The 71290-nt window shown below is 47.1% G+C and overlaps 1 protein-coding gene across 1 annotated transcript; it reads left to right on the top strand.

The window, feature by feature from the left end:
* The first annotated feature begins 26816 nt into the window (after positions 1–26816).
* On the top strand, positions 26817–55600 carry Atp1a1 (ATPase Na+/K+ transporting subunit alpha 1). The gene is made up of 23 exons (XM_038311048.1): positions 26817–27088; positions 36615–36725; positions 37513–37572; positions 39172–39375; positions 40043–40156; positions 40457–40591; positions 40705–40822; positions 41112–41380; positions 41860–42058; positions 42739–42848; positions 44648–44782; positions 45276–45468; positions 46911–47086; positions 48061–48197; positions 49151–49301; positions 49804–49972; positions 50092–50246; positions 50633–50756; positions 51938–52083; positions 52205–52335; positions 52816–52917; positions 54838–54929; positions 55246–55600. Exons 1-23 carry the CDS (start codon positions 27077–27079, stop codon positions 55272–55274), a joined length of 3072 nt encoding a protein of 1023 aa, XP_038166976.1. The 5' UTR covers positions 26817–27076; the 3' UTR covers positions 55275–55600.
* Positions 55601–71290: the final 15690 nt, after the last annotated feature.

Genomic DNA, 71290 nt, shown 5'->3' with positions numbered 1-71290 from the left:
GTTTGATGGCCTCTGGGACAGTCACCAGAACTCTTCCCTGACTCAGTTGTATTCTCATTTAAATAACCAATACATTTCTCCCCTAAATAGTCTCTTCATTTCTTTAATACTTTCCTTAAAAGTCATCTGAATCTTCCGATTTATAAAATTTCAAATACAAACTTTAGCAAAGTTAACTGGAGAATTAGCCCAGGGAAAATGGACCTCCATCAGAGAACTGAGCAGTAGCTTTTGAAAGCATAGACTACAGAGAGGGGAGAAGGATACTGGTCCATATGGAGACAGACTGGATGGAAGGTTATAGAAAAGTCCGTGGAGGTTTCTGGATTAGGCGTTGGTGAATGTCTGTCCCAGACGGGAGATGCAGAGATCATGCATTCGGCATCGTGCCAAATGGCTTGGGGGTACTTTGGGACAGGAAAAGGCACACACCAAGGTTATTTTACTCCACACTGAATCAAAACTGAAACTAGAAACCTGAGTGCAAACCTAGCACAGCAAAAGCCAAGGCAAGAATGTTTGAGGCCATTCTGCGATACAGAGTAAGACACTGTTTCAACAGAACAAAAGAAGAGGCGGAACCAAAAGGAGGAGGAAGAGAAAAAGATGAAGATAACAACGAAAACAAAGAGAGAAAATGAGGATGAGGGGACAATGAAGAGGAGGGAAAGAAAAAGTAAAGACATTATCAATTCTGCCGAAATAAAAAGACAGTATAAAAAGACAGTATACTGAGCAATTGTATGCTAATAAACTAGTTAACCTAGGCGGAATCAACAAATTTCTAGAAACAGTGAAAGCCTATACCCTTTCAGTTCCAGAACAGGTCTGTCACTGATAAGGAGAGTGAATCAGTAAAAACAAAATCCTGGATCAAATGATGAGTTTCATTAAACATTTTAAAAGCTATCTCTAAATCGCAATGTTTTCCAAATAACAGAGAAGAAGAAATAACACTTGCTGACTCATTCCGTGAGGACCTTGTGATGGTCAATCGTCTGTGTCAAGTTGACCGAATGTCGAGTCACGCAGGAGGCACACTGTAGTCGTGTCTGTGAGGGCATTGACAAAGACATTTAGCTGAGCAGGGAAGACCAGTGTGAATGTGGGCAGCGCCATCTCATAGCTAGGATCCCAGACTGAAGGAAAAGGGGAAAGGAGTTGAATCCCAAGGGTCATCTTTTCTGCTTCCTGACTGGACACAACGTGACCGGCTGTCTCACACGTCGTCACCATCGTACCCTCCCTGCCATAACAGACTAGAAACCCTCACTTCCTTGAGATGATTTCAGGTAGTCTGCCACAATAATAAGGGAGGTAATAATAGACCATTGTTCACCTGATGAGAAAGCAGGACAAGAACACACATGAAGTCTGTAGACCAATGGCCTTACATTAAGAGCGATGCAGATATTCCCAGTAAAGAACCAGTAAGCTGTATTTACCAGCACACACACACACTGACCAAATGGGATTGTCTATGGAATGCGAGGATGTTTCAACCCACAAAAAATCAACGTAACGTACCACATTAACAGAACGATGGAGGAGGAAATATTTCAAGATCTCAACTGAGGCAGAAAAAAATAACAAAAATGAACTCAATCTCATGATAAAAGCATTCAGTAAACTGAGAGTTGGAAGAGACTATGTCAACATCGAAGAAGCCTTCCATGAAAACTCACAGCAAACGTTGCACTCAGTAGCCAAAGACTTGACTTTTTCCTCCTATGACCAGGAAAAGAATTAAAATGACCATTACTTGTCATTTCTTTTTAAGATCGTCTGGAAATTCAAGAAATGAATCGAAAGGCATGCAAACTTAGGAGGAATAAATAGAATAATCCCCTTCCAGAGTATATAATCTATGTAGAAAACCATGAAGACTGAGCCAGTATTAGCCCTAAGCAATGAATTCAACAAAACAGCAGGACACAAGGTCAACATACAAAAAAAAAAAAAAAAAAGAGTTGCATGTCTGTATACTAACAGTGAATAATCTATAAGAAATTGCATGGATGGCAAGATGGTTCAGTGGGTAAAGACACTTGCTGCCAAGCTCATGCTCTGAGTTCAGTCCCGTACTGGAGGGAAAGAACCAGTTCCCCTAAGTTGTTCTCAACCTCCATGTGTGTGCCATTAAATATGCATCCACACACAAGCACATACAACACATTGTGCACACATAAACAAAAAAATGCTAAAAATTTTTAAAGAGAAATTAAAAAGATCAGTAGCATCAAAAAGAATAAAGTATTTAGGAATTCACTTAACCTAGGAAGTAAAGCATACAGATGAAAATCCTAAGAAATTAAGTGGAAACACAACCAAGTTCATGAGCTGAAAGGTTTGCTGTCCTTAGGATGTCAGTATAACCGCCTCCCAAGGGAAAAAAAAAAAAGAAAGAAAAGAAAAGATTCAGTAAGTAGTTCCTAGCAAAGTCCCAAGAATTTTGTCGAAATAAGAAAATCCTCCCAAAATACAGAAGGAACTTCAGAGTTCCCTGAATAGTCAAAGCACACTGGAGGTGTTGTTGGGGAAGGTGTGTCACTAGGAGTGGGTTTGAGTCAAAAGGCTCCTGTCATTCCCAGTTAGCTGCATCTCAGTCTCCAGCAACATGACTGCCAGCCAGGCCCAGCACTTAAAATGGAACAAAGATGTACGTGTAAAACTTAAAACCTCGCAACTGGGGCCAGCAAGATAGCTGAATGGATGGATAGACAGACAGACAGGCAGGCAGGCAGGCAGGCAGGCAGGCAGGCAGGCAGGCAGGCAGGTAGATAGATGATAGATAGATGATAAATGTAATAAAAAAATTAAACCATACATACATTAGAAGAAATAATGAATCAAAAGCTTTACAACATTAGGTGGAGCAATGATTTCCTAATGTGATCTAATAGAAAAATGAAGCTTCTTAGGGTAGACTCAGCAGCTAGGAACTCTGGTTGCTCTTACAGAAGGTAAGATCCATAACCTCTTCTAATCCCCATTCCAGGGGATCTAGGGTCCTCTTCTGACCTCCTTGGGCACTACACAAGTAAACAGGCAAAACACTCATACACATAAAATAAAAGTAAATATTTTAATGAGATTTCTTAATTTTTTTTTGAGACAGGGTCTCATTATATAGCCCTGGATATCTTGGAAACTCACTGTGCAGACCAAGCTAACCTTGAACTAACGGAGATCTGTCTGTCTTTGACTTCCAAGTGCTGGGATTAAAGGTGTGCAACCACATCCAGCAAAGCAAGGATCCAGATTTCATTGCCAAGGTGGGCTCCATGTGGCAAGGTGATCCAAACTAGCCTTGGGCTACACAGGAAAGCTTTGTCTCCACAGAAGGAAGATGAGGGAAGAGTTTGTACAGAAGCTGTGAGCTTCGCAGTTGTTTGTTTGTTTGCCAACTTAACTCAACTAGGGACAACTAGGAAGAGGAAACATCAATTAATATGTCTCCATCTGATTGGCCAGTGGGCAAGTCTGGAGGACATAATTTTGATGAATGATTGATGTGGATGGGTACCATTCCTGCACTAGTGGGCCCGAGCTGTCTGAAAAAGCAGGCTGAGAAAGCCATTGGGAGCAAGCCAGTAACATGATCCTCCATGGTCTGGTCTCTGCTTCAGTTCCTCCCTCCTCGTTCCTGCCCTGGCTTTTCTTCATGATAAACTATGAGTTATAAGAAGAAATCATCCCTTTCCTTCCCAAGGTGCTTTTGATCATAATGCTTATCACAGCGACAGAAAGCAAACTAGGGCGTTTCTCCCCAAAATAGATGTGCTAATGGCCAGAAAACACATTAGGAATGCTCAACACAACACTAACCAATAGGAAAACAGAGATCAATGAGATGATGCCTGATATCCATTGTGATAGCTACTACGAGAAAAGCAAACAGCCAAACATTGTCGGCGAGAATGTAGAGAATGCAGGAACCTTGTGCACAGCTTGTAGGTGTGCACAATGATATGACAAGGTGGCAAACGATGTGGCAGTTTCCCCCACATTAAAAATACGATCATCACATTATCCAGGAAAAGATGTCTCCTGACCTGCCCGAGCTTGTGCTGACCCCCAACCCCCCCACCACCACCACACACACACATGCACAACAAATAAATGTAAAGCAATATAATGAAACCACAGATCTGGATGCTGACAATTGATTAACATGGAGCATGTCATGTTACATGTATTTGACCACACTAAGAAAGACCGAGGAAGAGGAGTCCTATTCCCACCAGCAACAGTTTTGGAAATCTCTTCTGTCTGATATTAGCTGCATAATTTACACTGCATTCCTATTGCTTCAGAAAACAAATTGCACCAACTGACTGGCTTCTACAACCAATTTGCTATTATACGGTGTGGAAGTTGGAAGCTCAGAAGTCTGCTGATTGGACAGTCATATTCCTTGTAGAGGTTCTGGGAAGAATCCATTACCTTCCCCTTTCTAGCTTCTAAAGGCTGGTGCCCTAGTTGGCTTCCAGCCTCTTTCTCCATCTCGGTCAGCCACATAGCACCTTTTCTCTCTCCTTCGCCCCTCTGTTTGTTTGTCTCCCGATCCTTCCCTTTCAATCCCTGACCCCTTGAGTTTTGTTTTCATGTCTCTTTCTCTTTGTTTGACTCTCCTGCCTCTCTCTTCTTGGGTTCTTTAATAAGTAAATTTGATCAACCTTAATAATCTAGGATTATCCTATATCTGAGGAATCCTTTGATTAATCACATCATTGTAATCATTTCGGCACATAAAGTAGCAAATCCTTAGATTCTGGGATGCTGGAAGCTCTTGGACAATAGCCATCTTACTAAACCACTTCAGCTCTGTCCTAGTTCCTCTGTGCACAATATACACTGTGACTCCTTGTGGTTTTATGTTTTGTTAAAACATAGTAAGGATCCCCACCACCACCGCCCATGCCTTTCCCAGTGGCCACAACCATTGTTTAGAATGTCAAGGTTTAGGATTTGTCTTTATCCTGGTCATCTCACTCGTATGCCTAAAGATATCTCAGGAATAGTGATAGGGCATCGTGGGGACTCACTGTAAGTTAGTAATAGATCTTCTGGGAATGCTCACAGTGAGCCAAGAACCTGGCCGGTTCTGTAAACAGCCAGTGTTTCTGTGTTCTCCTTTACTCTACACGGAACAGGATGTATCTCATAGTTTGTTGAAGGCCCAGTGGCTTTAGTTCTTACACGGGATCTACAGACCCCAGTAGTGGGATCCAGGAGCCTCAGTTCTCAGTCTTTAAAACTAGGATGCTGGTTTCATTAAATTCAAGCAACCTCTGCTTTCTAATGGGAAGAGTAGCACCTAACACCACAGGGCAACATTGTTGCTCTCTTCTGCTGTATCTGGCCCTTGCCAGGATCCTAAGGAGACACCCAGAATGGCATTTTCCCCTGGGGTGACCATAGTTTACTTCTGGGTGACTTGACTTTGGGCGTTTTTATTTGTTTATGCCCTCTTCACTGTTTTCATTTTCTTCCCCTGGTTCCTTGTCTGGGTTGGCTCTTTCTGGTGAACATCAGAATGTGTGACTTGCTTACCAACTTGATAAAGTACAGAATCACCTAAATCTAGGTGGGGAAAACCAAGAGGGACCTTCTAGGTTGCGTTAGATGGGGTGAAAAGATTCACCCCAAATGTAGGTTGCTCCATTTTATGGTCCGGAGTCCTGGTCTGAATAAAAAGGAGAAAGCAAGCTAGGCAGCACGTGGCGCTCGCCTTCCTGCCTGCAGGTGCAGTGTGACGGGCTGCCTTGCAGCTCCCCACCATGATGGGCTGCATCCCAGAACTGTGAGTGCAGATACATCCTCCCTCTTTTTTTAAAAATGTACTTATTATGTATATAGTGTTCTAAGCACCAGATCTCATTATAGATGGGTGTGAGCCATCATGTGGTTGCTGGGAATTGAACTCAGGACCTCCGGAATAGCAGTCAGTTCTCTTAACCTCTGAGCCATCTCTCCAGCCCACATCCTCCCTCTTTACATCACTTTTGTCAGATACTTTTTCACGGCAACGATACAAGTTTTCCACCATAAAATTCACTGAGTTCATTGGTCTTAGCGTATTGCTTGAACTATGAACGTATCAGTACAATCTAATTTAGGAGTATGGCTGCTTAGTCATTGAGCAAGCCTGTGCTGAACTTTTAAGAAACTGCCAAACTGTGGTGTTTTTTTCCCCAAAAGGGCCCCTTCATTTTACATCGGTACCTACCATATACCTGTGTTTCAAGAGCGCTACATTGTTTCCAGTCCGTGTCCGTATCCATGTCCTTGTCCGTGTGGAGGGGGGAGGGTGTGCGTGCGTGTTCGCATGTGTGGAGTTCAGAGGTCATCTTCCTTAGCTGCCATCCACCTTGGTTTTTTTTTTAAACAGAGTCTCTCCCTTGGCCTGGAATTGGCTAATCAAGCTAGTTGGTTCACCAGCCAGTCCCAGAGATCCTCCTGTCTCCATCATCCAGGATTGGGACTATAAGGACACACCATCTGGGCATCAAATTCAAGACTTTGGGATTGTATGGCAAGAACTTTGACCATTTGAGCCATTGTCCCAGCCCTGCCCTTCCTATTTATCCTAGAGATTCTGGTTGGTGTGAGCGGTTCTTCATTATGTATTGGTTTGCAGCTACCAATGGTTGATGATAGCAAACATCTTTTCATGCCTTAATTGGCAAAATGCATTACTTTTATAACTATCCAAAGCAGGCTAGAGATGGAATTCATTTGGTAAAGCACCCATGTAGCATGTGCAAAGCCCCCACATACACACAGTTACAATGCTGCATCCATGCCTGTGACCCTAGCACTTGAGCAGTGAAGAAGAGAGGATCAGAAATTCAAGATTATCCTTGACTAAATAGGGAGTTTGAGTTTGTACATGAGACTCTGACTCAAAAACTAAAAACTAAAAACTAAAAATAAAAAACAATCGGCCCTAGCACTAAGAAATAAAATGTTTTGGGTATCTATGATTTTATGCAATCATCCCGATGCCTTTTGACCAACTGCAGTAAGTGAGGCTGCCCATGCATGCGTCCCGCATTTCACTGATGCTGTCAAAGCCTTGAGCTAACTTCCACAGTGGCCATATTGCACCACCAACTAAAATGAAACCTTCACCTAACTCACCATCCTGCAATCCTGTTCTCATTGACCACTGTGGAGCTGACCTTTTACTCTTAATTGAGGCATTGATGTTATTGGATCTAAGTGCTGGAGTTAGTGCTTAACCTTACTGAATTTCACCCTGTCAGTTTGGACCCAATATTGTCACCTGTAAAAATAATATGTCATCTTTTCTTGCCCAGGTAATCATCTTATGCATGCCAGAAATACCCAAGAGATTTTTTTTTAATTATTTGTGTGTGTCTGTGTGTATGTGTACTTTTGCGTGTAAGTAGCTTTAGAGGCCAGAAGAGGTCATCAGATCTCCCAGAGCTGGGGTGGTTGTTGTGAACAGCCTAACATGGGTTCTGGGAGCCTGACTCAGGTCCTCTGGAAAAGCAGCAAGAACACTTAACCAATGAGCCATTTCTAGTCCCCAAGAGATAGATTTTTACATCTTCTTCCATTTCTGAATCAAAATGAAGCCATAATTTTTCATAAGTAACATAAGCACTCAATTATGATACATGAAAATCTGTTTGTTTTTTAAAAGTGTTTCAAAATTAAAGCAAATTCTGGAGGTTCATACAACTTTAGTCTCGTTTTTTCAGCATAAGGACACTTTTTTCTTCTCGACACAGGGTTTCTCTGTAGCTTTGGAGCCTGTCCTGGAACTCGCTCTGTTGACCAGGCTGGCCTCAAATTCACAGAGGTCTGTCTGGCTCTGCCTCCTGAGTGCTGGGACTAAAGGCGTGTGCCACCACTGCCCGGCCAAGGACACATTTTTAATACATTGGAAATTGTTCCAGGCAGTCACCACCATTGACTTGATCTCAGAGAAGAGCCACCTTTAATATTACTTTGTATTAATGAGGAAAGCAAGCATGTATACAGTGTCATTGAATGTAAGACATGCCATTGTAGGTCTTTTCTATCACATTTTAAAAGTAGATTGCATTTAGTCTTTGACAGTTTTATACATGTACACAGTGTATACCGATCATATCTATTCCTATCTCCTTCATCATATTTTGATTCTAATTTTACTCTCAGTGGGAAGTTTTTCTTGTAATTGTGGTAACTTATTGCCACCTTTATGCATAAATTTCTTTTAAAAAAATTTTTTTTTGGTTTACTTATTTATGTGTATGGGTGTTTTGCCTGCATGTCTGTATGTGTACCATGTGCATGCAGTACCTGTGGAGACCAGAAGAGGTCATCATATCCCCCAGACTCGTGTTTCAGATGGTTATGTGCCACCATCATGTGGGTGCTGGGAACCAAATCCAGAGCCCCCTACAAGAACAAGAGCTCTTAACCACTGAGTTCACCAGCCTCGTCTACATGAATTTCTTTGTTCATACTTCTTTCATAAGCTATCTCTTCCCTGAAGGCCCTGGAGTCTTCTCAAACTGTTGCAGTCATTTCTCGGCATATCCTTCTTAGTGTAGACTTGTTCTATATTTGCTCTTTTTACCTGCTGTCTTGATTTGCTTTTCTGTTGCAGCAATAAACACCGCTACCAAGAACATCATGGGGGAAAGAAAGGGCTTATTTGACTTACAGTTTATAATGCATCATCAAGGGACAGGAGCTCAACATAGGAACATGGAGGCAGAAACTGAAGCAGAGTCCATAGAGGACCCACTGCTTACTGACTTGATCCTGGGCTCACATTCAGCCACCCATCTTACAAGGCCCAAGCAGGCCCATCTCCCTAGAGATGGCACCACCCGCAATGAGTTGGCTCTCCTACATCAATTAGTCATACCAAAAAAAAAAAAAAAAAAAAAAAAAAAGAGCCCCCAAAGACATGGCCACAGGCCAATCTGATGAAGACAATTCCTCAACTGAGACTCTCTAGTCCCAGGTATGTCAAGGTGACAACTAAACTTAATTACGACCCCTGCTCTCCTCAGCCCCTGTGGTGCTCCCTGCTATAGCTCTTAGCCTAGTATATTTAAGTCTCCCAGCCCAGCTTGCCTGTGTTTGTTTAGGCAAATGTGCATTCATAAGGGAATGTGTGTATGTCTGTTTTCAAATGTGTAAATCAAAAGGAGCTATAAGTCCTGTTTGATTTCTTACTCAAACAGTGTTTATGAAAGCTACCCATGTGCTGCCTGTAAATCTAATTTATATTTCTGCATGCTGAATTCTATTCCATCACACGCCAGACGTGTTCATCTATATATACTTTAGAACGCATGCTCGCCTTGAGACATTGTGTCTTGAACATCTCTGTACACTTTTCCTGGATGCCAGAGAAAATTCCCACAAAGAGGACTATTCAGCTTCTAGCTGCGACTAGATCCTCTGGGGCGGGGGGGGGGGATGCACACAAGAAGGAGATGGCTAAGTTAGAGGCTCATGCACATGTCACTTCTGTCAAATCTGCTGTGCCACTCCCTCTGTGGGAGAGCTGTCTGCCTTGTCACACTTGGTCCTGGCTGGCTGCGTGTGTTTTGCCAGGCTCGTGAGGTAAAGCAGTCCTCTCAGTAGTGCTCTGTGCACCCCCCTGGGACTGCTGGTCAGGATGGCATCTCTTCAGAGGACATGTGAGTTGTCTATTTGTGCCCATGTCTTTTTTGTATGTGTGGGGGGTGGGGATACACATGTGGAAGTCAGAAGTCAGCCCCAGATGTCATTCTGAAGGTACTGTCCCCCTTGCTTTTACTGGAACAAGGCCTTGCAGTGGCTAGAAATTGCTGATTAGGCCGGGCTGACTGGCCAGAAGATCTCCTGGGTCTATCTTTCCTCTACTGGGGTTTCAATCATGCACTGCTAGGCCCAGCATTTTCACATGTGTTCTGCAGATGAAACTTGGGTCCTTGTGCTAATACAGTGAGCACTTTGCAGGTTGAGTTCATTCCCTGGCTCCTCCTGTCCTTTGTAAGAATTCATTTTCTATCTTATTATCGCTGTTTGCCATAAATTCTCCATGTGTGCTGCTGTGGGTACTTTGTAGCTGTCTCCCAGAGTGCCACCAGCCGTTTGTCACTGTTCACTTGGTCTAGGATGTCCTTCACTGGGTTCAACTCTCTCATTTTTTGATTGTTGTGGAATTCAACCATTTGTTTCTCGGAAGCTTGTGATTAGAGCATTATTTAAGGATTTCTGTACCACCCCTGGGCAGACAGATAGCCCTATCTTTTCTTCCTTTAGCTTTAGAGCGTTCCTTTTGTATTTTGACACTAATTCATCTTAAGGTTGTTTTGCTAAAAGGTCAAGATAGTACTTCAACTGTTTGGGTTCCCCCCCCCACACACACACACACATAAAACTTTCTCCAAAGCATATTCCAAATAGCCTTTCTTAGTTATAGTTCCATTGCTGTGAAGAAACACCGTGAGCAAGGCAACTTATAAAGGGAGGCATTTATTTGGGGGCTTGCTTACAGCTTCAAAAGGTTGGCACATGATCATCATGGCAAGCAATGTGCAGCAGACAGGCAGGCATGGCGCTAGAGCTGAGAGCATACATCCTGATCCGTAGACAGGAGACAGAGAGGGTGGGACTGGGCCTGGTGAGGGCTTTTGAAAGCTCAAAGCCGCCCCTAGGGTCATACCTCCTCCATCAAGGCCACGCATACTCCAACACCTCTTAATCTTTTTCAAAACTCTCCACCAACTGGGAACCAAACACTCAACTATAGGAGCCTATGAGGGCCATTCTTATTCAAACCACCACACTCTCCATCAACCATGGGCTTGGTGAGCTGTTCCTCGCTGTTTTGTTAACCTTTTCCCTGGGGAAATGTACCAACGACAAGCCGAAGAGCCATCCCACCAACTTGGAGAGTTGATGACCTCATTTTTCCTAACAGAGCATGGGTGAAGGATTATTTATAGGTCTATTAGTGACCCCAAAGTAGCCACATCACCACTCCTAATGTCAACGATGGGTGACTTTCCCATAGCTGTCTATATGGAGTCACTCCCTTCCATTGGCCTGCCATAGACGAGGTACTGCCAAGACTATGAGACCATGTGCAGCTTGGGCAGAATTACATGCGGCTGACTGGGAGGTCCCGGAAGGGAAGGCTGGAATCTCACGTGAAGATCCAATGCAATGAGCCACCCCAGCTCCGCCCACATTTTCCTCCTATGGGGGAACATCAGTAGTCAACAGGCCTCATCTTGAACATCAGTGCTCAACACGCCTGATGTTGAACACTAAAGGTCAACAGGCCTGTTCTTGAAGATTTCCCACATGTCACAGCTGACCCAACCAAGAGGACGCTGCTCTGTTGTGACATCAGCACTAGCTTGTCATGTGACTTTAATTTGGCGATTCTCCGCTGGTCTATTTGTTCTATGCCTAAACTTTGCAACTCTAACTACTGCGTCATTCTCAAATGTCACATTCCCTTGGATGCCCCCATTCCTTTGTTCTTGTCTTTCAGAGTTCATTAGTCAGGAGCCTTTATTACTTCCACAGAAAACTTAAAATGAGTTTATTGTAATTCCGCAAATTCCTGCCGAGAGATTTTGATTGGAATTGTAATGAAATCTATAAAACACCTAGGGGAAAAAATGCCACCAGAGTGATACTAAATTTTCCCAATCACTTATGTAGATCTTTTCTTCTTCCTTTGTATAAGTCCATGGAGTTTCAGTCCTGTATATTGTTTTTATTATGCTACTAATTTAACCTGTGTTGCCATTATAAATAATGTCTTTTGTACACACATGCTATATATGATCATACATGTGTAACTTTATGAATGTCATATGCTCTACTTAAACTTCTATGGCCTCTTCAGAGTTATATTAGAGGTGAGGACTTTAAGACGTAAGGGATTCATCTCCTTGTCTGTAGTCATTTTACCTGTGCCCTGAACACGTTCACCGTAGGTTTCTCATGTGACCAGCGGCTCCAATGAAGCAAATCTTTACAAAGATACCTACCTACCTGCACATTACACTTGACCTCGATTTCATCACGATGTGACTCATTGCTATGTCCAGAAAAACAGGTAGAGAGCAATAGCCTGCAGGCCCACATGCGGCGGTCAGAAGACTTGAATGTGTTTCTCCCTTTGCCTTTGAGACAGGCCCCTAATTCCACAGAGTGTCACCTTCTCCGTCCCTAACATAGGATAATAAGCCATCATTTCATAGGGCTTGGCAAGGAGAGCCAGTCATGGCTATTTAAATCTAAAAGCAACACATACTTAAATTAGCTACAATAAAGGGAAGAAAAGATTTGAGAACTCCCCAACTGTCTCCACTGATTGGAAATTATGGCCAGGCTCACTCTAGGCAAGGATATCAAAGACAATTAATGACGGTGTATACAAAAAAAAAACAAACAAACACATCCAGTCATCAATCATGGCTGAAGAGCAAAGTTTCCATCCCTGTCTCTGGACTTTCTAGAACATTCTTAGGAACTTTATTTTCTGGGACTCTGTTCTGGGTGAAGGAGGACGCTGCTGTGGGTGGTGAGACACTCTTCCTCTGCAAAGAGATAATTTCAGCAGAATCCCAAAGAGTAAAATGAAGTTAACTGTACCAAAATGCAAACCTTATGCATATTAAAAGTGATATGCCCCTCTTATCCAAGAGGATCTGTTCCAAGACCTTCCGCGGATGCTTGCAAGCCGGACAGCATCAAATCCTGTGTACATTCTTTTCTCCTGTAGGAAAATATTAATGATAAAGTATAATTTATAAAGCAGACATAGTAAGAGATTACCAATAGCTAATAACAAAAGAGAGCCCTAAAGCAATATCCTGTTAAAGTTACCTACATGAATGAATTGCTTATTTCTGAAATTTCCCATTCGATATTTTCCCATGATGATTGACCATAGGTAACCGAAATCTTAGAAAACAAAGAGGAGGTTATTGCAGTTGAAATAAATGGGAATCACTTTCCTTGCCAGCTTCCTCCTACTTTCCATAATGGAGGTGCCGAAATGAAGGACCATTATAGAGTGTGGATTTATAAGTAGCAGGGTAGCATATGGCTTGCTGTGGGGGTCTCCCAGAAGCCTTCCTGGGGTCCCACAGCTGAAAGGGTGGAGGAAAGGCTCTGGGATTAAGTCATGAGAGCCATGGTACCAAGAAAGGGACCGAGGAGATTTGAAGCACAGACAATAACACGCATGAAAGACTCAAGCACGATGTTGAATCCTTCCTCCAAGATGCCCTCCCTGACCACCAAGGAGCTTATTCACCTTGACCCCAGGGTACATGGCATGCAATCCTGCTTTATGGTCCTCTTTGGGTTAAGTGATGTCGTCATGCATTTTTCTGCTCATTCGTGTTTGTGCTGTTGTCTCTCACCTCCGCGGGGCTGGAAACTGACCAGGGACCGACTCTGTCTTCTTTCTGTACCTAGATCATTGAAGGGCAGAGGGGACATTCAGTTCCTGTCATGGGATAACAGCTTGTATTAGCGGCCTTCCTCTCTACTGTGTCAAAGCACCCAGTGAAAGCGATTCGAGGAAAGAAGGGTGCAGCCCAGGACAGAGCGGAAGGCAGGTGATCACGTGGCTTCTCCAATCCGGAAGCCGAGAGAGCTTGCTCAGCTTGCTTCTCCCTTTGTTTCTCCGCCAGCCATCTGAACCCAGGCCTCACTTAAGCCTTTCTGGAAATTTCCTCAGACAGGACCAGCGGTGTCTTATAGGTGATTCTAAAACCTACCAGGCTAAGAATTAAAATTAAGCACCACGCTGCAGTTGTGTTTGTTTGTTTGGTTGGTTTGGGGGTTGTTTGTTTGTTTGTTTGTTTTTGCTTCCTCTCACCTTAGAGTGACCTTTGTGGTTCAATTAAGGTCACAAGTTGGAGCCTGCTGTCCAACCCTTTGGTGGAAGAAACAACCTCAAGGTTAAGGGCTATCTAATTCCATCTGCCTGGAACTTTAGCCGTAAGAAGTCCCTGCCCCGATTTAACATCCTGTGAATCCACACATTCCTGATTTATCTTTAGATAATTATCCCTGGCTAGGGTGAAGGCTGGGGAGAAATGTAAACCAGTGGCCTTGGAGGAAGGAGTAACCCCAGCACAGCAGGCCGGGAAGCTCTGAAGCCTGTTTATTGCACCGGTGAGAGGGGCCAGGGGACGGACAGATTCATGTGAGGAGATATGTGGTTGTTTTACTTTCATTACCGTCTCCTCGCTCAGTTATCATTTTTATTATAATTATTATTGATTGACAGGGTCTTGAAGGCACCACGTAGCCCAAGCTGGCCTTGAACTCACGACCCTCCTGCACCAGCCTCTGGGGTGCTAGGATTATAGATCTGCGGCATTACACCAAGTTCGAGTTTTATCTTTTCTGGGAAAATAAAGAAAATGAGTGCAGAAAGACGGCAGACAGCTAAGAAAAACTTTCCTAAAGAACTTTCAAAGAACCGATAACCCTAAACGCATCAGTTGAACCAGTAGGGGGCGTTAAAGATAAAATCGATGGGAAATGCAGTTACAGCAATTATCCCGTGCTTGTTGCTTCCCTGTGAGGGAAGGAATGGACCTTTAAAATAAAATTGCCTTGGATTGGTCTTTTTTCTTAATCTCATTCTCTGTGCTGAGTTTATTTCCAACTGTTGTCCGCATTTTTTTAAAAACTGTGTTAGGTTTGGCAGTTCACTCCAATAATTTCAGGATTTGGGAGGCTGAGGCAGATTTCCTACATGTCTGAGGCTAGCCTGGCTTACAAAATGAATTCCAGGCCATTGTGGGCTACTCCCCCAACCAAAAAAAAAAAAAACTCCAACCAAATTGTTGTAGATAAAAGTAAGCGAGCCGGGCGGTGGTGGCGCACGCCTTTTATCCCAGCACTCGGGAGGCAGAGGCAGGCGGATCTCTGTGAGTTCGAGACCAGCCTGGTCTACAAGACCTAGTTCCAGGACAGGCTCCAAAGCCACAGAGAAACCCTGTCTCGAAAAACCAAAAAAAAAAAAAAAAAAAAAAAAAAAAAAAAAAGTAAGCAAAAAGTCTTATATGATTTCCTCTCTTGCCTTTTTAAAAATTCACATTCTATTCCTTGCTGCAAATATATAAACCATGATGGTTTCAAAAAATTAAATACTCTGGGACCACAAGTCTGTGCATGTTAAACCATATTTTATAAGCCGGGCGGTGGTGGCGCACGCCTTTAATCCCAGCACTCAGGAGGCAGAGGCAGGCGGATCTCTGAGTTCGAGGCCAGCCTGGTCTACAAGAGCTAGTTCCAGGACAGGCTCTAGAAACTACAGGGAAACCCTGTCTTGAAAAACCAAAAAATAATAATAATAATAAATTAAAAAAAATAAACCATATTTTATGATAGTCAGAAACGTTCACTATAATGTCTTCTATTTTTAGAAGGGATTGGAAACTAAAGACAGAGGTCTTTATTTGTATCTCATTGTATTTAAAATGATTATGATCATTTGGGTCTATTACAGGTGGATTTTATTTGTTCTCGTTTGTAGCAATTCCTCCACCATTTCTGAATTGTGCTCATTAAATCTCACTCTTAAAATTAAAAAAAAATGTTACTAAAAACACTCAGATAGTTTTGTGTGGGGGGGATGTGTTTAACACATCTTTTGACATAGGTGGGGAATTGATTCTACCCTTCTATTTTAAAAAGGGGCATACTGAGGCGTTATAAAAATGCCCTGCCTATCATCACAGAAGAGAACAGAACTGGAATCTGAAAGAGAAACCGTGCTCCTGCCCTGACAGTGCAGAAATCTCAGGCCCTTCCGCACACTTGCAGAGACACTGAGTCTGGGTGGCCACCTCTGGGATGACTTCCTCTTTGCCCTGACTGTACCTCCAACACGGCAGAGCTTGGGCCCCCCTGTGACAATCCCCTAAGCTTAGTCAGGGGAGGAGAAGAACCCTGAAATGGTTACCAGCTTTCAACGGTTTATCTGGCTGGGGCAATTTCAGATAGAAATGCTATTGTTGCCGAAGCAGCGTTCCCACACGTCTAGATTACTAGATGCCGAAGTCAGCAGCAGCGCCCTCTTTTCTCTTTGTAGACGTCTTGAGAACAGAGACTGTGCCTATTCTTTTTCCAAGACTCCCAGACATATGTACTGGAGACTGCTCATGAAAATCCAAAATCATCTGCTTTGGAACTTTGTAACCTGAGTTCAGCCTTGGATTGTGGGTATAGAAAGTGATAAACTGCCCAACAAATGGATGGGGGGGATCTGAATTTCTCCTTAGAAATAAAAATTATCAGCTCATTTTCTTTCTTTTCTCATCCAAATTGTTCTAATATTTTAACATTAAAATATAATGCCGGGCAATGGTAACTCACACCTTTAATGCCAGCACTAGGGAGGTAGAGGCTGGTGGATCTCTATAAGTTTGAGGTCAGCCTCTATAAGTATGAGCTGGAGCTAGTTCTAGGACAGGCTCCAAAGCCACACAGAGAAACCCTGTCTCAAAAAACAAAATCAAAAAATATACTTACTTAAACTTCCTCCCCTCTTGTCTTGTTTGTTTGTTGGTTGGTTGTTTGGTTTTTGCATGTGGCTCTTTTAATATTCGAAATACTAGCACCATTATTTTCTTTGTTTGTCCCTGGCTCTTAATAAATAAAAATACATTTTTTAAAGAAAGAAAGTTACCTAGACCCACCCATGGAAATCTGGCTTCAAATGGTTCCAGATGGAACCGCGGTATCAGCATGTCGTGTTCAATCTCCTTTGACAACTCTGATGCTCAATTGGGTTTGAGAACTACCGATTTAAAACCGTGAATCTTTGCCTCTGTGACATATTTAGTAGCTGTGATTTATCTGATGCCAAGTCTTTGGTCAAGAATGCAACATCCAATTATAACACAGATCCCACGGGGAAGATCAGTTTTAGGATTTTCCATGTGGTTTCCAGAAATGTATTGTGGTGAGAAGTAAGTATTGTTGGGTATTTTACATTTTTCCAATGTTTTAATGACCACCAAAAGAAGTTCCTGGGAAACCTTGTTCTCTTGATGTTCATTGCCGGTGTGGGTAAAGCCCTCTTCCACAATCACGATATAGGTATCCTACAAAAACCAATCTTGTATTATTTGTGGGATATGGTGAGAAAACCATCCTTCAAACATCAAACAGGAATGGCCACATTGATGCTTGTGTTGAAACAGGGTGACTACATTGCTAAGAAACCAGCCCTTGTGCTGGGGGTTCTGGAACCCATGGTTCCTCTAGTCTCCTCACACCTTGTCCGTCAATTGGACCTTCACTCAGCACCTCTCCAGCGCTCCCATTTACCAAAGTATATGATTTGATTTTTCTAGGCACTGGGCATGGGTCCCAGTGTGGGAAGATTGAATCCTAGGCAATCCCAGACCGGAGAAGAAGCTGTTCTGCATCAAGGGAGAGGTTAGGCTAATTCATGAAACAGCAGCCAGAAACAGAGACTTAATCCTGTCCCTTTGGCAAGAGAAAGGAGAGTCAGGATACAGCTAAAATGTGAGGGACTCTAGTTCGGTGATTCTCAGCCTGCGGGGCAGGACCCCTTTGGGGTTACATATCAGATGTTCTGCATATCAGATATTTACATTATAACTCATAAGAGTAGCAGCTGTTGCAGCTGTGAAGTGGTACTGAAATCATTGTATGGTTGGGGTCAGCACAACATGAGGAACTGTATTAAAGGGTCAGCATTAGGAAGACTGAGAACCACCGCTCTAGATGAATACTCAAGAGTCCAATTGGAGAAAATTCATTTTAAGAAAAAAAATTCATGGACTTAAAGACTTGAGGACAGGGGGGGCTGGAGAGATGGCTCAGAGGTTAAGAGAGGTTAAGAGCACTGACTTTCCTTCCAGAGGTCCTGAGTTCAATTCCCAGCAACCACATGGTGGCTCACAACCATCTGTAATGAGATCAGGCATACATGCAGCCAGAACATTGTATACATAATAAATTAAAATTTTTTTAAAAAAGGCTTGAGGACAGAATACTACGGATGAAGTAATATGGAGGCATCTTTTAGAATTTAAGCAAGTGACCCTTGATTGGATTAAGAAGGAGATCCGAGGCTTCAGGAACATCAGAGAGCCATCTAGGAGTTGGTACTGACCAGATCCACGTCACCTCTCGCCCCAGCTGCTGCCCTGAATATCCTCTTCGAGAGGCTCCTGTTGGCTCCGTCCGTGTGGGCACGGCTCTGAAGTGCAGCTGAGCAAAGGCACTCAGCAGTGACGGGCACCTCCCTGGAGCTGGGCTATGGGCTCAGGAGTCATCCCAGAAAAGAAGCAGGGAGGACTCTTCCTGAATACGCAGACCAGGCTGACCTCAAGCTCACAGAGGTCTCCCTGCCTCTACCTCCCGAGTGCTAGTATTAAAATCATGCCCCCACCTTGGGCCTGATGATTTTATTCCCCGAATGTAGAAACCCTGCTAAGTATTTTTAATTTAATTTTACCTTGACATCAAGTTGAATAGAAAAATTATTGAATAGGCTTCAGTTGAAAACTATAGTGTGTATGTATACGTGCCTTAAGATAATAGTTCTATATGAATGAAAGAATGGGGGTTGGGGAGAAGAGAGACAGTTCTATTTTTTTTTTCTTTTTGAGACAGTCTCTCTGTTCAGCCCTGGTTCCCCTGGAGCTCACTATGTAGATCAGGCTGGCCTCAAAACGCAGAGATCTGCCTGTCTTCACTTCTGGGATTAAAAGTGTGTACCACCCCACCTGACTACTCTTTTTGCTGTATTTCCTACTTTGTTTCGTATTTCTGAGATAGGATGTGGCTACTTAGCCCATGCTGGCCTTGAACTCACCCCTCCCTCCCTCCAGCCCCAGTAGATCCAGCTCTGCGGAGAAATTCGGTTTTTGACGTGGACTATATGAATACTCAGGCCATCGTGGAAAATTACATTTTAAAGGAATTGGATTTTTTTTTTAAAAAATGCATGTTTTAGATAACCGTCTTTTTTCCTTTTCATTTTGTTTAGAAGCAAAACATTTCTGTTCTTGAAGATGATTCTTTTCTACAGGGAAGGAAGCCACATGGCAGCTGGAAATGGAAAGGGTGGGAATGTCGCTTGGTTCTGTGACAGCAGCAGAGAAACCCTGTCAGCTTCATCCCATCCCCAGCAAGGAGGCCGGGCCAGGTTATGGCTGGTGGAAGAGTCTTACTCCATAAGCTCCCTTACAAACATTCAAACTAGCTGTAAGAAGACCTGCATCCAAAGCAGAGGCCCTCGCCCAACCCAAGGACCAGATGCGGCCTGCGCAAGCCACCTGGGGGTGCCCAGCTCTTCTCTAGACACTACAGATGTAGAGGAAACAAGCTGAAGCCCAAGGGCTTGCTCATGGCCACCTGAGTTCCCAGCAGTCTTGCTGCTTGCTTGTCTTGTCCTCACTTACTCTTCCTCTTGACATCAGCAATGTCACTCCGTGTAAATACAAGATATTCTTGGCCCAGACAGCCCTGGCTGGGAAGCTGTATGGTTAGCTCTCTGATTCCTTTGTCCCTTTGGGGAACAGGAGTGGCCAGCGCCATAGGAAGCAGCAGAGGAGAGGAGGCTTGACGCTCCTCCCACCCACCCCCCTGGGCTGCCCACTCCTCCTCCACTATCCAAGAATTGCAAACACTCCCCCTGACTCTTCCTTCAGGGAGAGCAGGGTGATTTAAGCCACTCGTGTTTCTTTGACGTGGCTGTCCAAACAGGAAGCCAAAGGGAACTGGCTTTTCAGTTTTTGTTTTATAAGGCAGCACGGGGCTAGGAACAGGCAAGGCCAGTCGTGCATGCTGTAATTCTCTTGTCTGCAGCCAGGAAAATCTCCCGTGCACTGAGGTAACTTGATATAAGGTCCTGTCACTACTCAGAATTTAAGGTCTCTCTGCTGCTCACGGAATGCCAGCAAGCCTGTGTTTAGAAGTCAAGGCAGGGTTTGTGCGGATCCTTCCATACCTGCCAAGAGCAGCTGATGGGAACCAGGTGGCCTGCTTCAAGCGGAATTCAATTACCCAGATGGCAACTGCTTCTTAATTCAAAACTTTCACAGCGCCTTTTTTTTTTTTCCATTATGAAAAATGAGAGGGGAAGAGAACATATTGAGTTTGAGCACTTCTGTTTATGAGATTAGAGCCATGGGAGGGGAGTGTGTGTCCCTGGCCTGAAGCAGCTCCCTGCAACTCCGGCCCCAAGCACCATGCTTGCCTGGCATGGTGTGGCTACAGGCTCCCAAAACAGAAGCCCCGGCCTGGCCTGTAACTCAGCTCCCTCGTGGGTCCGCTCTTAGGAAGCTAGAGTAGCTCTCCTCAGCTAATTAGCGATTTTATTAGCAGATGGCATCTTCTTCTTCTTCTTGGAAAAAGGAAAAATGAGGAAAGGTTTTCAATTGCATTTGGAGACAACGTGATGATGTATTTTTTTCCTAAGGCTGTTTGGCATCAGTCCCTGCAGTGAGGACCCTGGGTTTTCAGGCCCTCTCACTCTAAAGGCGAAAATCTCTTGTCTGGACTGCAGCTGTGACATTTTGGTGGCCGTATTCCCCTGGTCCTTAATAGATTTGGCAGTCACCAGCTCTTCTGATAGGCAGGGTGTTGGGTGACCTCTACCACCTGACTCAGCGGAGGCCAGCTGGCTGTGTGTCGGTAGCTAGGTTGTTGCATGAGAGAGATGGAGACAGGGAGGGAGGGATGGAAAGCAGAAGTAGATTCTGTTCTCACTCCCTCCTCTTTCACTTCCACGTCCGCGGATCTTCATCCTTCTCGGTCCCTTATGTCTTCCAGGCTGAGTGAGTGTTTGGAATCAAGATAATTATTTGCACTTTTAGAATCATCACTAATGGTGACAATGCACTAGTGCTTCATGTATATTGTCAGTGTTAAATTTAAGTTCCTATAGTCATACAGTGATATAGTTAATAAGTCATGTAACTTTGCGAATGCTGAAAACACTGTTATTGTGTGGGAAAGGTATGTGGTGGGGATACTATTTTGATCAAGAGTGTTGGGGCCTATCATCTCCACCACTACCACCATCAGCATCTCCAACACTATCAGCAGCATCTCTGTCTCTTCATCAGCAGCAGCATCTCTGCCTCATCAGCAGCAGCATCTCTGCCCCTTCATCAGCAGCAGCATCTCTGCCTCATCAGCAGCAGCATCTCTGCCTCTTCATCAGCAGCAGCATCTCTGCCTCTTCATCAGCAGCAGCATCTCTGCCCCTTCACCAGCATTCCTATCACCACCATCCACCGCCACCACCTTCAACATTATCATTGACATTTATAAGATCACCCTAATTATTGTCACCATCATCACTGTCCCCACCATCACCTTTACGGTCATGTCTGCCATCAAATATCAAATGTCAAGTTGGCAGGGACCTTTCAAGAAAGTAAAGCGCTCTAAAATTCATTGCCACTGGGAACAAATATAACTTGCGCTCTTTGGGCAAATGAAGCTAAATTATTCATTGATTTGGACTCTTCTTTCTTTCTCCAGCCCCTATAATTCCAGTCTTTATTGCGAGATTGGTTGCCAGTTGGCTTAAGTTGTCTTTAGTCACTGCGGTTGCATTAAACCCTGGTTTCTGACAATGCCAGCAACAACAACAGAAAGTCTTTAGTCTATTTGGGAGTTTCACTTAACAACACATATCAGGAGACCAGAAAAAGAAATGCCTTGTCTTCCCAGCAAATTGAGCTCTCTTTAGGGGCTAGGAGGTTGTATTAACTGATTGCGAAAGGGATGCCCCAATTCTAGCTTGTTTTTTCTTCCATCTTTAGCGATTTGGAAGGCTCTGTTGGAAGTAATAGATAACAGAGGTGATGATGGAAATTAAGAGCTACTGTAGTGCTTTATTTTTTTAAAAAAAAAAGGAAAATAAAATGAGTAAGCCATCACAAAGGTATAAGGAGAAACAGATGTCTTGAGAGTCTGAACTCAACAGGACTAGGGCAACATTGGTGGACAGGGTGGCTGTGGAAATCAAGCATGCTCTCTCTTCTGTCAAAAAAAATCTTTTCAAAGCCACAGCACTTCTCAAAACCCTGCCACATTTCCCTGTAGCCTACAGAATAAAGTTCAAGGCCCTGGACAGCTTCTAACTCCTCAACAGTTTGTATGCTACCACCTCCACAAGCTACCCTCTGCTACCCTCCCTCTTGATCAAGGCTCCAACCGTGACTGCTAACCCATCCTCTGGGAGAACCAGTTTATGTTCAGAAGAATTTACCCACATGCTATGTGTGATATGCGTTTTCCTGCTCCTTCCAAATACACTCAGTGAACTGCTCTCTGTGTCTCAAGGTTCGGTCAGGGATGTTTCCCAATTTTCTGGGCAGAGCTGTCTGCTTCGTCGTCTGTACCCTGGTGATGCTTTGCTGAGGTCCAGTTTCTCTCACCATGTTACTAAGATCTCCTTGTGTGTCTTTCCTTCATGTTCAGTGGCCAGTTCTTCATGGATGGAGAACTTTTAGTTTTTACACATTAACATCAGGCACTGTGTCCGGGTCTGTAATACGCCTAGAGAGTCAATACTAGTTATTCTGGGGACATTTGGTGTTTTGTTTTTGATTTGAGGGGCCGTTGTTTTGTGGAAAATGGTTCGTATCTCTGTTGACTAATACAAGAGTACCAGAGTTATGGGTTAGACAAGGCCCTTTGTGAGAGAAAAAGTAAAAGAGGAAACGCATCCTAGAAACTTCCTCATAAGAGGTCACACGTGGGGGTCATCCATCACCAAAATGGCAGCCTCCTGGCTAAAGATAAGCTGTTAGGGACGATTTGAGCTGGTTACTATTTTCGTGCCTGACCTACTTTTCCATTACTTCTATGGCCATGACAAGAGCTTCTAGACTTTTATAGACGAATCAAAGTACTTCAAGATGGCTCTGCAGTCCCTCCTCTTAAGGTAGCTCTTTCCGAAGAAAACCTGTGTGTTCACACACCGCTCCAGTGTTTTGGCGTGTCTGGAAGCATTTTGCTCTCAATAGGACCAACCTCCACAGAACACTCTTGATTGTATAGAAGGTTTAAGGCCAATAGCAAACCCATCTATCCCAGGGATGGCATTTGTTTCCTCAGGGCATGGCTTTGCCCTCCTGAAGGCATGCAGAAGTATGTGACAATCACCCATGCTGCTCTTCTTGACTCAGGACTTGCCCACGCGGAATAAGCCTGCCTGAAGCTGCACTCAGATGCAGACGGCGGAAAACAGAACTCTAGGAACGGAGTGTTTCCGAGTCCCAGGTCCCTTCTTTGTTGCCATTTGATTTTTCCTTACTGTTCCCCCATGGCTGTTGAATTTTTAGCTGCAAGGACCCTACACTATTTCATAGTGTTTAGGGTTGAGATGAGGGGAACAGAAGCGTTAGAAGATAGGATCCTGATTTGTAAACTCGGGAACCAAAGTAGAACACACAAGGAACAGCGAAAAGCCCTTTATTACTGTTTTATTTTTCAAACGCTGCTCTTAATAAGAACAAATTACTTAAGTGACGGTTTCATTAGAAGGATGCTGTTGTGGTCGGCGATCATCTATGACGGTCACCCATTATCTGCTGAAGTTGCAACATTCCCAGAGGTAAAGCTTGAAGTCTTTCCCAGCCATTAGTACGTGAAGATACGCCCAAGAACTTTCAAAAGATACATGGGATTTGGGAGGGAAGCGTAAAGGAACCGGAAGTCAGTTCTCTGTGCTTTTAAAGTAGGCAGTAATGAGTGGCGAAAGGCTCAGTGGGTGCTTGCTGCCAAACCTGACAACTTCATTTCCATCTTTGGTACCCACAAGGTGGAAAGAGAGAGCCAACTTCTGCAGGTTGTTCTCATGGATGCGGTGGCATGCACCCTAAATAAAAAGGTAGGTGTGACTTTTAAAATTAAAAGGCAAGCAGGCAACACTCCACCTGCTGTCAAACAGGAGAGAAGAAATGGATTTTCCCGGTGGGGGGGGGGGATAGAAATAAGCTACGAGGAACGTTCTCGTTGATAAACACAGTTGGCTTTAAGGTGAGCGAGGGGTTCTCCGAGGAGTCTGGGAACCGGTACAGCATAAAGAGGGACACTCATAATTGTTTACATGCTAACTCTAGGGCGAATGAGGCCAAGGAAAATCTCATCATCCCAAATTCCTAGCTCATTGATGTCCCAAATATTTGCTTCCTATAGAAAATGCTAATTAGCTGTGGGCTCCAAGCCATCTTCTGAAGTTCTTAATTGCAACGTTGTGTTTATTCAATTCTGCAAGTGCTCACTCTAAGTGCTAATGTTCTTGGCTCAGAACACTGACTTGCATCATATTTTTCATGACTCTGTTCTCAGCGACTGGGTCAGCCCTCCTTAGCTGTGACCAGAGCCTGGAGGCATCCACACCATACTGGCAACCCTGCGCTCCCTAAATGCTGAGTCTGATCCCATCCATTCAAGGATGCTCAAGCTAGCAGCTACAAAGAGTTGATACATTTAGAAGCAGGAGGAGAGGTACTAGTTGGCTGGCTCTTTCTCCCATCATCCACAGCTGTCCTCTGTACCAGACTGTGACTAGGAACTGGGAAGGATATCCAAATGTCCTGGCAGTATCTGGAGGTCCAATGCTCATCACTCCCTGAATCTCAATTTCTTCCTCATAAAACAAGGAGCGTGTGTGTCTCTGACGTCTAAGACTTCATTCAGAAATTGCTCCTAAGAATGGGAGAGGGGTGGGGGTCCCTTTCAACCCTTTCAAGAAAGTCTTACGCCTGAGGCCTCCACACTTCCGTCGTATCCATACCTTGTCTTTCACTTGCTTCTGTACCCACAGCCGCAGCTCTGCGTCTCAGCCAGGCAAGGGGTCTTTCCATCGCCTTTTCTCTGCCTGGGAAGTAGGTTCTATGTTCAGACACCAGAGTATGAATGAAGTTCAAAGATGGTTTCAGTTTCCAATTTCAAAGCCAAGTCTCCCCAGTTTTCCCATGCTCCATGTGGAGCCGTGTAAGAACCCCAGGGCAGGTTAAAACAAAATAAAACAAAAACCTATTGCATAGAGCCAAAGGCAAAATATAGGGTTTAATTAAAAGCTCGTATTCTTTTGCCCTTTCTCCACCCTTGAACACAACTAGAGATGCCAGGCCTCCTGAGAGGACATCAGTGACCCCCTAACTGCCAGTTAACAGCTCCAGAGACAAGACAACGCCTCGACCAATCAGGGCTTATTTTGTTGAATAAATGGGTGCTATGAGTAAGGAGACCACAACTCAGGCGTGCACTTTTTACATTTTTGTTGTTGTGTTTTTCCCATCAGGGCCTACGGGTAATTAATCTTAAATTAAGATCTTCATCAAGCAAAGCCTCCCGCACAGTAGCAATGATCAGGCCACGACAGGAAGTAGCTAACACTCTATGTAACTAACAAGGCTGGGACTGCTGCTCAGGACTGGGGGATTCTTCCCCCAAGAATCACAGTTTTGATTTCTACTTACAGTCCCTCTGCTCTCCGAGGCCTGAATTGATAAAGTCTATCATACCTGAGGAGATAAAAAGCTGCATTTTTCTAAAAGCAACAGTTGCGGCTAAGAAGTGCTAAGCATTGTTCTGTGGAATAAACGATAACACAGTGGCTAGCTGTTTGGGTGTTTCTCCTTCCCCTCCCCCCTTTTGCAAGCCCCACATCTTACAAAGAACTGACACGAGAAATTGATGGGTCTCTATCTCACTAAAGAGTTAATGTTTCCCTTGCTTCTCATAGGAGTTTCCAGAGAAGGAAAGCCAGTTTCTCCTCTGAATCCTGTGCTTTCCCAGAGCGCTTGCTTTCCTGACATTGTTAATAATAATAATACTTTGCTTTTCAAATGTTGAACTTCAGTCATTGCAGGGCCTGCTAAGCAGCCTGAAACTATAGAAAGAAGCCCCACCCTGCAACTGCCAGGGGCTTGCGTTGAATGGAATCGGAGACTGATGAGCCCCTCTGGGTAGCCAAGGATGCCCTGCGGGAGGTAGGACTATGGGAGCCCCACTCACAGGTCTTCAAAACATATCCCCTTTGAGTCACCCCTTTTACTAAAAATGGGCATTCTTTTGGGTTTCAGGAAAGGAGAATCCCTCGGACAAGCAGGTTACCATCCCGCTCCTCTTTTCACAAGGTTTCATTCACGCCCGGCGCTGTGAATGAATTTCCTTACTGGCTGTATTTTCGGATAGTCGTTTTGGGGTCTTGAAGGAAAGGAAGTGTATGCGGTCCGCGCGCGCGTGTGTGATCAGAAGCATCTCCACTAGAGTGGAGGACTGAGAGGGCAGTAAGGGGACCCTAAGATAAAAGATGAAAGAAGCAAAGGGAAGGCATCAAGAGCCTGGGGTGAACGTCGGCATATGGACGCCAACTTGCATTACGCAGAAAAGAGTCCCTCGGAGTCACGCAGCTGCAGTCCAACCCGGGCCCCTTGAGATCCCTGACGCTCTAGAAAAGCTAAGCTGACTGAGTGGGCTAGCCCAGTTCCCCTGCGCCGCACCCACTGCGGACCTTCCACGCTTTACTCGGCAGGCAGCTCACTCCAGTCTCCGCTGTCCCGCAGGCGGGCGCGCAGCAGCCCTCGCGAGACCCGGACACGCGCGCCCTGGGCTCCGGCGCCCTCCTGCCGGGAGCCCGGGGCTGGCAGCCTCTAGCGCGGTCGGGGCCCGACGGGGTGGGGTTAGAGACGGGGGTGGAGCCAGCTGAAGCCGGTGTCAGGTTGCTCCGGTAACGGTGACGTGCACGCGTGGGCGGAGCCATCACGCAGGTTGCATATTTTAGGAAGTGAGGAGGAGGCGCGGGCTCGAGCTGCGGCTGGGTCTGGGGCGCGGAGCCTCGGCGGGAGGAGGCGGACACGTGGCAGCGGCGGCAGTAGCGGCGGCAGCAGCGGCGGCCTCGGTCCGGGGCGCCAGCCGTCCTCCCTCTTTCCTCCCGCAGCAGCCCTAGTTCCCGCCTCTCGGCTCCCCCGGCCCCGCTCTCCCGGCCGGGAGCTGCTCTCTCTTCTCTCTAGTCTCCAGCTACAGGACCCGGCGCGGGGCCCGCAGCGCAGCCGCCATGGGGAAGGGGGTGAGTGTCGGGCGAGCCCGGGCCGCGGGAGGGGACCAGGGAGGAAGCAACTTGGAGACCCGGCTCTTGGCAATGGAGGAGCGGGCGAGGAGCGGGCGCTGAGCGCCGGCGGCTGGCCCGGAGGGGGAGCACCCGGGGCGGCATCCCCGAGCCAGGCGCCTGCTCTGCCTGCGCCCTCCGGTCGCCCTCACCGCGCGCCTTGTGCTTCCTTTCTCCCTCCTCCCTCCGTGCCCAGGGGAAGGAGTGCTCCTCCCCTTCCCCCCGGGGAGCTCCGCCAGGGCCCCCTCGCGGTGGCGGTTCTCGCCGCGTCCCGGCGCCGGCGAGGGCAGCCTCCGGGTCGATACTCCCTTCTCCTGGAGGCCCTGGGGCTCAGCCAGCTCCCCGCAGAGGCGACCGCCCTCCCCCAAAGGAAAAAAAAAAACTGGCTTCCCCTTACTGTAGAGCCAGCCCAAAGAAGCTGGTGCCAGGGTGTGACTTCACAACCCTAAGATAGCCTTTAAGGTATACTTTTGAGAGCTTTAAAATGGGCCACTTTCCATAACAGGGTGAGCCTTTGGTAGCTGGTGTTGCCTTCTTAACGTTGGGGAGGGGTGTGCGAATTTATGTCAGGAGGTGATTCTTGAAGGAGGCCAGGCTGAACCCTCCAGGGTCGCTGGGTATAGTCAGTCCGACAAAGGACTGGAGACTGGGCAGTTGGTGGTTAGAAAAGCCATGCCTGCCTCTTGTATTGCTGTCTCTCCCAAGAACTGTTCCCGAAGGGAATGGGGGGTCCGGGACATGACCACGTTCCCACCTTGATTGATTACTCCTATCCACCTCGGAAGAATTAGCTCCTGACCTCAAAACAGCTCAAATCCAGCGGATAAAAATTATAACCCAAAATAACCCCGAAAATATCAGTTCCTAGGGTGAAAAAGCACCAGTCATGAGAATACAGGTGGGAGAATCCACTCCATCCTCTTCTGGGTTGGCCAAGGGGTCAGGCTGTTAGACACTCTGCAGGTCCTAAGGCGCCTGTATACTGAGATGGGGCAGAGGGAAGCCCTTTCTCTAGAGACTAAATGGGTTTTCAAGGTGATAATTACAAGACTTGAGCCAGGCAGCGGTGAATAGGTGGGAGAGCACAGTGTGGGCCTCGGGTTCTGCAGCCTCAGAGCCAAGAGCTGCCTGCCTGCCTGGCCCCACTTCCCAGGAAGGAAAGGGCACCCGTGTATCGCACCATCCTACATACACCATCTAGGCTATTCCTATAAACCATGTATTCATTGTAACCCCCTCTCCTCTCCTCTGCCCTCAAAAAGTATCTTTGTCAAGTGGAGGCCTTGAGTGGCTTTGCCGGAGTACAAAGCCCGAGAAGGTGAAGTGGCTTGTTCAAGGTCAAATGGTTGTTTGGTGACAACAGGTGCCAAACAACCTGTTGCTCTACAGCGTACCCATCTCTTAATCGTGACTTTATGTGCAGAACTCTTCAGTTATCCTTCAGAAGGAATTGGCGTGTTTGTAAATAAATATTAAATATCTGCCAGGCAGATGTTTAAGTCAGCCATGCTGTAGGCCTTAGGTGAATCTCATATACACTGGAGTGGTACAGTAACAGTCCAGCCGAGTATTTAGTGGACGTTTAACCTAAGGTTTTTTTTTTTTTTTAATGGATGTAAATAAATGTCTAGAGAAACAAAAGGTGTCTGGAGGACTCATAAATCAAATGCTAGGCTGCATGCATGCATCCAGGTATGCGTGCATGTCTTTCGCAATGACTTATGATGGCTGAACTGGTCAGAGGAATAGTTCATACTGAAATGTTGGGATTTTTCCACATGGGGATTAAAAGGTGAGTGGCTCGATGACTAAAGCCCTTTTGATAATTGGTTAACCAGGAAGCTTAATGGCGCTAATTTTTAAGGTCACTGTGATCCCACTCCCCTTTTCTCAAGTGCCATCGGGCTTAGGTGTGGGCGATAGTCTCAGGTGTTTCTTCCTAGCTTTCAATGCCTGGGTCCTAAACATTTGGGAAGAAAGCGAAGAACCAGCTTGCTGAATCATTCCTGGATAAAATAGGATTTTTCCTCTTTTCTTGTTGAGTGTTTTTGCCAGTGACTCGGCTTAAATCCTCAATGAGGCCTACCACCCACAACCGTTTAGCTCACCAAAGGTAGACATCATAATTGTTTAGAAATGCAGGAGATTTTTAAGTTTATAAAAGATGGGAAAGGAGAAGGTCTCCCTAACCCTGCAGTTATGGGTTTGGTTTAATATTAACTTAGTTACCTAGAAAAGAAATACTAGTTTATGGGTAGTGATTTAAAGACCAGGCAGGGAAGAGGTTCAGGTGCAGGGCACACAAAGGGTACGTACCCATGTCAGCAGAAATGCTGGTTGTATGGTGACTTTATCAGCTGCCCTTTTGGAGCTAAACTGGAAAGTGTGACTAACTACCCACTGGCTGCTATAAAGCTGGTACTTTCAACTCAAAATACTGGAAGGCAGAGTCCTCCCAATGAAAAGTGGCCCAGCCCTGCCAGGAGCACTGGGACAGATCCTGGGAAGCCCAGGGAACAGAGCAGAGAGTGTGAGGTTGCTTCCACCTTTCGCCTGCCAGTCATACAGTGTAAGAGTACGACAGTTCCCTGCCTGGAAGGTTCTCTCCGTCCTGCTGGAAGGCTGTATGGTCTTGGCTGCTTGCTGTTTGTTAATTTGTAGCGTTCTCTGCTGGCAAGTTTGTAACAATGATGACTCACCTTGGGGTGGAAGAATAGGACATGGGGAGGCTGCTCTATAAACCTAGGAAGATAGAGAGCACCCCCACCCCACCCTGAAAAGCTTCATAAAGATCTGGTAGGGTGTTTATCCAGAAGAGGACTAAAGCTTAAAATCACATTTCAGAATAAGAAGCAGGTCCAGCATTAAAGCAGAGACTTGGCTCTCACCCTCCATCCCTGAACAAACCACGGCCTGAGGATTACTTAGCAACAAGTGCACAGATAAGTGGTTCTCTGCACATCGGACTGTTCTTTTAAGAATAGCTCAATAATGAGAGGGAGGCATTATTAAACAGCCCTGAAGAACTGAGTCAGATTTTTGCTTCATTTGAAGACAAGCAGGGTTTTTGTTGTTTGTTTTAAAGCAATCGCCCTGAAGCTTAGTTTCCAGTCAGGCCGGAGGTAGAGTCCTCACTCTGAAGATCAAGTGGAGGCATCTATGCCCCGTTTATAGAATGAGCACCATGCCAGTGTACGGTGCAGCTACTGCTGCTGGGCTTTACTAAGTCATTAGAACTGGGAGGCAAACCGACCTCCAGAAACTGCTGCCCTTGAGTCCCTGGCCCCTTCAAAGCCATGGAACAATTTTCCTTTCCCCTGAGAAACAGAAAAGACAGAAAAGAATGAGAAACACTTAACTGCTCCTCCAAGGAAAGCATCCACTGATATGACTGGGAACCCTTACGTTTGTCTAACAAGCAGATCCAGTCTTGGATTTTCCGTCATAAGCTTTCACTTCCCAAGTGAGCACTTTAACCACGATCATCGGTCGTTTTTTTCAGTTCTTGAAAGTCTCACTGGGTGAGATGGCCATTTCTCAGCCGGAACATCAGCGCCCAGGGCCCCCTGCCAGCCAGCAGGCCTGGAGAAGAAATCCGAGTGTCGGATCAGATGGGCTCACAGTAATCAGAGTGACTGGGTTTGGATAACAAAGCACTGGGCAGACTGTTTCTCCAGCCCTGCCAGCCCTGTCTAATTCTCGATTGCTCCGAGAACATGTCTAGTGGCTGCTGCTGTGAATTAGCAAAGGGAACGTTACAATGCGGCACCTTCAAAACACCTTCGTTTTTATATATTGTGGGGAGGGCACTAACCGAGTCAGGTCTGAACTTTCTCGCGTTGCCTTGAATTTGAGAGTGTGAGAGGAAGTGTGTTCTTTGGTTGGAGTCAGAGCGACTGTTCTCTCCATGTGAATCACCTCGTTAACTGTGCTGAAATCTGGTGTCGGGAATCGTAAGACAGCCTTAGCAGTTATTTGTTTGGTGTTTGGGATAACAGGTTCTGTCAGTGAGAAAAGAGGAACGCCCCCCCCCCCCCCAACATACACACACGCTTTCACCTTCTTTTGGTTTCATTTGGGTCCTGAGCCAAAGGGATTCTTTTTTTTTTTTTAATCCAATAGACCTCATTCTCTAGTTGCTTTGTGACTTGACAATGAAATATATCTGGGCATTGTCTCTTATCGGGTTTTATTCAAACCCCATTTAGTAACAACAATCTCATATTCTCTGTTGGTGATCTGAAAAGTTGATTGATGGTTAGCTCAGACTTTATCTTTAGAGCCTTTATTATTTGGGGACTGGTGATCATTGTAATGTTTTGTCATCTGTGGGCCATGGTGTTTGTCTTTCCAGTCTGTTATGCTGATGTTATTTAAGGCCTTGGGGCATTTGGGGTGCCCAGGCTCCATTTGCATTCTCCCTGTCAAGCTTCCATGGCACTGACTGTTTCTCTAGGCCTTCAGCGCCTTGCCCTTTTTAACCCAGCAGTCAGTTTTCTTCCTAGGTTTCAAACCACCTATTAAGAGTCCTGAGGGCTTACCCTAAACTGATGCCCCCCTCTGCAGTGCTTTTTGATTCATTCAGGCCTCTTGGAGAAGTTGATGTCCTACGGGTTTGGTGCTTTTAGTAAGTGGGAGAACCAAATACATTTCAAGAGGAAGAAAATCTGAGCTATAGCGATTCTTCACATGCCTTCCGATGTTTATTTTGTCAAATGATCCTGGATATACTCCGGCTGGAGGGGTGGACCGGCAGGTTGTTAAGAATTCACTGGGGAGAAAGGTTAGGTAATGTTCCCATGGGTGGGGGAACCCAGTGGCGTGGAGCTGTGGTGGCTCCTGTCCCTGTGGCCGATGGGCTACAGCCCAAGTTTCGATACTGAGCTGAGTTCACAAAGGGCCTAGTGCTCTGGCCTTGCTGGAGTACATTCCCCCAGCATGTGCATCTTCAGGAGTAAGAAGAGGCATAGAACAGGGGTTACCCCCTTGGTTACCTCCTCTGCAGAGAACTGCTAGTCCAGAAATGTCACTGTGGACTGGAGGGCCATGCCTGTCCACTGTCCTCCACTTGTCAGCCACCACCCAGCCCAGGCCGTGGTACTGCTCTCCTTCCTCCAGCCAGAAAAGATGAACTCAAACTAAACCACGCAGGCCCACTAGCAATTGGAAACATAGCACACAAGGTCAGATTGATGCTTTCTTTAAAATGAGTCTGAAAGCTGTTTCTATAGGAAGCAAGGAAGGGCAGTAATGTGTGTGGTTATCACAGTGACCTTTGTACAGCACTGTGCAGAGGACTTACAGACAGAGCTGAGTTTGAAGGTTTGACATGACAACCAGGAAAATTAAGGGATGCTACCCCCCTTGTGCTAACAGTTGGCCAAAATTGGGCAAAGCCTACTGTAACAACCAGTCAGATCAGCCTGTCTCTGACTTCCCTGCCAAGGTGGAGTTTGCCAAATTGAGTTTAAAGGTGCTGTCTCCATAGTCCTCTTGGCCAGCCATGAATTGGGTAGCATTCAGGGCAGTTACTTTGCCACGTCTGTAACCCCTCTTGATAGTCAAAAGCTTTTGTTTTCAGTTCTGGAAACAATGCAGGGGTTGTTTGTTTGTTGTTTGTTTGTTTGGTGTTGTTTTCCGATTTGACTAATCGAACTCCGGAATGCCTCCAGTGAGTTAACAGGTGTGACCGAGCTGGAGACTGAGGTTGACTGTTCAAAGACAGGTTGCTGCTGGGTGGACCTGTGGCTGCGGGGCTAGAGTCATGACATGGGCCGCAGTTAAAAGCCCATTCACCGACCTGGCTACCTGAGGTGGGATCTTGCCCTTCCAAGGAAGAACCCTTTGGGCAGTTTAGCAGGAATTTCAGAAATCTTTTTTGGTTTTTCGAGACAGGGTTTCCCTGTAGTTTCTAGAGCCTGTCCTGGAGCTAGCTCTTGTAGACCAGGCTGGCCTCGAACTCAGAGATCCGCCTGCCTCTGCCTCCCGAGTGCTGGGATTAAAGGCGTGCGCCACCACCGCCCGGCCAAATCTTTTTTTTTTTAAAGATTTATTTATTATGTATACAACATTCTGCCTCGATGTATGCCCGCACGCCAGAGGAGGGTGCCAGATCTCAGTACAGATGGTTGTGAGCCACCATGTGGTTGCTGGGAATTGAACTCAGGACCTCCGGAAGAACAGCCAGTGCTCTTAACCTCTGAGCCATCTCTCCAGCCCCAGAAATCTTGAAAAGGCCTCCTCAGCTCTCTGGCTGTAGAACCAGAGGTGCTGGTAGTGAGAAGCCTTGGGAGGCCACCCTCGGTGCTCCCTGGGTGCAGGGAAGGTCAAAGGGCAGAGGTAATCTGCCTGTGTAGGCCAAAAGTGAAAGATTGCTGGGGAGAAAGGTTCTCATGAAAATTTCACTGCACTGTGTGGGTGGGTGGGTGGTGTGGATGTGTGTGCATGCTGTGTGGTATGTGTAGTGTGGTGTGTGGATGTGTGTAGCGAGAGATCGTCGTATTTATTGTAATAGTTGGTAAATTTGAAGTTGTCATCTCCCTTCCCCAGACAACAGTTCCTTCTTGTTAATGACGAATTAGCTGAAGAAGAGGAAGGAACATTTTTCACGGGGATTTCTTGTTCCTGTGTTGTAAGGACTGGTCCGCGTGTGCTTTCTCAATGAAACCTTGTTACATATCACGATTTGCTCTTCCTGTCCAGGATTTTTTTTTTTCCATCTCCAAACATCCCTTTTGTCCAAAGCGAACAGTAGCGAATTTCCTTGAGAGTCTTTGGGAAGGTGGAGTCCGTAGGACACGCAGGCTGACACATGAAATGGCACCGTCAGCCTTGGAGTGTCACATGGAATATTTCATGCTACCACTTCCCAGTTCTTAAATTAGAATGGGAAAAAAGTAATAGCGTGGCCTACTCCCTTTTAACCAGCTGCCCTCTTGAAGATGGCACAGCCTGTTGAATGCCCCATCCATGGTTTTCCTCAGAGACACCCAAAGAGAGCCACTTGAGGGAGTGTCAGTGGCGGGCGCTAGTCACTCTGCTCCTCCATGGGGAGGGAGTGGGAAAGCGGTCAGCCTTTTCGAATTAAGAAAGGAGAAATTAAGGTCAGTGAAGTCCACAGAGGAAACACCTTACCACTCCCCTGCCGTGACCTTTGTTGTTAGTAGAAATAATAAGGACAGTGTTGTCTTACCCCACACCACAAACGCACACTCTTCCTCCTTTGGAATTGCAGTTCTTGGTGTCCCTAGGAATCTAAGTATCTCTTGATTCGCACCAGGAAGAACTAGCATTAAATTCTTGTTTTACTTGTGGGCAAGAACCGAATCGGATAAGCTGCCTAGTTCTTTAGGATAAACATTGCCTACTGGAAAAACTAATATTTTGAAGAAGTAGTTTTGCATGTTAATATAAAACAAGTAATTTTGCATGTCCCTTTTATAGATATCCCTATTTAAAACTGCCTTAAATAGCCTGACTTTATAAAGGGGGTTGTCTATTGGGAAATGTAGACTCCCCAACTTTGCTCTTAATAACTGTGAAGGAAAAGGCGTAAGCCCTGCTTTTGTGATAGGTGATAGAACTTTGGAAAGCGTCCAGGGCTGACTTTCGCCCGTATCTCTCTCCTCCCTTTTGGAGTGGAAAATGTGAGTCTGAGAATAGCTGTAGCCTGCAGACAGGGAGGCTGGGGTTCTGACACTGTGTCTCCTGTAAGTGTATTTCCATGAAACTCACTGAACTTGCTTAAAACTGTGGGCTGGATTTTAAGAACCAGTACAGACTGGCCACATCCACGAAGGAAGGGGCCCTTTAGTTCAGCGTCTCTGAACCGGCTTTAGAGGGTTGTGCTTTCCCGTTAGACATGGAAAGGGATGGGGCTCATCTGTGAAAGCCCTCTCGTTTCCTTTTTAACATGTATGTTTCACCTCAGCTCTGGCAGCAGAGCTACGCGCAGGGAGGCCCTCAGAGCTGTGGTTGCTCTGTAGCCAAGAGAATGTCAGGAATGTCTCAACCCCTCTCCACTCTGAGGAGATGAGCTGAAGACTCAAGTGAGCTGCTCTCAGGGAAGAAGACGTCTGTCAAGTCACAGGTCGTTGGATACATCTCCAGCACCTACTAATCTGAGCACGCGTTCTCTGGAGCCTTCCAAATTCAAGTGAATGCTGGATTGTGTGTGCCTCTTACTGTATGGTGGCTGAAACACATGCTTTCTGGCTTTATTTTCATTTGGGACAAGATTATAATGTAGATAGGATAGTTCCTGGGTATTTGCTTGAGTAGCTGTTAAATGTACCACTCAAAAGGAGAAGAGGGACCCATGGAACAATAGCCACAGGGCCCCCAAGCACTAGTGTCACCCTCTGGGAGGTGGCCTGCAGGGGAGAGGCCCCTTGCTCTGTGGACTGATTTTTTTTTTTTTTTTTGAGTACCAAGTTCGGGTTTCATACAGATAGCTCAAGCACTTTAAACAGGGTGGGGGAGTGGAATGATCTAAATTTAAACTATAGAATCAACATTTTCTCTAAAAATTCTTCCAGTTTTGAGAGGCGTAGGTGGATCCTGTGAATTACGCGATAACGCGCCCGCTTTTCCTGCATCCTGCTTGTGTCAAAACATTTCCAGGGCCTTTCATTTGGGGGAAAATTATTTTATTTTAAGGTTATAGAATGTGGTGGAGACTCCCCTTCCTTCTCTTTCTTTTTCCTTTTGCGCGCGCGCGTGCGTGCGTGCGTGCGTGCGTGCGTGCGTGCGTGCGTGCGTGCGTGTGTGTGTGTGTGTGTGTGTGCTCATTTAAGAAAACTTTAGGGACTTTTAGACATTCACTTCTGTCTGAAAAGACGAAATGCGGTCAGTGTCTTTATGTGAGCACTACAGATGTTTAAACATTGCTCAGTGTCTTTGCAGTGAGAATTTAATCACTGGAGTGATTGGCATTAGTGTATCATTAAATCCTCAAAAATGCTGCCTTAGGTTGTCTGTCCTTATGGTATAGGAAGGGAAATTGACCATCAGGAGTTAGTGACTTCCCTCAAGCTTCCTTAACTGGTGGATAGTGGGGCTCAGGACTTCGCTTCTGTCTGTGTGATTCACAGCGCAAACACTTGTAGGTACTGGGCTGGCCTCGAAATTACTAATGGAAATGTGGCTTCATTCCTTCAGTGGGCAGAGCGGAAAAGAATAGGGGTTTTAACATAGTGACCACTGTTCACCCCAAATGCAGGGTGACCTGGCAAGCTCTTTGAAGCCTGTTGCAACTTCCCCATTGCTCCTCACACCCTAGGGTGGGCACAGATGCCTTGCGTGGTGGTGGCAGTACTCCACCATCGATGGCTTTGTTTATGTACCGCACAGTATAAGTTCGGAGGTTGTCCCAACCAACATGTCCCTGCAGCCTCCACTCCCCTCCCCCGTGACACACACGCGAAATGCACAGCCTTGAGTTTTCAGACACTGCACAGAGCTCACTCCTCCCTTCCCCCTTCTGTAGGTTGGACGAGACAAATATGAGCCCGCGGCTGTGTCCGAGCATGTCGACAAGAAGGGCAAAAAGGCTAAAAAGGAAAGGGACATGGATGAGCTGAAGAAGGAAGTCTCCATGGTAAGTGCTGGGAGGAAGATTGGGTTTATGATTTTCTTAATTCATTGCACCAAGCCGGGTGGTGGTGACTCACAACTTTAATCCCTTTAAGCACTTGGGAGGCAGAAACAGGCAGAGTTTAGTGAGTTCAAGGCCAGCCTGGTCTACAAAGCAAGTTCCAGGGTAGCCAAGACCATTAAACAGAGAAACCCTGTCAATAATAATAATAATAATAATAATAATAATAATAATAATAATAATAATAATAATTGCATCTCGCACCTATGAGTGTATGCTCCTGCACCCTACCCATCCGTCACGGGGCTGGTGTAAAAGTGATCACAGCATTCGCTTTGCAGTTTTCCTCCCACGGTTGTAGAGGTTGCAGCCTCTAATTCTAAAAGTGATTAAAGGGTTAAACAGTTTCTCCATCCACTCTCCAGAAGCAATGGAAGTGTGGTTGGTACCCCGATGTTTGCTTCTCTATGAAGTATACTGAGCACTGGAGACCTGCAGCCTCTGTAGGCCGAGGAGGCTTTTATGACTGAGGTATCTAGTGTCTGCCTCCACAGATGAGGTCTTCATCCAGACTTCTAAGAGTTGTCTCTCTGTGACTTGATGTGGCAGGTGATGGCGGACATCTGTCATCCAGCGTTGACTGTCTGAGCAAGCCGTTAGATCAATGCTTAGCCTGTGTAGCTGTGGAAAGAAAGTTTCTCTCATGACTTAATAGGAGGGCTGGATGGTATGGTGCTTTTTTCCCCTTTTGGTGTTGGGGTGTGTACTTATTTTTTTCTTTTTTTCTTAGGACGACCATAAACTCAGCCTTGATGAGCTCCATCGTAAATACGGAACAGACCTGAGCCGAGTATGTCCTCATCCAAAGCCTGTCGTACCGAATTGTAGCTCCCTTGCTGTGTTTTGTTCCGTAGCATCTGACCCTGGAAGCACTGACAGCCACCATTGGCTGAGTGACCACGCAGAACTTGGGCTTCTATGCTGGCACTTCACTCCCTTGAAACCTCATGGGAGTGGACATTAGTGTCCCTGTTTTCTAGTGCATTGTGAGCACCTGGTTTTGAAAGTGGTCTCAAAGCCAGGCTCCTTCCCCTTTTGTCTGTGTTTGCCTGGTTCATGGAGGTGTGTCAGAACTTCGGTCACCCTGTTGTATGTGTACAAATTTCAAAAATACCTTCCCTCAAAATGGGTGTTGTATCTTTGCTATCTAGGGGCTTTTGACTGAGTTTTCTACCACCACTGTGAAACACGGTCTGAGAGGAGATGGTGTTCGCTCCTACAGTCACAGCCAGTGGAGTGACTTGCGTGGGTGGCCTTTGGAACACCTGCCCCTGGGCTCAGAGAGGGGCCTCAGCTCTACTCAGACCCTCTTGCCAATGCTGTGGGCCAGGCCATCTCTTCTCTAAGCATTTTACCCATTATTTCTTGTTTTCATTATATTCTTAGGTCAGCAGGCTATCTGGGACTCAAAGTCAGTTACCTCGGGTGCTGTGTGCCCCTTACTTATAAAGTTGGTTAGTAGCCTATAAGAGATCATTGCCAAATTAGGCAGGCTAGTTAAAGGCCCCAACCCAGTGCTAGGGGTGTAGATAGGGCTCAAATGTTGGGTCATTGTTTTATTAACCTAACAGTGAATAACCCAGCAGGGACTGGAGTCAAATGAGGATATTGAGTAATTCCTTGCTTTTCCTCTTACTGTTTCCTTTTTTCTTTCCTCACTCTTAATAGTTGACACCAATGTTAAAAATAACACAAACACCAAGCACATGTAAATAGACACTTTAGACAGGATGTCTTCTGTCTTTTTTAACCTGATATTTTGATAATACAAAAGTAACGCTGTTTTCTCCTCTTCACGTGAGTCTCATGTCTGCCACTGAGACAGGTTAGACCATGCAGGCTGCTGTGCAGTGGCCTTTCCGGTGAACACTGTTACTGACAGGTTGCCCGGGAGTTAGCTGAAGTATGCGTGTGGGTGAGCCCTTCGCTGCCAGGCCAGTGTTTCTATTACCATTGTGAGCATGGAGTTCTGTAGTTACCGCTTGGCTGTTAACTCAGTAAGCGCTTGGATTCCTGCTCTCCTGTTTGTGGGCTTGCCCCTCCCCCGAATAGGATGAACTCACAGAAAACTCTCAAACCAAACCGGTTTGTTAAGGTAGATACCTTTTCAGTCTAAAACTTCAGGGGGAAAAAAATCAACCTGATTCAGATTTTCCATGGTTCCAAAAAGATTTTAAATGAGGTCTTAGGGTATTACAGGTTCCTAAGGGAATGGGTTTTGTCTGCTGGAATCCCTTGCTTACTTTGGGGGAGGAGGCAGGGGTTAGGCAGGCTTTACCTGGCTCTGTAGCTGGGAGCCTGTTTCGTACCTAATCCTACTGTGAACTTCTTGTTATTAGGGGAGCGTGTTGGCTTATAATGGTCTGATGTATACCTCTCTACTCCTCAGGGCTTAACTCCTGCGAGGGCTGCTGAGATCCTGGCCCGGGATGGCCCCAATGCCCTCACACCCCCTCCCACCACTCCTGAATGGGTCAAATTCTGTCGGCAGCTGTTTGGGGGCTTCTCCATGTTGCTGTGGATTGGAGCCATTCTTTGTTTCTTGGCTTATGGCATCCGAAGTGCTACGGAAGAGGAACCACCAAATGACGATGTGAGTCATGTGGTTTCGGGAGCACTGTCGCCTCCTAGACCCTCTCTCTTCCTCTTCACACTTAGCCCTTCTTGCAGTCTGGGTCCTTCAGAGCTCTGGGCCGTAGCAGCTCTGCTGAGGTCTTGGCGTAGGTTGGGGCTGCCGCTCGTAGGTGGCAGAACGTAGCTCTTCGCTAAGGTGTATTATACTTGCCTAGAAAAGTTTCTTTAGAAGCTCATGGAAAGATAGTATTGTTTTAATAAATATAGCAGGAGAAATAGATTCACTTAGAATATTTGTAAAAGCTTTATCAAGTTAGTGACCAGAGACACACATACACACACACACACACACACACACACCATTCCTCAGGCTCCAGAGAAATAAATGTGAAGATGTGACACACATACACACCACACATACAAACACACACACACACACACACACACACACACTGGTCCTCAGGCTCCAGAGAAATAAATGTGAAGATGTGACACACACATATACACACCACGCACACATGCACACATACACACTGGTCCTCAGGCTCCAGAGAGATGAACGTGCAGATGTGAGTTTCCTATTTCTGCAGCCATGACCGCGCCAGATCTTTTCATTCCACCCGAAATCCTGACGATTCCCACTGTGAAGAGTCGCGGGGCTAACAGTCCTGTCTGCTTCCTTCCAGCTGTACCTCGGTGTGGTGCTCTCTGCTGTTGTCATCATAACTGGCTGCTTCTCCTATTATCAAGAAGCTAAAAGTTCCAAGATCATGGAATCCTTCAAAAACATGGTCCCTCAGGTACCTGCTGCTTTGTCCTTCCTTTTGGAGAGATTTGGATGGCTCTCTCAACATAGATTAATGTGAGGCTTAGATATTCCGGGTATGAAGTGATGCTGTCTAAGCAGTATCTGGTGGGAACGGCTCTAGGGTAACTCTTGGAGCTGCAGTGTTTTGTATAATGAATGGCATCTTTGCCGTAGGCTCATAGGCTCAGGTAACTTGGGATAAGTTCACGTGTAACTTGGGTGTCTTATGTTGAACTTTACCGTTTCCTTGTTGGGATCCATCTAATGGTGTCAACCGTCTTCCCTTCCAAAGCAAGCACTTGTGATTCGAAACGGTGAGAAGATGAGCATCAATGCAGAAGATGTCGTAGTCGGAGATCTGGTGGAGGTGAAAGGTGGAGACCGGATCCCTGCTGATCTCAGGATCATATCTGCAAATGGCTGCAAGGTAGGTTGCCGGGAGACTTCTGGCTAGCTCTGCTCAGTAGGCAGAGTGAACTGAGGGTCGCAGTAGCCCGTGGTGAGCCCGAGTACCCACCCTGCACCTACTCTTACACACAGGTGGATAACTCCTCACTCACGGGTGAGTCGGAACCCCAGACTCGGTCCCCAGATTTCACCAACGAGAACCCCTTGGAGACAAGGAACATTGCCTTCTTCTCAACCAACTGTGTGGAAGGTAGGGTATGTCAGACATGACTTTGTTTTTACTGTGGGTGGGGAGAGAGGGAGGGAGGGAGGGAGGGAGGGAGAGAGGGAGATGATGAGCACAATTGCAGCCGGCCAGCATGGCCCCGGCTCTCCTGGCAGTGTGTGGCAATCACTTCACCAGAGATTCTGCTTTGAAACAAGTTATTCAGAGAGCTCGGCCTTATTAGGACAGAAGTCTATGCGTTTATATTCAGTCTCTTTTCAAACCAAGCACATTCTCCGGCCTAGCTGACCATTTCCCTTCCCTGACACTCAAGGAACTGCACGCGGTATCGTCGTGTACACTGGAGATCGAACTGTGATGGGCAGGATCGCCACACTGGCTTCCGGCTTGGAAGGGGGCCAGACACCCATTGCTGAAGAAATTGAACATTTCATCCACCTCATCACGGGTGTGGCCGTGTTCCTGGGGGTCTCTTTCTTCATCCTGTCCCTGATCCTTGAGTACACCTGGCTGGAGGCTGTCATCTTCCTCATCGGTATCATCGTAGCCAACGTGCCCGAAGGTTTGCTGGCCACTGTCACGGTAAGATGCCCGGGACATCAGCAGTCAACACCACTCAGATCAGCTTGTGTGGGTGCAGGACTCGGCCCTGAGCCTCTTGTGCAGTCTCTAACTTCTATATTTATGTTCTGTATCTGTCTGTGTAGCCTTTGGTTCCAAATCGCATGGTAAACTCTGACAGAGAAAACATCAGCCTAGGTTTATCAGAACCCCAAAAACATAGCGTTGTTCTTAAGTTATCATGGAAGTTAAAACGGGACAGTGAAGGAGAATAAAAACTTAGAGGTCATTATGGAGGATCCACTTGATAAATTTTGTTGTTTTGCGGGGGAATGGGAGGAAGTTCCCACCATCATCATGAAGTTTTACCATCATGACTTCAGGAGAAGGTTGGGAAAATTGAATTTTAAATAAATTCCTTCCATATTAGGATGTAGTGGAATCTGTGTGGCATTGCAGCCTGGCTGAGTGACGTCCTCTGTTGCCTGCCCTGTCTGTAGGTATGCCTGACACTCACTGCCAAGCGCATGGCAAGGAAGAACTGCCTGGTCAAGAACTTGGAAGCTGTGGAGACCTTGGGGTCCACATCTACCATCTGCTCAGACAAAACTGGAACTCTGACTCAGAACCGGATGACAGTGGCCCACATGTGGTTTGACAATCAAATCCATGAAGCTGACACCACGGAGAATCAGAGCGGTAAGACAGGGCCACCTCACCCTGCAGCACCTGCTTGCCTTGCGTGTGTGGGCACAGGTGTGCTGTCGCACCCATGTGGGGGTCAGAGGGCAACTTACAGGATGTAGGTTCCAGGGATCCAGGCAGCTCATACTAGACAGCAAGAGTCTTCACCCTCTGAGCCATCTTGCCAGCCCCACTTGCATTTTATTTACTGATTGATTGATTGATTGATTGATTGAGCTCATGGCAGTGTTTTTTAGTTTGGTATTTATTGTTAGGTATAAAGTATGTGCGTGCGTGTGTGTAGAAAAATTAATTTGCCCTATGCATGCGACTGAGAATCACTACAAGCTAATGTGTTTAAGGAGGAAATGAGATGTATCATTTTGGATTTTTGGGGGACTTCAACAGCATTCAGAGTTAACTAGTCTTGGGGCTAGAGGGATGGTTCAGTTAAGAAAGTGTTTGCTGAACTTGTAGAGGACCTGGGTTTGGTTCCCAGAAGCTATGTCAGGACAGCTCACACAGCTGCCTGTAACTCCAGTTCCTGGAGATCGATGCCTCTCACCTCTCTGAGCACCTGCTTGCTCCTGGGACACATCAGTTCATGCAGGCACACACACAGAGAAACACACACATAAGTTAATTTTTAAAAAGTCAACACATCATTTTCCGGTCATGTCTTCTTTTTCCATCAGGGGTCTCCTTTGACAAGACATCAGCCACCTGGTTCGCTCTGTCCAGAATTGCTGGTCTCTGTAACAGGGCAGTGTTTCAAGCAAACCAAGAAAACCTGCCTATTCTTAAGGTATACTCCAGAACTGCTCTTGCTTGTTTGGGGCTGAGGTGGAGGTAAGGGTATCGTCACCACGTAAGAACAGCCACCGCTCTTTCTAAACAGCACCTTACCTTTGTGAGTAGAAAGCCAACCTCATTGAAGAACGCTTGAGAGCTTTTGTAGGAATCTTTGCTCCATGTAGCAAAGATTGTCTTGCCTGGAGCGTTGAAGTGCTCAGGGGCCACAATCTGTCAGTGAGGGAAATGGGAAAATAAAGGGAAAAATCTGACCTGAGTGAGCCGGTGAGGAGGAGAGAGAGAGAGATTGATTCTTGGTGAAAACCTGAGTGGACCAGTTTTACCCTTGTTCCTATGGTAGCACCTAACCGAGGGGACAGGGAGACCGTGTCAGTGACTCTTAACTGGGTTTGCATGTTCAGATACACTAGATTGCAGTAAATCCCTTAAGCCATTTGTGTGCTTAAAATAGCTCAGGTATTCCCCTTATCTCACTTGTCCTTAGCTCACTTGCTAATGATGCAGAAATAAGATGGAGCATGGGTCTCGGCCCTCTGGAATGCTCACGGAGTCTATGACGGTGCCATTCCAGAAGGTCCATGGGTTACAGATGTCAAGGAGCTGTGTGAGGCTCCCTGGGCTCCATCTGTCCTCTATGAAGCTATTTGCCTGTGGGGTTCTCTGTATAAACACAGTTGCCAAAGCGGGTACAGCTCAGATGAGTCTGAGGTGGCTTCTCCTGTGAGGCTAGGTTTTGCTCGTTCTTAGAAGGCAGTTTGCTTGGCGTTGGGTTGAAGCTGGTTTAAGAGTGATGCTCTTTGTCTTGGGAGTCACACTGAAGATGGCTGCTTTGTGCTTTGCCTTACCTCAAAGGAGGCATTTTTCTATCTTTCCTGACTTAAAAAAAAAAAAAAAAAAAAAACTAAGGAGATTATCAAGAGGTGTTTGAAGTATTTGGATAACTAACTGAGCTGTGTCAATAGCATTACTAACCCCTCCCTAGCAAGGTTTCTGGGAGTAACTTCAGTCTGTCCAATAGCTGGCTTTTCTTTTTTCTTAAAAATGCTCATCACCACCACCACCCTTCTTACCCAGGCTTGCTGTCCTCGTGTGTTCCTTTGGTCCAGGCTTTCGTGTCGGAGGTCTAAACTGTTCACCTGCATAGAAGTTGTTTACAGGTAGAACTGCTTAGTAGGACAAGATAGCTGTGTGACAGAGCAAGGAGACCGTGGAAAGCATAGGTGTGTGTCCCCAAAGTGAAGAAGCCGCTGAAATACTACCACCGCCAGAGCTGTGAGAGTCAGTCAGCCAGGTGGTTTGTTTTTTTCCCTCTACAACTGAATTAGGTTAAGAGCACGGAACCCTTTGCTTTGCCCTTGACACGATTGCCTGGCTCTGAACCCTGAGCCGTTTTACTTTAAAGTCTGGGCCAATGAATGATAGTAGAGTGTATGCGTTAGGGTGTTTTTTTTTTTTTTTTTTTCAGACTTAGAGCCAGCAATGTTTAGTTGTGAGTAGTGTTGACTGTGTGGCTTTTTAGCAGGCCTGCAGAAGTGAAAATAGACTGAGCAGGTTAGGAGGGTGTGCTGGCAGCCATGCCTTCAGGCACCCCTCCTCCTGAAGCTGAGGTGGGTGGGGCTGGAGTTTAGACTTGCCTGAGGCGCTTTGAAGGGCCTGGTCTGGGTCAGCCTTTGCCTGTTTTCTCTGCCACTGAGGAGATTGGAGTCTGCCCAGAGTTCTTTCTGTTTCCCAGCGAAGTCTTGTGAATCAGCCTGGCCCAGGCATTAACAGGTGATGTCTCTCTGTTCCCAGAGGGCAGTTGCAGGAGACGCCTCCGAGTCGGCGCTCTTAAAGTGCATTGAGGTCTGCTGTGGCTCCGTGATGGAGATGCGGGAGAAATATGCCAAGATAGTGGAGATTCCTTTCAACTCCACCAACAAGTACCAGGTGTGTAGATCTGGGGCGGCCACACAGGGCAGGCTGGGGGAGGTGAGCTAGAGGAAGAGACACTCTCCACTCGGGCTCTACGAGGTCTCCCCTTAAATTTGAAAGTCTCCTTTTATTTCAATATCATAGGACAAATGAAACCTCTCTGGGTGCTGTTGGGGGCTGAAAGGGGAGGGAGAATCTGTGTACACAAGCAATAGCCAGCATCTTGGTTCCCCAAGAGTTCCGGAGGGTTGCCTCTGTGAGCATGCTTACAGAAGATTCCTGTTCACATGTGCACTTAGACACAGTACAGTGCTCGCTTCTTTTTCTCGTCTGTAGCATGCATCATGTATCGTGAGATATTTACGGGTTCAGAAAGGAGACCTTAGCTTGTTATACTAGCCTGTAAATATTATACTAGCTCGTCTTGGCTTGTAAATACTAGCTGGTTAGGAGAGCCCGGACTGCCACATGCACCCACCTAATGCTTCTTCCTAAATAACCTTTGCAGTTGTCCATTCACAAGAACCCAAACACATCCGAGCCTAAACACCTGCTGGTGATGAAGGGTGCCCCAGAAAGGATCCTGGACCGCTGCAGCTCCATCCTCCTCCACGGCAAGGAGCAGCCGCTGGACGATGAGCTGAAAGACGCCTTCCAGAATGCCTACCTGGAACTGGGAGGCCTTGGAGAGCGTGTGCTAGGTATGCAAGTGACCGCCTATGGCTGCGGAGCACAGCTTTGTCATAGACAGCCATAGCAGTTACCTATCTCTGTGTCCTTTGGACATTCTTCTAGTTCTTTCTGGGGCCATCTGGCTGCTGCTGCTGCTTCTTCTTTCTTCTTCTTCTTCTTCTTCTTCTTCTTCTTCTTCTTCTTCTTCTTCTTCTTCTTCTTCTTCTTCTTCTTCTTCTTTTCATTTTTTTGCCTTATATTGTTTAAAGCGATGAGTGGTGGAGGCATAATGGTTATACTGGGAAACAGAGTCTTGCCAATTTGCTACTGACCTGTACTTAGACCCATGGCCTCGTGATGGTCAGTTCTGGATGTGGGGTGGAAGTAGGACCTCTTCGTTATGGCCATACTCTGTAAGCTTAGTTAAAATCTGTTAATTTTTGGCGTGCCTAAGTAGCACCTGGGATGACTGTGCATGGCCCATGGGACGTGACCACTTTACTCATAAGACCAGCAGCAAACTAAAATCCAGGATGCTTCTTGTCTATTGTAGCTGGCTGTTGAGGCTTAGAATTCCACTTTGCCCACTCTCCAATGTATTTGGGCAAGTGGCACTTATAATATTTTATGTGTTGATAGCTACAAATCCATTATTGATTCTTTCTGGTGGGATAATTGAGAACCGATCGCTTGGTCGATTTCTCTGGGTCACACACCCTTTCTGAAAAGCTAACCCATAGGCGGTGTTTCTCTCCCTTGTCTGCCCAAATGAAAGATTAATTACCATCCTCTCTGAAGTCATTTTGCTTTTTGGCTTTCGCCAACCCCAAGGAAGAAGGATGCAGTCTTCTTGAGCCTGCACAGCACTTCTTATTCCACACTGAGCATCACACGGTCCTGAAGGCAGAGGCAGGAGTGATACAACCACACTGTGCAGTTACAGCAGATGTCTGCTCTGCATTCATCTTCAGAGCAGCTCCTATGAATGCCCATGTTGGTGCTCAGCAACATGTGACTAGATGGGAAGAGATGCCCTCAGTTTACCAGATGGGTAGCTAGACATAATCACATAGGCACTGAGCAGCCTACTGGGCTGCTACTAAAAACTAGTCTTGTCATCTAGTGTTTCTCCACGTGGAATATTCTTGTCCCTTGATAGTTCTTCCTTGTGGATTATGTCCTTCAGCCATTTCATCTTGTTTTACTGGCTGTGTATTATTCATAAACTAGACTCTTCCACATGAAACATCCTGCTCAAGGTAGTCAGGGTGGATAATAGGCTCAGTGGTCCCTCACTGCCTATAGCACTGGAACCCTCATGGGTGCCCTTTGCAGGGATGATGACTGCAGTGGATCTCACTGCCTACCACACTGGAACCCTCATGGGTGCCCTTTGCAGGGATGATGGCTGCAGTGGATCTCACTGCCTACAGCACTGGAACCCTCATGGGTGCCCTGCCGTCTTTTGCAGGTTTCTGCCACCTTCTTCTGCCTGATGAGCAGTTCCCGGAAGGCTTCCAGTTTGACACTGATGAAGTCAATTTCCCTGTGGATAACCTCTGCTTTGTGGGTCTTATCTCCATGATCGACCCTCCTCGAGCTGCTGTCCCTGATGCCGTGGGCAAATGCCGCAGCGCTGGAATTAAGGTAGGGCCTAGGTGTTTCATGGCTCCATCACAGTTCCCTACCTGTGACTGTTTCCCCAGATCTAGGCAGCTACTTTCTCTCTTGGTATGCCTGTCAGTTTCTCATTTCCAAAAGCTTTGGGTGCAGCCCTGAAGAATCAGATACTATTAAAATTTTGGATAAAGAACAAATGTGAAGTTGGGGGGTGAAAAGCACCTTACTTTTGGTAAAAAGAAACACAAATGATGTAAAAGAAAAGTTAGAAAAAAAGAGGTTTCAATTTGGAAATGCAGTGGATGGTGGACCCCTGGTGTTCTCAGCCGACTTTTCGGTGACTTGTTCTCTATCTTTTCTGGGCTCAATGTTGTATTGTGTTTACTGTGTTGTTTCCACTGTTTTTACACTTACAAAAATACTTCATTGAGAAGCTTGGTAGAAATGATTCTCCCAGTACTTTGTTTCTTTTAAAGGCTATTTTTCTAAATGTTAAAACAAGTAGGAACATGGGCAGGGGACATGACTTAGTGGTAAAGGGTTCTTCCTGCTCTTGCGTGGGAGCTGAACTTGGTTCCCAGCACCCCACATCATGCAGCTCAGAGCCAGCTGTGCCTCAGGCTCCAGGGGATCTGATGCCTCTGGCTTCCCTGGACTCCTGCACTGTGCTCTCCCTCACCTCCTGACACAGACTCATGTAAGCACGATTAAAATCTCTAACTGTTCTCCTTCAGAATTGTGTGGGTATGGAGTACTAACCAGCAGTATACGCACCTATACACAACTTTGCATATACACACTTTTACCTAGTCATACCTTTACCTAGACACACCTTTGCCTTAGTAAATTGGATTTTTTATGTTTCTGTTAAAAGATGTGATATATGCAATATGATGTGATCAGGTGTCATAGAATCTTGGTTTGGGGCTGTAGTTTCTTTTCGTAAATACGTGTTTATAATTTTGGTGAGTTGATGCATGTTGTCCGATTTCCTGTTTCAGGTCATCATGGTCACAGGAGACCATCCAATCACAGCCAAAGCCATTGCCAAGGGTGTGGGTATCATCTCAGAAGGCAATGAAACGGTGGAAGACATTGCTGCCCGCCTCAACATTCCAGTGAACCAGGTGAACCCCAGGTACAGCAGGATCTTAAATACAGTCTCTTCTTGGCTCTGGACTGCTTGGTTTCTTGGCTTGCACCAAAGGAGTAGGAATGCACCTGTACTACCAGAACGTGACCTTGTTGTTCAGAGGGAGACAGCCACACTAACCCACGTGGAACTTGCTGTTCGGGGTGCTTGTTACAGTGATGTCATGCAGAACTTGGAAGTGGAGGCTCAGAAGTGTTTAGGGTGCCTAGAACTGGAGAAGTCAGATAATAAATAGTCTGAACTAGCTTCTGGTCCAAAGTGGTTAGCCACTGGACTATTAGTGTCTGGCCAGTTTCTGGGTCCACATGGAGAAAAATAAATGAGAAAAAAACAATTGATCAGATAACTTAGACAGTAAGGACGAGAAATAGCATAAACTGAAACATGGGTACTAGAAGGCCAGTGAGGTGGCTCAGGGTCTGTATTTGCCATGCTAGCCTGATATTGAGTTTGATACCTGCAGCAGGTCTACAGGTAGAAGGAGAGAAACAACTGCACGAAGTTGTTCTCTGACCTCCATATGTGTGGCTTGGCATGCATTCCTGTGTAGACAAGACACATCATGCACATGTATGTATGTGTACACACACAATTAAAAAGCAGATAGCTGAGACATATTCGTCTTGTCTTCATTCTGTTATCGGTCTATGGCTTTCTCACCCTAATTTGGGTTAGGAGAGGTTTTTCTCAGCTCTGCTGTTTCTAAAAGTGTGTTGGTGTTATTTCAGTCTGTCTGATAGAGTTGGGGAGGGGGAAGTGGCAAGCAGGCCTGCCACAGGTGGCTGTGAGCCTTGAGTAGGCGAGCTATGTGACAGTCTGAAAATCCTGAATGAAACCAGTTCTTAAGGGATGGGGAAGTCCTTTGGGGCTTGTTTCTGTTTCTGAGGTGCTGGGTGAATGTATGGTAACCTTGGTTACTTTCCTGATCCCAATTCTAGAGATGCCAAGGCCTGTGTGGTACACGGAAGTGACTTGAAGGACATGACCTCCGAGGAGCTTGATGACATTTTGCGGTACCACACAGAAATCGTGTTTGCTAGGACCTCTCCTCAGCAGAAGCTCATCATTGTGGAGGGCTGCCAGCGGCAGGTCAGTGAGCTGCAAGGATCGGGTCCTGGGTCCCCAGGTCCAGTGACAACAGAGCAAAGTGGAGGGAGAGAACAGGCTCTTTGTGTCTGTGTAGCAGAGAGTTCCAGGCATAGGAAGGGTGACTCAGCCGTGACGTGGTGATAGAAGCCTGGGGCCCTGTCCATACTGTAGCCCGGAGCTAAGCCTAAGTGGAGTCTCCAGGAGCAGCAGGATGGGGTCCTAGTGTCTTCAGTGGAAGTGGAGGTTGCCAGGAAACCCTTCCCTAATTTATAAGGGCTACTTACCAGGGTCATTCCTCCAAGTAGTCCAGGTTAAATAGCACGAATATGCTTGTCATTGTGGGTGGGACCTGTGTGAGCACTGGGATAGGAAGGATAGTTCCCAAACTCCGTGCAGCCTCCGTGAGCTAGGAGGGGAGCTATAATCTGCTGACTGCCTCTCCCTTCCTTTCATCCCTGCAAAGAAATGGGGCTTTATTAACCCTCTCTTCCTCCTCTGGCAGGGTGCCATCGTGGCCGTCACGGGGGATGGTGTCAATGACTCTCCGGCTTTGAAGAAAGCAGATATTGGGGTTGCCATGGGGATCGTGGGCTCAGATGTCTCCAAGCAAGCTGCTGACATGATTCTCCTGGATGACAACTTCGCCTCCATCGTGACTGGAGTGGAGGAAGGTGAGAGCTCTTCTGGGGGGCTCCCCAACAGGCAGGCAGGGCGCCTCAACTCTTGAGGCATTCAGTTTCTTGTCAGCCCGTCTCCTCAGCCGTACAATAAAAACATCTTGCCTTTCTAGGTCGTCTGATCTTTGATAACTTGAAGAAATCCATCGCTTACACCCTCACCAGTAACATTCCGGAAATCACCCCCTTCCTGATATTTATTATTGCAAACATTCCACTGCCCCTGGGGACTGTGACCATCCTCTGCATTGACTTGGGCACTGACATGGTACGTGAGTGTCGTGGCCACACATGTGGTGGTATTCATTGTTCCTGGGACCTGTAGGGCTGTTGTATCACTGGCTCCGTGTCGGTTGTCATCAGGACAGTTGTCCACGTTGACTTACCAGAAAAGAAGTCTCACTTTTGTATCCATTTACTCAAGAAAACACTGGATTCCCTAATAGTGTGTTCCGTGTGCTTAAACAACAGAAAAAAAAAAAGCCATTCAGATAAAAAAAGAGGCCAAGGGACTAACTAGATAGATGGCTCAGTGGTCAAGAGTACCTGCCAGGCCTCCCGCTCAACATGCGCTCACAAATCTTTTTTTTTTTCTCTTTAAGAGGGAGCAAGAATTTTAATACCTACTCTCTGCCCCTTCTCACCTCCCCCCAGGTTCCCGCCATCTCCCTGGCCTATGAACAGGCCGAGAGCGACATCATGAAGAGACAACCCAGAAATCCCAAAACTGACAAACTTGTGAATGAGCGCTTGATCAGCATGGCCTATGGGCAGATCGGTGAGCCTTGCCCCTATGTGGAACAGTCATTGGGAAGGGCCTGAGGGGATATTTTCTGTTTGGGATAAGCTGTGACAGGGTTCAGACTGGAGAGCGACAGATGGGGAGGCAGTGCAGCCATAGAGTCAGGCCCTGGGTTCAGTTCTGAGTGTGCAGCGAAGGGAGATGGGGACCAGACTGGAGTCTCTCTGCTGTGAGAGAACTGGTGGTTTTTGGGAAAACTCTACTCTTTACGCCTTCCTCGCGGAGCCCTGTGGTATCAGGTGCCTGGCTCTGCACTCCTCAACTCAGGCAGCTTTCCATGGTGGTAGGGGAAGGGATCAATCAAGTTTCTCTGTCTCTTTGGGATGGGGGATTCGGCATCAAAAGTTTGCTCGGTGGGTCCTCTCCAAATGATGGTTTTGCCGACCCTCATCTCTCCCAGGTTTCTGCTCCAGCAGAGTGGCCAGCCATCCGATCTGGGGGATAGAAAATTCAAATGCCCTCACTTTTAATGCCTTTCTTCTCCTTTAAGAGAACATAGAGCAAGCCACCATAAGTGACTTGATCTTGTTAGCAGTTAGGTCTGTGGACACCTGGGAAGGGTAACATGGATTAGCATCTTACAGAAATTATGATGAACTTCCATGAGATAACTACTGGTCACAGAGCAGCTGAGAGTATCTCACATCTTTGAGGAAGACGTAGTTTTGAGAGAGAGATGGCTCTGCTCTGGAGAACTTGGGGTGTCTTGTCTTGGTTGGATGACAGGAGGAAAGGATTGGTCACAAGATGTATCAGGGGCTAGCAAAGTGGCAGTATGTGGAAGTCTTGAAGTAGGAGAGAAACCATGAATTTTTTTTTTTTTATTAGAAAGCAAGAAAACTGATTTCTTATAAGGTTTATGCCCTGACAAAAGCAACGGATGGCAAGAGAAGTGGGTGTTTTAAGAGGAAAACCTTTGTGTTTGCCAACTCTCAGAGAGTAGAGGGGCCTTGAGCCCAGTGTGTCCAACATGCTCCCTCCCAGCCCTCGGCCCACAAGAGACAGTGGCTGGCATGTCTTCCTGTGCTGTGCCTTAATGAGTGATCCAGAAAACCCACCCCCACTTCTGCCCTGAATGCCCTGGGGCTGCTGGGATGATGGGCTGAAGAGAGGGGCCGTGGGTGAGGGCTAGCACTCAGGTGGTTTTTCTAACATAGGTATGATCCAGGCCCTGGGAGGCTTCTTCACTTACTTTGTGATTCTGGCCGAGAACGGTTTCCTCCCCTTTCACCTGCTGGGCATCCGAGAGACCTGGGATGACCGCTGGATCAACGATGTGGAAGACAGCTACGGGCAGCAGTGGGTAAGTAACTGTTTACTGGGATGGAAGCCAGTGCTCCTACAACCCTGAGGACTGGCAGCACTGGCTGCCGCTAACTGTGTGGGGGAAGAGCCAGGTCTAAGGCACCTGCTTCCCCTTTCAGACCTATGAGCAGAGGAAGATAGTGGAGTTTACCTGCCATACGGCCTTCTTCGTCAGTATTGTGGTGGTGCAGTGGGCTGACTTGGTCATCTGCAAGACCAGAAGGAACTCCGTCTTCCAGCAGGGGATGAAGTAAGTTGTGAAGGGCACAGAAAAAAAGGACCTGATAATTTTTAAATGCATCTTCACAATAAGCCAAGCATCTGACACCCATGCCCTAGTTCCTGGACTCTTCACCAGGCGTGTATAGCCTGTATCAAACTCAAGATACCTGTGAATAGAGCCCAACTTTTACTTAAAGAGTTTTTAGGTTTGTTTTGTTTTGTTTTTTTTCTCAATCCTCCCCCACACGTGCAGTTCTCAAGCCTTTGCAGTTCTCAGTCTCTTTGTAGATGACAAGATGTTGCAATGTTAAAATACTGGACACACCCACAGAGAAGAATGCTCAGCCTTCCCCATCCTACCCATCAGATCTTGCTGAGAGCTGACATTTTAGGTGCTGATCTGCCTTCCCCCACCACCACCACACACACACACACACACACACACACAGCATTAGAAGAGAAATCAGCACTTAACAACTTGTAAACCTTGGTCTCCCTTGACTTTTAGGAACAAGATCTTAATATTTGGCCTCTTTGAAGAGACGGCCCTTGCTGCTTTCCTGTCCTACTGCCCTGGGATGGGCGCTGCCCTTAGGATGTATCCCCTCAAGTAAGTTGGGCCTCTTGCATTCCAAAAGGTGCAGACATAGTTTATGTGGCTTTTCCCCTCGTGCCGTGTATGAGTGCCTGTTCTCGCTGGGCTTCTGACTGGTATGTGTAAGAGTTCATCTGCACTGGAAAATAGGAAAGCCAGATCCACCAGTAAACCAGACAGCAGATAGAGACCTGCCAGGGCCGAGGATTTGGCCCAAGGTGAGACTGCACAAGCTCTGGTTTCTTGAAATTGCTCAACAGCAAACTGTTGAGCCCTCAGGTCCTCTGCTGTCACAGTCCAGCTGTCCTTAGAGCTGTTCTGGACTTTGAAGGCTCAGGCTTGGGTCCTGTTTGCTTGCCTGAGTCATGTGTCACCTCTTCACCTTCCTGGAGGCTCCAAAGGAGTTTGGAGAGGATCTGCGGTTCCTTTGCCCTCACAGTCAGTCGTGGGTGCAACTGAGCAGTTTAGAAAGTCGATCCAAGTCATTCTGTGTTCAGAAGCAGACCGGCCTTCAACCGGTAGAGAATGACTGAGCTTTTCTTAGGCCTCAGTTCTTAACGAGCAGGGTTCACCAAGAAATCTGACAGCCAGTGGAAACTTCCACATGTGTTTGCCGCTGTCCAGTGATGGTTGAGGTTGAGCAGCTACAACTTGATTAATCTTGTTGAGCTGCAGAACATGGCGCTCTTCCAACACAAGAGCCGTTGAGAGCATCAGTCTCTTGCGTCCACCCACTCCTGCCATTGCTCACACTCATCTGGACCGTCTCTCACACTGGCCTCGTGCCAGCACTTCCCTCCACTGATCTCGTCTTTGAATCAATACCCTTTGGTCACATCAGATGTGTGCAGGCATAGTCTATGGTGCAAGGTGAGACTGGCGTCCAGGGTGTGTCTCACGGCCTGTCCAAGTCCATGGTAGCCAGTTCACTATTACCCTCTCTGCTTATCTCTTTGGTAAGGATGCTCCCACCCAACCCATCACACCCCATAGTCCTTTGGGGCTGAAGTCCTTGGAGTTTATCTCCATGTGCTCTTGCTCTCCTGACCCTGGCCTCTCATATCTCTTTGTTGGCTTGCTCTTTTTGTATCAGGTTCCATAGTAGCCTGCAGAATATCAGGTATAAAAAATGTCCAGATTGGATTACATTGGCCTGAGCCTTGCTGAATAGGGGGAGGGTAGAAGAGGCCACAGGTTTCTGAACAGCTAGCTGGGAAGTCCCAGTGAGGACTTTGCCACTTTGGGATCTTTTCTGACCTGACTGGCTCCTGACAGCTTCTACTCAGTTTGGTCGTGCTCCTGCTCCTCTGAGTGAGGCGGTGAGGTCACCTTTTCACTCCTGTTTAAGGCTTGTAGGAAGGCGGAGATGGCACAGCTGGCAGGGCAGGGCTTCCTCTTTTGTTTACCCAGGAGCCCATAGTCAAGGAAGCCTGGTGCCTGCAGGAGGCTGCTGGGAGTCTCTCTGCAGGGGACCTGGGGTGGCAACCTCTCCAGGCCTCCTGAAGACCTTTCCTATCTGTCCGGGCTCTACTTCTCTTAGTCCCCAGGTTTGGGAACTCAAAATGCAGCTGGTCCTCCCAGATTCCAGGGCGGGAGAGCAAGGTTGGGGTCTGAATAAACTGGCTTTGACCCACACTGGCGGTTCTTTATCTGCGAATGCCAGGGCAGGAGACAAATGCACTTGGGAGCTTAAGGACTTTGGGAAAGGAAGAAAGAATGTTCGGTCACTCCCAGATTGTCAGCAGAAAGTACAGTCGGCTCCACCCGGTTCTCTGGGAAGCCGTTGGGCTTCCTTCAGGAAAGCTGCCTGTGAATGGCCCCATAGCTCAGGGTGGCGAGTCAGCTGATGGTCCCTCATCATTTGGAGACAGCGCTTTCCCCGTCTTCCTGTGAACTGGTTCGTGTGTCTAACGTGGTACCTGATTCTATTTGCAGACCTACGTGGTGGTTCTGTGCCTTCCCCTACTCCCTCCTCATCTTCGTGTATGACGAAGTGCGGAAGCTCATCATCAGGCGGCGCCCTGGCGGTAAGTGAGGCCTTCCACATGGAGAACCAAATTAAGGCCCATACAGATTACGGCTTTTAAGACTTGAAAAAGTATGAACCAAACATAATGTAAAGAAATCTTGGCTTAAACCTAATAATAACACAATATTCCTAGAGAGAGCTAATTTGCTACAACTGAGATCTCAGACACATGCACACACACACACCCCTACACACTTGTGCGCACACTTGCACACTCATACACACACACTCCCTAAGGATTTAAGGGGTCCCTGTCTTGGTTTTTCCTGAAAGCGGACTCACTGTACGTGTCCCTCTCTCTCCCTCTCTCTCAGGCTGGGTGGAGAAGGAAACCTACTACTAGCCCACTGCCCTGCACGCCATGGAGCACCATGCCGCACACTGCACCCACCCCCACCCCCCCTTTGTGTACTTCAAGTCTTGGAGCTCGGAACTCTACCCTGGTAGGAAAGCACCAAAGCATGTGGGGAGCCAGACGCCCTGGAATGAAGCATGTAGCTGTAACGGGGGGCGGGGGGAGGGCTGCCTGAAAACACCCTGTACAGGAACGACAGTGGGGAAGGTTTATATGTGCCTTTTTGTTTTTGTAAAAAAGGAAAACCTGGAAAGACTGAAAGATTACGTTTTATATCTGGATTTTTACAAATAAAGATGGCTATTATAATGGAACTTGGCCTTGTGTCCTTGTCCCTCCTTGGGTACAGTGGTTGTGCTGATGAGCTGTGTGTGTGTGTTTCCACGTGTGGATCCCCAGGCCAGCAGCTCGTTCTCCTGGGGCTTGTTAGGAAAGGCAGCCCAGCCCTGACGAGGCTGTCAGCATGGTTAATAAGCTCCCCAGGTGACTGACACCCACATCTGAGAGCCTGGGGCCGAGAGGAAACTGTTCCATCTTCGAATGCACGAGCTTCCCTGTCCAATTCTCCTAGGCACTGTGTAGCTACAGCGCCACCTGTTCTTGGCTCTTGGCTGCTTAGTAGGGACACTTCACTTGAGTGATTTCCTGCCCTCAGTTAGCTGAGGCCTACGCAGATCTCAGTCCCTCAGGCCTTCCTGCTTGCCCTGCAAATCCAGCAGAGCTCCGAGAACCTCAGGCCCAGCTTATCTAAGAGGGAAAGTCTGCACGGCTGTCTGGCCTGTGTGCTCTGGTGCTCAGTCTGTGGAGTCCTCCCTAAATTAACGCCAGCAGCAGCAGTTCAGGAAGTGGTTCCACGCCACGAGGCCTTGAGGGAAAGATGACCGGTTCCGGGTGTTTCAGAGTCATGTGGAACAGCACTCCCTGCTTTCAAGGGCCTTGAGTCCTAAGCAGGGTTGTTAATGGCACTCTGGCTGTCATCGCCACTCCCCAGGAAATATGACAAGCTGGCTCACCTCTAGTTCCAAATGGTGGCCATCATCTGCCAGATGACATGTGCTTTTCTGAGAGGCCTTAATCCGTCAGGCATGTTTCTGGGCTGCTCTGAAGTGTGTGTAGGGAAGCAAATGCCTCATTTTCCCCTACTGCTACCACCAGAGCTTCAAGACTGGTGGGGAAGGGGGCATCTTAGTCTGTCTCCTACCTTGGGTTCTTTGCTGAATGATGCAAGCAAGTCATCCTCAACAAGAGCAGCCTCACAAACCAGCATGGAAACTGGGATGAAGCAAGCAGAAGACCCTGGGATTAGAAGGCCCTGGGCAAGGGCTGCTGAGAGTCTCTGGGGTGACTGCGAGTCCTCCCTGTGTGCTTAGACTGCCACAGGCCTTTCTGTCCCAACCTTGACCCTTTGTGTGTCTGTTTTCTGTCGCTCCTGGGTGTTGGTCCATGAGGGTACACTGTGATGATGAAGGTCATGGCTATTTCCAGATTTGAGTCAGCCGGAACCTTGGACCTTCTCTGGAAGGACAGCTTGCTGCTGGTCAGCCTCTGTGTTGTTTTAATTTGGGAAATACCTTCAAGGGAGACGGTCTCCTGCCCTTTTCTGTTTCACAAGCACTTGTCATTGAATGAGCCATAGCCAAATAGAAAAAGCAAAAGAAGCTAAGTCGCCTGCGGTTCCGGGCAAGCAGATGTCCAAGTGTCCTAGCAGGTGGGGCTAACCAGCCTTGTGAAACTAAGTGCCAGGCTATCAGCCCTCCCTCTTTACACTGCGGGAGCCAATCAGGACTCTCCCTGGGACATCACAGAAACAGCTAAGGGTGACCTCAGTGACCAGACAACTGTTCCCTACAGACTTGCGTTTGAACCTGCCCTGACCACCCTTTGCACTGTTCCCCAAGGTTTCAGGCCACATTTTCCGCTTGCTTTAAGTTAGATAGTTCACCTGAATCCTAATCCTGAAAGGCAACCCTGTTGAATGTGCTCTGGCTGGACAATGATGCCGTCCATCACTGTTGCCCAAGTCAAAAGCCTGGAGCTATAGAAACCTCTTCCCCATGCTGAGGCAATCACCAGGGTGCGGGCTCCAACAAGGTGGCTGAGGACACAGGCTTTGTGTCTTCCGATAGCCCAGATCCAGGTATGGCTGTTGATTGAATGACTTCCTATTTATACATGTGTGTGTGTGTGTGTGTATGTGAGTGTGCAAGTATATTTGTGTATATGTGTATTTATATGTATATAATATGTGCATTGTATAAGTATACTATATATTATAACTATATAGTATAACATAGAACACATGCACACAATGCCTAAGCAGCCCTGATTTTAAATTGGATGCACACTGGAGTCACTTTCTCAAAGGGAAGAGCTTCCCTACCTGATCTGTGGCCAGGTTGCCACCAGCCTGTGATGGAGGGTCCCACCTCTCAACACTGAAGTTTGAAATCACAGTTTGAGAATGAGCAGTGCCAGAACTAGATAGGTCAAAGTCATTAAGAAGACAGGATCTACCAAGAGGCGTAGAGGCGTCAGTGGGCCCTGGACTGGCCTGGGTTCCAAAGCGCTGTGGACGATTTGGCTATCTCCTGTAAGAAGCCCAGCGGGTTTGGGATGGCCCATTGAACAGCTGACTTGTACCCCATCCCCAAGTCGAACCACAGTTCCCAATTTGTTACGTAGTCACCACTGAGCTTTGTGCTCAGCTCCGAGCCTCACAAAGGAAGTGCCATGCAATGGCCAGTACTCTCTACTCAAAGAGAAGGGCAGAGACCTTTGTCCAGAGTGTCACGCAGCTCAGAAGCAAAGACAAAGGGCAAGTGGGGGAGGAGGGTGTTGTACTTTTCTCCCAACCACCCTGTGACTACCCTGAGGTGCAAACCTGAGACACAGCATTCTGATGTCCACTGGGACAGGGCCTCCTGTCGAGGACACACACACACACACACACACTCCTCTAGGAAGGGAAGAGTTTTAAGTGTTGTTTCCCCTCTCCTGTACATCTGGGGCAGGGGGAGGATATCTGAGCAGGCACCGAGAAGTTGGCTTCTCAGCTTTCGATCTCAGCAAGTCCCGGGCTCTTGAAGCCTCTGCCTACAAGGTGCAGCAGCCCATTACACCTTCCTAGCAGGGCTTTTGTAAAGATGAAGCAAACTGCAGAAAGGGCTTGGCAAGTGCCTGGCTCTTCCTAAGAGTTAGATAAAAGTTCCCTCAACCCCATTTCTCTAAAGATAAAGCTGGGGGAAAGTGTGGTGCTCCCGTATGGTGGAACTCAATGCTTTCTATAGATACACTTCTCACAGGCCAGGCCATGTTCTAAGTAACACTGGCTAGTGAAACAAACAAAAACAACCCCAGATTCAGAGATCTGAGGTGGCTGACCAGCGCTGACAAGTCTGCCTCCCCCACCACTACCCTGGACAGTTGGGGAGAGAGATGGGCAGTGCTTTTATGAAAAACAAAGAACAGGGGAGGTTAGAGCTGGCATTAAGGCCAGAGCATGGAAAGTTTCTTGGAAACTGCGCACAGGCTGTTGAACAGTCACGCAAATGAATTCGCCCCCAGGAGCTAAGTGCTCAGGCTGCGACTGGCATAGCTGGGAAGGAGGAAGCGGGCAGCTGCAATCCGGGAACAGCTCAGTCAGCCTCTCCCGTGGGACTCAGGGGCAGTGTGCCTGGGACCGGGCTTCCCAGTGACCCTGGCAGGACTGGTACCTCCTATGGGTTACAGAGGATAGCTGTTCCCTAGCAGTGACAGAGTTTAGAATTTTGTTCTGTTGTTGCTATAACTGGTAATGGTAGTATTTTTAAAAACCAACAAACACGGTCGTTCTCAGACCAGCTTTTTTGAAAACCAGAGGTCCCTTCCTCTCCCCTCTTGCCTGCCCCCTCTGCCCCCTCCTTCCCTTCCCTTTCTGCGTTTAGGGCTGTGACTCAGTACAGTTAATCTGTGGGTAGGAAAGCAGAAATGTCTAAAGAGGCTGCTCAATATGCAAAGAATCCTTTTATAGTATGAATAATAGCTCCATTTAAAACTGAAGGCAAGGTTGAAAACCTCTCCTGGAGTGGCAGGACAGACAGGAAGGGTATGACTCCACCGCTGCCCCGAAACAACTCTCTCCCTTTCCTACAGGAAGTGTCACCTCTGCATGTGTCTCCCTCACCAAAACACTGGAAGCCTCAGTGTCAGGTCTTTGCCCCCTGTGTATGTGTCCCCCCACTGTAGCGTCCGTACTACTACATGTACTATGGTCCTGCAGCACCTGTACTACAGGTACTATGGTACTACGCCTGTAGCATACCATCTGCATTACTGGATGGGTCACAAGTCAGGCAAGGGCCTGAAGACTGAGATATACACAAACACTCAGAAAGACACAGGTCATCCTTGAAACAAAAATGCCAAGAATGCTCCTTTATGTGTTCCAGGGCAGCTTATATAGGCTCTCCTTGACTAATGACCAAGCCCTAACCCTCAGCTACAAGCCCTCCAGAAACCACTCCCCTGCCATCAGGAACTCCTGAGTGTCTCCTGCTCAGAGCAGCTACAAGCACAGGAAAACAAGTTGTTTACTGCGGCAGGCAGGGGGTCACAGGAAATTCAGGGTCTGGGGGTCCACAGTCCCCAACACCCCACCCACTTCCATTCCACAGCACTGGCACTAATAGGGGAAGGGAACCAGCAATCATTGAGCAGCTGCCCCTGACTCCAGCACGGCCTGTGCTAATTTATCTTGTTGAATTCCACCAAACAGATCCAAGTAGACTCTCTGAAGTGAGGAGAAACTGAGGTCTAGAGCGTCGAGTGGCTTGGATGGTTGAGGAAATATTGAGCACTGTCGGTAGGACTTGGTTTTGACATATGTTCCATTTGGGGGGGGGTAGATCTAAAGACACCCCATATTGCCCTTGATGGTTTTACCCTAACATGCTCACCCTAAATCTGAACTCTGACACACTTACATCAACACAGATACTTGGTGGTTCAGCCATCTGGAGATGTACCTCGGTGTACTTGCTCCCCAAACAGCAATGATGACAGCAACCAGATAGTGGCTTAGTAAGCCACATCCCTTTTCCTCTGTAGCAGCCAGCTGGATCATATTTCCCTGGGCAACTGGAGGTTCAGTCAAGGGACTCTTCCAGGCAATGGGGTGTGAGCTAGCCTAACACATGTACATCACTCCCAGGCTCAGCCACAAGCCCTTTGGGATGGTTTGAATGAAAATGGACCCCATAGGCTCATAAGGGGTGGCACAATTAGGAGGTGTAGCCTTGCTGGAGTAGGTGTGGCCTTGGTGGAGGAAGTGTGACACTGGGGGTGGGCTTTGAGGTTTCAAGGGCTCAAGCCAGGCCCAGTGTCATTCTCTTCCTGCTGCCTGCCAGTTCAGATGTACAACTCCCAGCTCCCTCTCCAGTGCCATGTCTGAGTGCCACCATGCTTCTCACCATGATGACAACGGGTAAATCTCTGAACCTGTAAGCCAGCCCCCAGTTAAATGCCTTCCTTTATAAGAGTTGCTATGGTCTTGGTCTCTTCACTGCTAGTGCATGCTTCCAGTAGGTATGGCCCCCATAGACACAGGTGTTTGAATGCTTGCCCTATAGGGAGTGGCATTATTAGGAGGTGTGGCCTTGTTGGAGCACATGTGATCTTATTGGAGGAAGTGTGCTTCTGCGGGGTGGGCTTTGACATTTCAGATGCCCAAGCCTGCATTCAGTGGCACACACTTCTTTCCCTGCTGTCTGTGGATCATATGTAGAACTCTCAACTCCTTCTCCAGTGTCATGTCAGCCTGCATGCCACCGTGCTTCCTGCCATGATGATAATGAACTCCACCTCTGAACTCTAAGTCAGCCCCAATTAAATGTTTTCCGTTATAAGAGTTGCCCCGGTCATGGTGTCTCTTCACAACAATAAAGCCCTAACTAAGACACACATTCACACAAAGCTATCCTCCCTCTCTATCTTTCCTCCTGACTGTGGTAGAATGCCTGCCACGAGGGAGGGAAGGTTCATTTTGACTCCTGGTTTCAGAGGTTTCTACTCACAGCTGACTCCATTGTTGTGAGCCGGGGCAAAGGTGTGGTCACGTCACTTGGAGTGAAACACTTGATAGACCAAACCCACTTACCTCAGCTGACAGGAAATGGACTGAGGAAGGGGCCCAAGGCAACGTACGGCCCTCAACAACACACCCTCTGTGACCTCTTTCTGGAAGTTTCCACCACCTCTCCATAACACCATACTCTGAATCCATTCCTAGATTAGTTCACTGATGAAGGTGGAGTCCTCATGACCGAGAGTGGGGACTCTCAATGACTGGGTCCACATATGGGCCTCATTTTCAACACATGTGTCTTTTAGAGGCCACTTGTATCCAAACCATCACCAAACCCACCAGTTAGGCAGTGGAGGCCACAGTGGTGCTCCTCTCTCTTCAGCTGCAAACTGTCCTGAGCATGGGTTCTTCTTCTGCTGCACACTGAAATCACACAGAGAAATTTACCACTAGGATCAGAACCCATTCAAACTTGGCAGGCAATGCCAGCTAGTGTGCAGTCAAGATTAAGAACCCTTGACTTAAGATAATGGATCTCAAAACCATATCTAATCTACCATCATCAGCAACACCTGGGAACCTGCTGGAAAACATGCATTTTTAGCCATGCATGATGGTGAACACGTGCAATCCCAAAACTCAGGCAGCTGGGGCAGAAGGATGGCAATGTCAAGGCTATTGTGGGCTATGTAGGGAGTTCAAGATGGAGCTTGTGCTACATCCTGAGATCTTGTCTTGGAAGGGAGGGACAGAAGAAGGGAGGAAGGGAAACTTGCTTTTAAGCTCTCCGTGTGATTCCAGTGCCTGTGGAAGTCTGAGAACCAGTGCTCTGGAGAAGTTTAAACCCCAAAACAGAAGGGGGCTGAGTCCCGAGCCCCCTACTGGACAGGAACAGTGGGAGCGGGTGTCAATCACCTGAGTCCACTACTGTGTAGGCAAAGAGTCAACTTTGATTTCACAAAGCCATTGGCTCAGCAGCTAAGCCTTTGTGTGGCTAAAGAGAGACTGTAGAAGGTTAGGCAGGGAGGACTGAGCAGTGGCGTGGGGGCGGGGGCGGGGGCGGGGGCGGGGGCGGGGGCAGGGAGCTAGCTTGCACCAGAAGCAGCTGGTTTCTTTTACTTAGCTTTATGAATTTTGCAAGCCAGCAAACTTCACCTTGGTAACATGAAATTGGCAAAGGTTGGAACAGTTACGCCATGGAAATTATCAAATACCACAGACTGGGCAAAATGGGCTTTCTACGAGAGCAGCTGTGAAATGCTGGCCGCACACAGGTGGACTAAGCAGCGGAGAATGAAAACACCGGAAGTGTGCAGCACACTGCCGCTCGGCTGCAACAAGCTCTCAAATAAATGCCATGCCATGAGACTCCCCAGCCCAGCACTCAGGCACCACTTGACGATATCTTGTGTGTGCCAAGTCCTGGTATTCCGAGCCTGTGGGAGCTAAGGCCCTTGAGGAAGCAGAGTAGGTGAAATTTCAGAAGCATCTTTCGGTGAAGATGGGCTTAAGGGAAGCTGTAGAGACAATGCAGCCATGACGAGTACTAATTGCTCTTGCAGAGAACCCAGGTTCAGTTCCCAGCATCCATATGATAGTTCACAATGATCTATAACTTCAGTTCGAGGAGATCTGATGTCCTCTTCTGACCTGCAAGTCACCTAGCATGCATAACATGTGTACGCGCGCATGTGCGCACACACACACAATTAAGTAATGTCTTATTAATGATTAGACTTTTTTGGCATTGTAGCACATGCCTTTAATCCCAGTACTTGGAAAACAGACAAAGGCAAATCTTTATGCATTTGCTTCCAGCCTGGCCTACATAATGCGTTTCAGGACAGCCATGTTGTACCCCCTGCCCTACTCCCTATCAAATTTATGATCTCTCCTTCTATAATTACCATTTTACATATATATGTACATGAACGTGTTCATAGACAACGTGCTGAATCCACTTATTGTTGCCTGCATTCACGTCTTTAGGGCTGACCTCTTAAGAAGGAGCTCATCAATAGAGAAGACTGCTTCTCTCTCTCTCTCAGCAGCCATTGGTAGCCCATAGCTCATTGTGGAGGGGTGGGATCTTGTGATATTTTCCCGTTCCTATTCCCATGTCAACTGGGCTTGGCATTTCGCCACCTTGCATATGCTACATGTGGCTACATTGTAAGTGGAAAGGGTGAGAAATACTGGGGGAGAAAACAGCAAGCCAGCCTTAAACAAGCTAATATGTTTACCAAAATGGGTATGACTGTGTGATGATGTACCACCCAGAATCCTAACATGTAGCCATCTAAACCTCCTTAGGGCGTAATTAATTACCTGAGTTCTAGTTAAATATTTCTCCCCACAGAGGGCAAAGATCCACTTGTCTTGTTTAAATCGGGACTTTTGTTAATTATGCATCAAGTGTTTTGGAAGGCAGTGTCTTTTTAATACTGTGAAAGCAATTAAGATATTGTCTTAAGAAAGTAAATGTGTATGAAACGGAAATGTCAATCATTTCTTTCATTTCATTATTGTGTATGTTAACCGTGCATACTATATTTCACATAATTGCCACTTCTTAAACCCAATTGTACCTAATGTGATATCTTTCAATTAAGAATTAGTTACATTGATCATAACATACTTGTTAAATAAAGCTTAATAAGCAACAAATGCACACCGTGCCTTTGTCATGATACATTTAAAGTTCTGTTTTCAATAGATATATCTTCTAAATTTAAAACAACACCACCAACAAAACCCTAGAAAACTAACCAACCAAACAAACAAACAAACAAATAAGAAAGAATGGTTTAAAGAGAGTTTCTCAGTCTTGGCCTTGCTAACATTTTTGGGTGGGGAAAGTCTTTGCTGATAATTTTCCTGTTGTATTCCATGCCATGTGTAGCAGCGCCCTGGTCTCTACCTGCTGGATATCATTAGTTGTGGTTAAGTTACCTCTTAGTTTCAGAGGTTCCAGTCCCCGGGAAGCTGGCTCCAGGCTTCTGGACTGTGGCAAGGCAGTACTTTGTATTGGAAGGGCATAGAGAACAAAACTGTGTCCCTCATGGCCGGCAAGTCCCAGAGAGAGCAACATGCCAATGCTATGGGGTCTCTTTCTTCTTCCCCTTTAACTCCACCTGGGTCCTCAGACTAAGGGGGTGGTGCTGCCCCCATTCAGAGCAGTTCCCCCGACCCACTGGTAACATCCCCACAGACCCCCCCAGAGGTGTGTTTTACCAACCTCCTATCCCCATCTCAAGACACTCAAGTTAAGAGTGATCAGCACATGACCTTCTTATCCACATTGTGACCATGAGAGTCATCTTCCACATTACCAGATGTGTGCTTAGAGAACAAAACCACCCTTTACTGAGAGCCAGTGGTTGAGACCAGTTCAGAAGATGAAGTGGGGGTAGCGAACATCTGTGATAGAAGCACTTGAGAGACAGAGGTAGGAGGATCAGGAGTGCACGCCATCCTTGAAGGCCTGAGGCCAACCTGGGCTACATGAGATCCCGTCTCAAAATGAAAAAGGAATGGGTGGGGAGATTGAAGAGACAAGACCCTTGCCATTCTCCTGAGAGAGAATTAAGCCTTGGCCATCCCTGAACAATTCAGGGGGAATGTTTGGCTTTGGCCACCGTCACTTAGAGGCCATCTATGGCTACTAGTGTCGCATGCATCTCTTCTGTTCTCAATGTCTCTGATCACCCCCTCCCTTCTCAGCCATACAACACTCAGAACCCCCATCATCAAGCTCAGCCCTTGGCTTGGGGGTGTTCAATGTTTCTCCTCCATCCTTCCCTCGAGACGACATGGTGCAGTGACCAAGAATACTGGCTCGATGGACAGACTCGATCCTAGCTCTACTTCCATTTAGAAGTGTGACTTTAAGATATTTAGCCTCCCTGGGCCTCCATTCCTTTGTTGACCAAGTGGAGAAAGCCCATCCCCACCTTAGGGGACAAAACAGGTGACAATCCACCAGCACAGATTGTTTCTCAGTAAACAGATCTTCCTACAGAGTACCCTAGTGTCATAGGCTGGGGACACACAGGCTCAGCCCCTGCTTCTCAGTGTGGTAGGGAAGACAGGGCCACGACCATGTCTCAAGGTGATGTGTGGTGAATTCATGAAAGGCTGCTTCCAGAGGAAGAGCTGAACCATGGCCTGGGACCAGAAGGAAGCTTCTTAAGAAAAAAAAAAAATGGAAGCTGGGAAGCCCTTGCTTGCTGCTTGCCAAATGTACCTTGTCACTTTCCTGCCCTGCCCTGCCCTGCCCTGCCCTGTGTTCCCCTGTTGGATGTCTGAAGTGATGGCAGGGATGCTTGGAGGAATGTAGAAAAGCCAAATCTTTCTCCAGTTCTTTTTCCTATTTCTTTTCTACCATGCTGTGGTGGTTTGAAAGAAAGTGACCCCCAAAGGGAGTGGCACTATTAGGAGGTGTGGCCTTGTTGGAGGAAGTGTGTCACTATGAAGGCGGGCTTTGAGGTCTCATGTTTGCTCAAGCCATGCCCAGTGAGTCAGTATACTTCCTGTTGTCTTTTGACCAAGATGTAGCCAGCACCATGTCGCACCATGATGATGATGATGATGATGGACTAAACCTCTGAAACTGTAAGCCATCCCCAATTAAATGTTTTTCCTTTATAAGAGTCACCATGATCATGATGTCTCTTCACAGGATTAGGAACCCTAAGACACAGTCTAACTCCCATTCTGATAACTTATAGTTAATCCTCTCCATCCCCCACAGGGAGAGGGAAGAGGGGCTGAAGACGGCTAGGGCTCAAATCCAGGACCTCACACACGCTAGGCAAGTGCTCTACTACTGTGCTACACTCCCTATCCTGACAAGTAACTATTCCAATTTGATATTTATCTTTCTAAAACAATGGACATATGTGTGTGCGTGTATGTGCGCGCATGTGCCTAGATGAGGTTATGTGAACCACATGTATGTAGGTACCCATGGAAACTGGAAAAGAGCATCAGATCTCCTGGAACTATAGGTACAGGTGATTTGTTGTTGTTGTTGTATTTTTTTTTAAGATTTATTTATTTTTACTTTATGTGTAGGGGTGTTTTGCTTGGTTGTGTGTCTGTGCACCACATGTGTGCAGTGCTCTCTGAGGCCAGAAGAGGACACTGGATTCTCTTAAACTGGAGTCATAGATGGTTGGGACCTGCCATGTGCATTCTGGGAGCCCAGCTGGAACCTCTGTAAGAGCAGCAAACACTCTGAACCACTAAGCCTTCTCTCTAGCTCTCTTAATGCTAATCTTTAATTTCAGTGCATTTTTTTGCAACACAAATATTGTTCTGTTTGTGTGTGCTTTTAAATTTTTCCATTAGAAAAGTCTTGACAGGACACAAAACACAAACCATAATAGAACAGATGTGTCGGAGTCACCGTCGGCACGGAGTGACTGCTGGCATTGTGTCGATCTTGTCTCATCTGTTTACGTCTTTCTGTCACCACTTCTTTCGACTTCATGTCGCTTCAGCTACAAACACGTCCGCACGCTGCATGTAGAGTGCACGCCTAGCATGCCCAAGGCCCTGGGTTCAATCCCCAGTACTGGAAGAACAAGCAAAAAAATTGCTTTTTAGATCATAATGCAACATTCCCATGACTATGCTTACCTTTATTGTCTTGAGTGCACCCAGCTACATTCCTTTTCTCTCTGTGTCTTTTAAATGATGGATCTCACCCACTGAACCAATTACAGATGGTCCTAGAGATTCGTGATGTGTTGTTTGAAAATGAAACTTTAAGTCCCAGGGTCTTAGTCAAGTAGGCTAGAGAGCAGGAATGGAGGGTAACGGGAGGTTTTCTAGGCAAGAATTCTGCAGAGGCCCATGGTGGGTCCGAGCCAATCAGATACTCCCCTCTCTGGAGGACGAGCACAGAGGGAGCCCTTGATAAGCTTCTGCGGCCTGGCTGTGTTACCTCCCACAGCTGTCCTCCCAGGATGCCTTTCTGTGGACCTATTCCGGGAGTGAGGAGACCAGACCTCTTGCTTATCTCTCCTCTGCCTGGGTTGTGTGACCCTGGGGGCCCCTAGAGCCTGCTAATTAGAGATGGTTGGGAGGATTATTGGACCCTGCCTGGCGGTAGTGCCCAGGTTTAAATTTAATATCCAGTCGTCTCAGGGCCAGGGTTCACCTTGATAAGTCCCCAAGACAAAGCAAGGAGACCAATTGCTTTCAACCGAGCATTCAACCTCTGAATGCCGTTTTTTGTTTAAGCCCCAAGGCTGGGAACATTCCACCGGTTGGCAAGCTGGCTCTCCTCAAGGTCAGCCCTTCCACAGCGTACCTCTTAGGAAACGTGTCCCACGGCTGGCTCAGATCCTGCCCTCTTGGCTTTGGGGGTACTTACGTAATTCTTAGGAAGACCTAGAAATGCAAGCATATGGTGCCCTCAATTTCCAGCACAGATGGGCTGCTGCGCATTTTTAGCTGGCGCTGATAGACGGCCTCTCACACATAAATACATGGATACACATGGATGTACGCATGCGCACACACTCTCCTGACTTACGACCACGTTTCCGCTGCAGTGTTTCGCCTTTTGAAATTAAATACAACATCTGGAGCCACAAAAGGGGAAACCACAGACAACAATCAGTACATTCTTTAGGCTGAGTGAGTAGGCGTGAGGGAGGGCATACATAGGAGTGGGCACCACAAGAGCACTGCCAAGCCAGGCCCTCTTGGGCTCTTAGCTCTGGTTTTGAGGGTTTGAGTAGTGTGTGACTTTTCCTCGATTTCACGTACCAACGCCAGTCAAACACGGTTCTGCACACACAGCTGCATCTACTATGAACATACAATGATTCAAAGGATAAGGGAGGCTAGCAAGACGGCTCAGCGGGTAAAAGCGCTTGCAGGGCAAGCCTGATGACCTGAGTTCAAACCCGTGGGCAAAAGCCAGCTATGGTGGTGCACAGCTGTGATCCTGGCGATTCTATAGTCAGATGGAATGCCGAGGCAGGAGAATTACCTGGGAGTCCACAGACCGGCTAGCCTGGAATACGTAGCGTGGCAGAAACAACGAGAGACACCCCCCCCCCCCCCCAGGTAGAAGGGAACATCTGACTCCAGAAAGTTGGCCTCTGAATTCCACGTTCATCCAATGGCACAAGTGTGAGTACACAAAGCCCCCCCCCATTAAATAAATTAATAAACTCTAAAAAAGAACAGAGTTCCCTTATGTTCTGAAAAAAAAAAAAAATGAAAAGGTTAGGAAAAAGCTTGACTGGGGAAAAGTGGGTGGATCTAGAAAATACGTTCCCCAGAAGTTTCATAGAGACCCTGGAAACTAAGATTCCAGAAGTCCTTTACTGAAGGAAGAAACAGCAGAGGAGCACAGCTGCTGGGAGCATGGCCAGATGGAAGCAGACTCACAGCCGCGCACCCTGCTGCTTTCTCCCTAGGACCTACCGCAACCTTCTCTTGACTTCGGAGTCTTTCTTTCCCAATATGTAAAGTGGACAGAGCATTGTGAGAGAGGCTGTAAGGATTAAGTGAGATTACAGGGCATTTGGCACCATGGCTACAAATAGCAAGGGCCTTCTAAATGTGGCTGGCGGGTACTACAGTGAGCTTTAAATCCAAGGAAACACTCTTCCTCAGGACTGCAGAAAATCTCTCTCTCTCTCTCTCTCTCTCTCTCTCTCTCTCTCTCTCTCTCTCTCTCTGTCTCTGTCTCTCTCTCCCCCCCCTCGCTCCCTCCCTTCCCCCCTCTCCCCCACTCCCAACCCTCCCCCCTTCACTTCCCACCCCCTGCCTAGAAGCTACAGGGTTTCTTTGGCCAGTAGGGCTGGTTTGCAGAGACACCAGCATTGGCATGTGCCCGGCCTCCCTTGCATTATCTGAACAATGTCTACACTGGAGTGTGTAGTTTCCTGGTCTAACAACTTAGGAGTGTACAAGTGCAACTGGCAGACAGGGCCAAGAGCAAGTGTACCCAAGAGGCCCTGGTACAGCCCCTCCTGTGTTTGCTGGCTGCCTTGCTTGACTGGCTCCTTCTGCCCCCTGCTTACACAGTGTCTGTTTTCCTTTTCCTTACATTTATAAGAAGCTGAAAAAAAATTCTTTGTCAACTATGGTGCGACCTATGACCATCCTGGGGAAGAAGGAAGTGATGCCATTACTCAAGTCTAGGTAGATACTCACTTCTGTATGCCTATTTTCTCTTAATGTTTGCAACACCTCCGTTGATTCCACTTTACAAACAACAAGACCCACAAGCAGGCTGCTGATGCCCAGTCACCAGGAGCAGAAAAGGTAGAGAAAATGATGTATTTTAACACCAGCAACTGGGTTAGCCCATCTGCACACCAATCCTTTCAACAACCCTGAAACATCATCCTGACTCCAAAGGATTTGGAATCTCTCTGTGGAGGGAGGCCACATGGTCATCTGCCTGGTTTCTCAGTATTGGCTGGGACTGTCCCATTAATGTTGCTCCCCTAGCAAGGACTCGCTTGTAGACTCCTCTTTGGATTGGGTGGGGAGAAGTCCCTGAGTTTGCAGGTTGGTTTCCATCCTGGGGTTAGATACAGTCAACACCATTTACCAGAACATCTTTCGGATGCTAAGGGCAGGAAGTTCTGCAGGGATTGGGTGCAGGTGGGAGATGAGAAGGCATACCTTCTGAATCTCCTCCCTGCCTTGATGGGTGGTTTTTTTTCTCCTCCTAATCATGTGCCCTGCTTAGGGACCCTCCCTGTCAAGGCTTGAGAAAACCTTTTAGTTCATTGACAACGGACCTTACACCAAAGCACTTCCACAGTGGGCTTCACACAGCCTCACCCCCATGCTTCTTTAGAACTCTTAGACTTATTCCCTACACTAGCCAGGAACATGCTGGCAGACAGCCCTCTCCAAGAAGTGCTTCTGCTGAAGAGAGAGCCCCCACCCAGCCAACAAGATCACCTCCCTTCATGGGCAATCCACATCTAACAGGGTACCAGGGTACAGAGGTCTTTGCCCACTTTCAAAGCTCCAAATGGAGCCTTGACTGCAATAGCTTTGCATCTCTCTCTCTCTCTCTCTCTCTCTCTCTCTCTCTCTCTCTCTCTCTCTCCCTCTCTCTCTCTCTCTCTCTCTCTCTCTCTCTCTCTCATTTCCTTTCCTTCTGTTGTATTGAGCCCAAGGGGATGCCCTGAGGACTGTTTTGTACAGACAGTGCCTTCTCTTTACATGCTTCTGGAAACTCAGTCCATGATATCAACCCCAAATGCTCACTTGCTGCTGCTCTCTGACTCCCTTGTCTAATAAACAATATGAGAAGGTCACAACTCAATAGAAGCTAGTTTTTGACTGTACTTCTTTTGTGTCTGCTTGCACCCCTGATTTTTCTCAAGCCCTGTTGTGCTGTGACTTCTCTTCTAGGGTTGGCAGACAGTGTGATGACATCTGGTGGTGTCTGTTCTTCACTGACAGAACCAGTGGCTGTAAGGAGTGCATAGCTATGGGGATTAAGGTATTAAAGTTGATCACATGATCCTTAAATAGGAAGGCTCTGTTGGCAGTCGTTGTCTTGAGGTCGTTATGAGAATCCACAGAGGGGAAGGGAGCGGCAGAAGAGAGTCAGAGGGAGGCATGACCACAGAGGGGAAGGGAGCGGCAGAAGAGAGTCAGAGGGAGGCATGACCACAGAGGGGAAGGGAGCGGCAGAAGAGAGTCAGAGGGAGGCATGACCACAGAGGGTCCAGGAGACACAACACTTTGCCTTGAAAGTGGAGAGAGAAACCATGCACAGAAAGTACAGATGGCCCTTCCAGGGCCGGAGAAGACAGGGGATCCAGTCCTTCTCCATAAAGAAAAGTGAGCCTCCTGGCACTCCACTTTAGCCCAGTGGGACACACGGCAAACCTCCAGCCTACAAGGCTGTACATTGATGTGTTTGTGCTGTCTTAAGTTGTTAAATTTG

The sequence above is a fragment of the Arvicola amphibius genome, chromosome 14, assembly GCF_903992535.2.
Source record: "Arvicola amphibius chromosome 14, mArvAmp1.2, whole genome shotgun sequence".
Lineage (NCBI taxonomy): Eukaryota > Metazoa > Chordata > Mammalia > Rodentia > Cricetidae > Arvicola > Arvicola amphibius.
Note: the sequence above shows the minus strand (reverse complement) of the source record. Positions and strands in the feature narration are given on the sequence as shown.

Bases quoted from the DNA above. Each gene is read 5' to 3' on its own strand.
- Atp1a1 (XM_038311048.1), top strand. The intron at 42,849-44,647 runs GTATACTCCAGA...CTCTGTTCCCAG, and splicing joins AAAACCTGCCTATTCTTAAG to AGGGCAGTTGCAGGAGACGC. The intron at 54,930-55,245 runs GTAAGTGAGGCC...CCTCTCTCTCAG, and splicing joins CATCAGGCGGCGCCCTGGCG to GCTGGGTGGAGAAGGAAACC.